This window comes from Netta rufina, assembly GCF_964035555.1.
Source record: "Netta rufina genome assembly, chromosome: 1".
Classification (NCBI taxonomy): domain Eukaryota; kingdom Metazoa; phylum Chordata; class Aves; order Anseriformes; family Anatidae; genus Netta; species Netta rufina.
Genome location: NC_140123.1, coordinates 176,894,354 through 176,966,442, shown reverse-complemented (window position 1 = coordinate 176,966,442; position 72,089 = coordinate 176,894,354). Strand labels below are relative to the sequence as shown.

Genomic DNA, 72,089 nt, shown 5'->3' with positions numbered 1-72,089 from the left:
AAACATGCATTTAAGAAACAGCCACACTCTTTCAAAATCTTTTTGTTATACATTACAAAATCTTTTTGTTATATCCATATGACAGGTTATATTGAAATTCTTGAGTGTACCTGAAAAAAAAAATAAAATATATATATATATATAGTATCATACATCATTTTATTATTTTGACTTTTACGTTTACTTTTTCAAAAGAGTTATGTTTTAGTTCTAAGGACAAACCATGTACACTAACCATCCTGTTCTTTGCAATACTTTGTAACGTATATTCTGCATAAACCTCTCCAATTGACTCTGTAGCACAGTTAAACTTCACTCCTTTTCAAACACTTTGGAGTTTTCCTTATTTTGTAGAGAATTATGGAGGTGGCTCTGAGTGAATCAAATCATGTTCCAAAAACTTTTGAAGAGAAATTCAGTCTCTCCAGGCATTCCAAATTCTCTTCTTCACACTGAAAAAGCTGAAGGAAAGGTTTAATCAGGTTCGATCAAAGAATCTCTCTTCCAGTATCCAGATATCCCTAAGCACAGTAGAGCTGCAATAATGAACATTAACACTGTCAATAATGTATATATTTAAAAGAAAAATAATTGAAGGGGATTTTTAATTTTAGGAAATGTGTGTATAATCTACATTTATAAATCCACACATCTATTTCAATGCCACTATACATCATAAAATTACTAAATGCTTCTATAAATCATTACGATTGCAATAAAATATCACATTTAGAATTCATAGTTCAGAGATGTAAAATGGAAAATAATAGAAATAGACATCATAGCCAATCATGAAAGTAAAAATGTGAACAGACATTGATGGGAAAATAAGAACCATAAGTGCTTCTTTACGAAGGGTAATTTCTGCATTTCAATTTTTGTTGGCTCAGATCATTTTGGAATCCCTGAAGATGCAGTTTTGCTTCATTATATTCTGATTCTATGGTTAAGATCCTACCGCGCAAACCCCAGCATCCCACTGAAGTCAAGAGTGAGCACCACAGCTCATGTCTACAGTTTGAAGAGTTGGTGCCTTTTTTGCTGCCTTGTCAAATAAAGCAATTCCATTAATCTGAAGGAAAAAAGCTTCTTAGCATTGTGGTGGTTGGAATTATTACTTATGAGTAGATTTATTAGTGAGCTGAAAATTTGTTTTATAGGATACATAATTGTCTGGAAAAAATGTTGCTGAAATGTTCCAACTAAGTATTTCACACATCCATTTATATGATCAAAAAAAATGACATCTTAATGTTCAGGGTTTTTTTTCAAACTATTGATATATAATCAAGCCAAGCTTCTACTGGCAGTGCTTCTACTCTCCCCATGGAAACATCACTACAGCTAAGTCCAAACTCTGTTTCTCCTCAATCCTGCAATGTTATCGATTCATTTCTGTACCACTGCCAATTACTTGCACTAAGGTATCCATTTTCAAAGAACACACAAACTTCTGTCTTCAGATTCTCTTTCATAGCAAGATCTCTCTGGCTATGTATGGGAGATGCTTTCACTTTTAGCTATCTGATTTTAGACATGTTTAAATCTGAGAAGAGCAGAAAACTAAAAGCTTTATTTTGTGTCACTGAAAGCTGTAAGTTACCAACAAAGCGGAAAATTCATTTCAAGGTAAATCTCAAAACCTTAGCCAGAAAAAATGGCATTTATTTCATTAAAATATTATTGACAGGTGTATCCTCTTGGTGAAATGAACTGTTATCTGCCTGCCTTTACAAACCAGTTTGAATATAAACCAAGCTTTATAAGCAGCTTTGAAATTGGATTATAGTATACACGCTATATTGGTCTTAATTTTACACATAAAATTGTATGCTCTAGTAGGCCTTTTTAGGCTTTTAGCACTCCCATCCTTAATATTAAGTAACTTCTACTCCTCAGAATGGTTATCAAGGACATGATATTCTCTAAACTTGTAGGGCTTACTTAAAATCTTGATCTTTCCCTTTCAGCTGAGGCATTTTTTTCCCCAATTTTTCAAGTTCTTCTTCACTTGACCAGCTTTTAATTATTTAAGTAATATCATGAGAGCTAATAAACCTCATGTGATGGGGTATCCTGCTTTTGGCTGGGATGGAGTTACTTTTCTTCCTAGTAGCTGGTATCGTGCTGTGTTTTGAATTATGATGAGAATAATGATAACACACTGATGTTTGAGATGTTGCAGAGCAGGGCTTACACACAGCAACAGACTTGTCAGCAGCTTCTCATGCTACCCAGCCAGCATGGGGGGTGAGTGAGGGGACAGAACCAGGACAGCTGACTCACACTGTCCAAAAGGATGTCCCATATCATATCGCATCGCACTGAGTGTGAAACTGGGGGGTCACTGCTGAGGGTCTGGCTAGGTATCATTCAGCAGGTGGTGAGCAATTGGATTGTGCATCACTTTCTTTGTATATTCTCTTATCATTATTATTATTTCCCCTTCCTTTTTCTGCCCTATTACTATATTTAGCTCAACCCATGAGCTTTTAATTTTTTTATTTTTTTTTTCTGATTCTCTCCTCCATCCCATTGTTGTAAGTGGGGATTGTATGAAAGGCTGTGTGGTGCTTAGCCAGGTTAAACCACAATGTGAAGAAAAAGTTCAAACATTTTCCCCATCACATTTCATGTTGTAAATAACCAAATTTGTGTAAGCAGAGTTCAGGCATGGCATATCTAAAGCAGAGATGATTAGTAGAGCTCCAGTAACTACTGATCATCTATGCTTTATATATGCCATGCTCCAGCAACAACTAATGTCTCTATGGTTGAATGATTGGAAGTCTGGGACCTAAGTGAGTATTTCCTATTTTCATTGTTACTTTTGTTTACTTAAGTAATGTTTTTTTTTGATTGTTTGTTTTTTACATCCATTTCTTCAATTTAAATGCAACAGTTTTGTTGTTGTTTTATTTTTTTTTTTATGTTTGTTTTGGGGTGGTGCTTTTTGTTTGCTTGATTTTACATTCAAGATACTTTGCAGATATTATGGGATAACTTCATCTACTAAGCTAGATAATTTCACTACTCAACCAAGGTACTTACAGCTTTTAAAGTAGCCATAGGAAAGTTCTATCTTTTTTTTTTTTTTTTTTTTTTTTGTCACAATGGTAAAATATTGGAAATTTTAATAAAATATTCTATGTTTCCTTTTAATTGTTTCCTCTCAAAACATTCTGCTTTACTCAGGTAAACACTTAAACCCTGATAATACCAGAATTCCCAGAGAGTTGTCCATGGTTATGAACCTGTTCAAATATGCTATGAACACAGAGCAAAAACATCATTGTTTTGGATTGAAAGCTTGTTTTAACATCATTGTTTCAAAAATATATTTCAGTGTCTTCAATTTGTGTTGTGATGGAGCTGGAAAGAGGCGAGATGAAGATGGTATTCCCCTCTGGATGGGGAACTCAAGGGGTGTACAACCTGCTGATGGCACCATGTGACCTGGAAAGTTACCCATGCAGAAAAACTGGGTGGGAGATTTTCTGTATGGTTTTAGCAAAGTAAAGTTTACAATGGAATGGAGATGACAGCAATCACAAAAGGCAGTATGTATAGAAATGCCAGTTACTGCCTCATCATTTTTTCACAAAAATAACTCACAAATATTCTGGATTTGCATCTATAATGTGAAATAGCTTAAGTAACTGCATGGCATTCTTCTCCATCTAAATTCAGTTGAGAGACATGAAGTATAAGACAAGGTCATAGTAACTTTAAGGTTATTTATCCTGCTACATTACATGCAGCGTCAGCATGGATACTTGACCTGCAGTGTTATTGAAAATAACCATGTTAAGTTACAGGAGAGAAAAGAAGATGCATAAACTCACCGAAGTATAAACCATATCTGAAAGCACATAGAGATGAACTAGTTACTCCCAGGAAAGTGGCAGAGCCTACACAATCCCAATATCTGATTGAATCCATAACCTTATCTATTATATTCCATAAGAACACTGTTTATCATTTAATTATATTAACCCAGAAGTGATGTTATTCAGCTATGTTATATTTATATATTACTGTGGAAGTATATTTTATATAATGTAGAAGTATAAGCTAATTCTTATTTGCCCATTACTTGTTAGTGGTTCAGATGCATATTAACTATTTACAGTTGCAACTAATACTTCATGAAAGTTTTCTGCATCTGACAAACTCTTAACTACTGAATGCAACCAATATTTGGTTCAATTTTGACTTTTCTAGCAATTCCCTAAATAAATAATAAATATTAAACTTGCTGGATTTGTTAAAAATTCTTTCTCAGTGTTTCAGCTATGAGTACTTCATTTTGTTTGTAATTAAATTAACATGAAAGGCTTAATAATTTCAACTATCTTGTCCTCTGAATCATAAAATGATGTTTTTAGTAGAAAAGTTAGATTATGAATCACTGAAAGATTTGGGTCCCTTTTCAATTCATATACACAGCTTGCACCTGGAATATCAGTTAAGGTACTCTTTCAATGCTCACTTATCTCCTTGAAAACACCTGTGTATGCCAAAAGTTCTGCTAAGTAAAAAATGGTCTTTTTTCTTTTTTCTTTTTTTTTTTTTTTAAGGAAATCTCCCTTCTGTCAAACGGGCCAAGGAATGACAAATTCTCTTGGATTTTAAGCAGTCATGACCTCACTCTTTTTTTTTTTTTTTTTTTTCATTAATACTGGAAATTATATGTAACAATAAGTTATGTGAGACTTTATTTCAGCTGAAACTTGAGGAAGAAAGTGACAGTCATTGGAACTGCAAAAAGCAAAGTGCAATTACTGCCAAAGGAGTTATATATGTTACATGGTTGCCAGAACATAAAATCTATCTAAAGGCAGTGGGGATGAGATGTTTAGCTCTGTGAAAGTGAAGGAAGGTCTGTACAAAGATAACTGAACTGCCAAATGTATCTCTGTCTTTTAGTGTTGTTTAAAAAATACTATGTTTTATCATATCTTTGTGATATGATATATATGCAATATGTACATGAATATATATCTACTCAATGATGTTTTATATATGCATATAATAAAGTTATTGAACCTTATCTGAGCCTAGATCTCAGTCCCATAAGTAGCATCGCTTTACTGTTACTAGTATCTTAGCCATGTGAAGAAAAATGAGGAGAACATAACTCATAACTTGAAGTCTTTAAAAGACATTTAGATGTAGAGCTTAGCGATATGGTTTAGTGGAGGACTGTTAGTGTTAGGTCAGAGGTTGGACTCGATGATCTTGAGGTCTCTTCCAACCTAGAAATTCTGTGATTCTGTGATAACTGTTGGACATAACATAAAATGAGGAGAACATAACTGTTCTGGACACTAGTCCAGAACATAAATGTGTGTTTCCTCCAAACCAAAAACTCTGATGTATTTGAGATAAGCTAGATAACACATCTTGATAGCAGATGAGAGAGAAAAGCTTTGACATCAACTCTCTGAGGCAAAAGCCCATCAGGCAGTCATGACAATCAGCTCATCAGGCAATATTTCTATTTTGTGACTTCTTACATTTACCAAAGAAGGAAAAGAAATAAAATAAACATCTAAGTACCACTGAAGCTGGATGCTCAGTTCCCTAGCTCTCTGTGGGAAACTCTATCCACAAACAACAATATTAAAATATAAATATTCTGACTTTGTATTATGCAAATGAGATAAGAAGTGGCATTCTAACTGGTCATGGCTAGTAATAGTATTCTTCTCTTTCTACAGTTCTCCAATTTCCATGATTATTTTTTTATTAAACACACACACACAAAATATTCATGACATAGAAAACAATTGATGAAGCAGAGGAATGAGATGTTTACAAATGCAGCTGGGAAAAAAAAAAAAAAAAAAAAAAAAAAAAAAAAGGAAAAAAATAAATTCTGTCTGATAAAAGTCAATCCCCGCATTTCATTTTGAAGCAAAACAAGTGAATCAGTGTGGCTGAACTGTCAAGCATTAATTGTTCCAAAAGTCTAATGACAAAGGGGGAGAAGTGCCAGAAATTCACATGATTTATTATCTTCCTACACTTCAGTTTCTAGCAAATGTACAATCCCAGAGAGATTCTCAACCACTTCCTGACAGCCCCTCAGCAATGAATTAATACGCAAGGTAAAAGAAAATTTAATGTAGAGTATCAGAACTGATTAATGGTAGTCATGTCAGCTGTCAGTCCTCTGCAAACTAATTAGGCAAAGCACTCATGAAATCTTGGTGATGCATATTAAGCCTGCCAGAAACTTTAAAGGGGATTGTAAAAAATAATGGTAGATGATTAAAAAAAAATACTTGGAAAATGTTCCTTTGATGCTTAATATAAATTTATTTGACCAACTGATTTCTACAAAGAAACCAGGACATTAGTTCTTGTAAAATTCATTCTAATGATTTCTGATTTTTCTAATCTCTGGAGTAACTTTTTATTTCCAGGCCTTTGTTTATGTCTTTAACTGAAGTTTAAAACACTACTGCAGTAATAAAGCCCAAACAATTCTAGGTGGAATCCACTGTTTAAGTACTGATGCCAGGATAAACTAATCCATTCACCACATGCCAGAACCACTGAAGATTGAACGATTCTCTCTTGAAATAACTCCCTTTAATCAAGCTCAAAATCAAACTTTCCAGACATCAACATGCTCTTGGCCTTGAGCCATGTCAGGGATGTTGTGTGAGAGGACAGAGTATGCCAAGGGAAAATCTCAAAAATGCTTCATATAGACCACATAGAACATCTTACAAACGTCTGGATGTCCCTATATGCAGGAATGTCTACACCTGGAGCGGCCTTGTTGTTGTTGCATGTCCTATAAAGCATCAATAATTTTTTTTTCATTGTTGGAGCCTTTGTCACAATACAGAACATTCATGAGCATTATTCCATCAAAAATAAGGGGACTCGGTTCAGTTCTACCATCTATTGAACAGTCCAAGTTATTATAGTTTTACCAAGTACTTCCATAGCATGACATCACCTCTGTTGTCGAACAAAATCACCTAAAGATATTTTCTGTAGGGAAAGCTCATCCATGGGGAAGGGTGAGAAGTCAGACCTCACGGCAAATGCTAGCTATGAGCCAAACTGGTGACTACTTATTGCCTTTATTTTTTGATTTTGTTCTACAGATAGCCCTAGAGGGGGCACTTACTGCAGTACTGGAGACCAAAAGCCAAATTCAATGCATCCAGGCAATCTGTATTCTTCTTCACACCATGCTTCCCAATGAAAAACAGTTGGAGTTCATGGGTGTTTTGAGCTAGTCAGGCAGATGGCCACAGGCCACTGCCATTACTCTGAAAATATTTCTTGATCTGTTTGATATTTGCTCTTTCCAGGCTTGGCTCAGCTCAGCCCTTGAATAGCCAAATCCATAACCTTGATAGTGTCATCCACTCCTACAGAATATTCCCAGGATTTCTCATGGAAAATTCTTCAGCCCATTTCCAGTCCTTGCTCATCAGTCAGGTTCCAGATGAGACAATGCAGCCAGCATATGGAAAACCGCACGTGCTCCTGATGCACTTAGAGACAATGAGGGACCATACTTCATGCCCAAGTTCCAAAGCAAACATGCTCATCAGTCTGGTCTCACATGGTATGTCAAGCCCCATTTCTGCTTAACCTACTCTAGAATGTACACTTTATGTTGCACATTTGGGAAAGCTTTAAACAAAGAGAACATACCTCAGTGAATGAGTGGGAGATTTTCTTGTAACTCATTTTGTCACACCCCTTTTTTCATCCCAAACTTCAATCCATTGTTTATGTTTTTAGTCCTTCTTAAAGAGATGATGAGACCACCCCTTAAAGCTATAGTTTGTGAGCCCAGCTTTAAATTCTTCTGTTTCAGGACACCTCAGGTTCACAGTCACTGCAGATGCCAGTCTAGAGGAACAGAGAGACTCCAGTTACCAGTTTATTGTTCTGTGATTTTCACTTTTATTTGTTTATTGTTCTGTGAAGGGAACTTCTCACACAGAAGGGGATTGTCAAAGGAACTGAATTCCATGAGGGGGTACTCTGGGGACACATCCCATCTGTGTGCAGACATTTCAGTCCATAGAGAGTTTGTGGCTGACAAATTAGGTGTCTACTGTGTTTAGTATCTACATGTCTATGAAAAAGACAGGGAGGTATCATCTGAAGGCCTTTTCTTTGATTATGGTATCAATGAGTGAGCGGAAGAAAGTCCTAGAGTTAGGAGTGGGGAAAACTGCCAGAATTACATACATAGTATCTGACACTTCTTGATAGTATCTCAAGAAGTAACACAGATTTAAATTCATCTACCCACATAAAATTAAGGATCAACATTCAAGCCAGCTAGTGCCATATCCATGTGAGCTGGTATGCTTCATTCAGATAATAAAGTGTCCAGCTGATAAGGGTAGATGCTTCCCAGCATGTTTTGCTTTGTCTCCTTTGTAGAGGAACAGGAGAAATGTGCTCCATTAGTGGATAGATGTGGTATTTCATATTTCACAGTGCCATAGCCACAGCCTCTTCCACTCTTGTGCTTATCTTCTCCCAGGAGGTCCTGGGACAAGAGGAGCTGATGAATAATTTCCCATGGTTGAGGACAACAGAGAGGGGAGGGCACAATGCCAGTAAGATGAGTACATAATGTTTAGTAGCTATTATGGGGCCTCAGAAGTCTTGACATGGCCAAGGCATCTTATGGACCACAATACACGCATGTACCTAGAGCACTCTGAGGACATCCAGAATCCTCAGAGTTCAAATAACTCAACAGGTGCCAAAGAGCCCTTCAAGAGCTTAGGTCTATGGTAAATTTAAACTTAATTAATCCTCATAAGATTTGTTTATAATTCCTCATATCTTTGTGGCAACTAATGTCTCACTCTAGCCAAAATACACTATAAATAAAAACTGCCTCATGTGGCCACAAAAAAAAAATGTTGGCTTGAAATAATTAACCAAACAACAGAGGAGTTATTAGCTGTTCTGTCTGCTGATGGATCATTCCTCATTAATATTAAATATAAAGTATCTTGGGGTTACAGGCAGGCCCTGCTCTCCCACTACAGCTGTCACATTCTGCCAGTGCCACCTGATCCCTTCCCAGCTCCCCTTGGCTGTCCTTTGGAGAAAAAGTGACGGATTAAGAGTGTAATAAAGGGGCTACAGCCAGCTCAGATGGCTTTTGTGTTTTATGATTGATTGACATTGAGCTTCCTAGGGAAGAACCAGATTCATGCTCAGAGGAGAGTCCCATGCATCCCATCAGCAAAGGTAACTTGGCAGGCATGGGGAGCTCCTTCTGGCCCCAGGCACCCTGGTGAAACACCATGCTGTTGAGTAATGAGTGCCAAGCTGCAGCCCTACAGCTCTCAGCAGGCAAAAGTGAGCACAATAACTTCCTTAAGCCAGCTGAAAAGTTCAGCTTTGGTACATGGAGGCTGCTCTTACCAGATCAGCCTTTAGGTCATGCCCACTGCTGGCAGAGTCAGCAGGACAACAGGGGTACAACTGCCATACATTATACCACCCTAAATATTCTAGAAGACTTGCTCTTGCGCATCCAGACACATTATATTCCTCACCCAACACATCAGATGCTCTCAGGGTAATTATGTCAGTGAATCTAAGCAAACACGTCACAGCAGAATGAACTCACCCAGACAATCTATAAAGGATTAGGCAGTTGCCAGTGGAGGAACATTTCTCACAAAATAATCAATCTGTGCCTAATCCTCAGCCCTGCAGTTTAGGGAAAACCCACAAAATACTTTCCAAAAATGAGCATGGGAACTCAACTTCATAACTCTGCTATATACGAAAAATGAAGACTCAGCAGAGCTAGCAGCTCTGGATGTTAGCAGGATGTCTAGCAGTTATGGATGTCCATAACATCCCTCCCCCTTAGAAATACAATCAACAGCCTGATGACCACTCCTCTTTCTTTCAAAGATATAAGTATCTTTTCACCATTGTCCTTTTACCTTTTCTTTCCAAGATGGTCTTCTTGCTACATGAACTAACTCTAAGAATTTTTTCTCAAATTGTATTTGGTTTTAAAGACTTCTGCTTTTATTTCAGACCTAAAGAATGGCCAAATGTTTGTCTGTTTTTTTTCTGACTGAGAAAATAAATTGGTCTCTACCTATGAATCAGAGATTATTCTTGAGAGTCCATGATTTATTCTATTAATAATATTTTAACATCCCTTAAATTAAATATAGGAATCGATACTGACTAGAAGGCAACTGAATGAGGACCAGTAGGCTTCTATCATTTTAAAGCTATTACAAGATTAAAATAGGATTCATAGGCTGTCTTTTTTGACAAAAGAGGAAGCTGGAACATTTACTAACAAAAATATTTTCTGAAGCCATAGTGTCCAGATGCAAATGAGCTCTGCAGGCATTTGATTCCTTACCAGGCTAGATACTTGTAATTATTTCACCTTACACTGGCTTGATAGTAGGCTGTTATCTTGAAGCAATCTGTCAAGGAATTCAGTACCATTTTTTCTTCTCTGCTGCACTTGTGGAAAATTTTCCATCCTGACTATTTCAAAGGAAAATTGGATTTTTGACTAAATAAATTCTTTCCAAAAACAGGGGTGAGACTAGAACTGTATGCCTGGCAAAATGTCAGTTTCTAGAAAAAGCTCTTTCAACTTTCCAGGTGAATACTTTCCAAGCAAGCAGTGACAAATACTCAGCTTGCTGTGAGATCTTTCTTTGTTTTACAAAGGTTTGGAATTTCTTTGGGTTAAATACTCCAAGCAGTTCTGTTTCTGATCTTGGCCATTTCATGAACTTGTATTACACTGTTGAGGAATACCTAACAACTTGTTTACTGCTGTAATTTTAAGGTATCTGTACAAGCCAGTGAAAATGCATAAACCATATAATACATAATATACATAATATACATAATTATACATATAATACATAAAATACATAGCTGACCTGAAAAAAAATAAAATAAAACAAAACAAAACAAAATAAAATAAAATAATGTTACAAACTGTGGATGCATTTGGCAGAATGAATATCAGTCAATACAAAAAGCTGGAGAGTGCCTAATGAGCTGTATGAGAACAAGATTTGAGGGAATATGTTAACTAACATAACATCAGCTATGACTCTACAGTTGGGGCTGACAGGGATGAGTCTGTGGTTTGTGACCAGCTGACTGTTACCCTGCTGGCTGCTGCAACCCTGTCTTCAGTGACATTTCTGAGGCAGGGGTCAGCAAGGTAATGAGCAGAACGATGCAATGCTTGCACAGCTAACACACAGCACCACTCCTTTTGCCTTCTATATGTGAGGAGGATGTAGATACCCGACAGCCCCACAGCCTGCTAGCCTGAATCTTCTGACACTCTCTTGAGCTTAATAGGCACTTTATTTCATCCTTGACATGATAGCAAGAAACCTCAAGCAGAGTTTTAATTTTATCTTCTGCCTGCTGGCTACATAAGACGTTTAACCCTCCTGCACCTCCTAATGCAGCTGACTGAAGCAGATCACAGTAACAAGGCAAAATGTTTATTTCTGTGAGGAATGCGTAAAACACTTCTTCATCCATATTTTTAATTTTGCACCAACAAACAAACAAACAAAACAAAGCAAAACAAACAAAAAAACTCCACAAGATCAAAAGACTTTGAAATTAAATAATGGCACAGAATACACAAAGAGAGCAACAGATGACAGGTCTGAAACAAAGCACACTCCACTGCTTTGAATTTTGTAAAGCTTTGGCTCTGGCAAAGCTGTTGAGTTGGATAGGGCAGCCTACAAAGCTGGAAATGAAATGGAATTCCAGTTAATTTTATTTCATCATCTACAGTAGATGTTCAGGTATTCTGACTCAGAGATTCATGCAAAGATGTTTAAAAGGTATGTACCATTACCACAGAAGCTCATCACAGAAGCCTATTTACAATGGGAGTTAAAGCTGGTAACATGTATCTAAATAACAAGGATCAAAAAAGCCAAAGGAACAGAGTAACTAAATCATTCCCATTTGATTAGTGAGACATGACTTCCACCCCTTCATTTTATCACAGTTTATCTCGGTCTCATTTTATGTCCTTTTATCCTAGTCACTAGAAGAGATCGTATTTCTTTCTGAAACTATTTGCTCATTTTAAAATGCAGCTACAAAAATATCCATAAAGAACAATGAAAGATACAAGATTTTATTCAGAGATCACTTAACAAAATTTATAGTAATTTGCTATTAGTGGAAATAGGAACAGTTTAACTCCAGAGATAACCCTATTCAATAGATTCCAATACAGCCACCAAAACAGAACAAGCATATCTATTCTATATGATGCTATGATAATTAAATTTACAAGTCACTTGTAAATGAGTTGCATGGTAAATAAACTCGGAGCATTTGTATATTTCTTTTTTATCCTCTGATGGGGCATTTAAACACAGAGTATTAAGCTCTGAAAAATAAAAGATAAGTTTATTAACCTAAAACAAACCAGAAAGGCCATCTCCACCCATCTCCCACCTCTTTTATACTCTTTTCCTACTATAAAACCTTTTACAGCAATTTTTTCTATCTGATCTACCAGGAACAACTGAACACTGCTGGGAATTCAGCATATCCCAGAGGAACCAAGCTTCAGTCAAAATTGACTACACAGGCCTCAAAGGAAGATCCCTGTCCACAAGCAGTAATTGCACAGTTTACCTAGTTGGTTATTTTTATTGCTGCTCAGTATATTACAGAAGATCACATTGCAAAAAAACAACTTGGGTAATTTGTCCCATCTTCTGCACTTTACTAAAGTACTCCGTACACCAGCTTCACTAACACCCTGTTACCCAGACCCCGTGGTGCTGCAGCCATCCCAGCTATCAACTGGCTTCCCCCTTAATAGCTGCAGTCTATTTTGCAGCACTTTAGCAACACTTTCTGCAACCCTCCAGCACCCTAAACATGGGAAAAGGCAGCACCTGTTCCTGGCCATGCCTGTTAGCCCATGAGCCCCACTCAGGTGTAGTCTAAATGTAAATGAGATGGTTTGCTGCCCCAGAGCTCTGCAGTTGGATAGCGTCATCCCCCATGAAGCAATGTGCAGTCCCTTGCATCACCTGCCCACACACCTGCTCTTCTCCAAATTCTCACCAGCCAAGCAGAGCAGCTGACTTTTCCAAGTCAACCTACAGAGTTTTCTGTCAAAGATCCACTAGCTTTAGAACCTAGAGGAATAAAATATGCTGCCCGAACTAAGAGGTTTAATGTTCAGTACATTGCACAGGCATTGATATAGGAGTTTTATACCACTAAAAATGCAGATTCCCTGTTAGAACAACCTACAGCATTTTTGAATGTGATTAAGTATCAATACAGTGAATAACAGTGTTATTTTAAATAAGTCTTTGGTTTTATTTCACTCTTGGTCATTTTCTACAGGTAAAATCAGAGAAATAGACTTAGTTAGCTTTATGGAAGAAAAGATGTAGAAAAGAACACTCTGAAAGTATTTAAAATAAACTCAACACTTATGTGTCTTCCAAAAGTTTCATTGGCCCTGAACTAGAATGAAATTACAATTTGATAATAGCTAACGATTGTTCTCTAATGCAAAATAGATGGGGGGATATTGTTTGGTGCATGCCCTGGCAAGACTAGTAATACCCAAAGATCTAACTCATGTTTGCATAAAAAGGTTGTGCTGTCCAGTGTCTTCTTAGTACACAGGCTCATTGCTTAACAATGTTTATTAGAGACTTTTTCCTGTTATACAGCTAGAAGCCTCCTTGCTACCATTTAAAAATCACCACCTCTCTTCTTCATACTAACAGACATGAAGACAGTCCATTCCTTTTTTTTCTTTGAAGGTTCCTTTGCACATCTGTAGAGTTACCATGACATCAGTTCTACTCAGCTTTCCCAAATCTTCTCTCATGGGCCACATTTTCTGTTCCTATTGCTCTCTGCTGGCCTTGTATTTGTCCACATCATGACACACCTTCTGTATTTTTCAGATCGTGTATCCAATTTGCCAGTTATTCTGAATCACAAATGCTGTCCACCATAGTTCTTCCAGCTGCTTGCAGTTTACCATCTGTATGTGAAGTAAATATACTTTTTAATGATGTCATTAATGGAAGTAGTGACTGATACTCAAAAACCCATTTAGGAAATAATTTGAAATATTTTTCTCAAATTGACCATGAACCATTTCTCCAGTCCTTTTCTTTCACATAATGGTGGTTTCATCAAGACAGATTTTGCCTAGGGTTTTTTAAGAGAACAGGATATGACATAGAGCGAACCACTTACTAAAGTCAGTTGATTTTTTCTCCATCTAAAAAGCCTACTATTCTTTGTGGGAAGAAATTTAGTTGATGTGATGTGATTTTTTTCCCAAATTTGTTCTGGTTGTTATTTGTCATTTAGCTATGTCCCTAGCTTTTTGACTATTTCTTCTGTGACCATTCCAGACATTCAAGTTGAGCTGTCTGGTCTGTAATTTTCTTTTTCTTCTTTACGGCATTTAAAGATAGGTAATATGTTTGCCCTTTCTAGAATGTCACCCTTTCTGAATAATTTTCAAGAATAACAGCTAATGACTTTGACATTGCTCGTGTTTGTTCTCGAGGTACTCTTGAAGAAGTGTCCATTCAGTGTGAAGGCTTTAACCCACCCAAATTTCAAACACATTATTTTTAATAATATCTATATGGTCTTCCCCTTACTATTAGTGTACTCATAAAATGTTTTCTTATTGCATTTTACATCCTTGCTCCCTACGTCCCAGTTCTTGCACTCCTGGTGCTATGCATACAATGTCTTCTTATCCTCAATACCAGGCTGTCAGCTCAAGATTATGTTTGGGTCCAGCATGTACACATAATTTAGTGAAGTTGTTTCCTTATCCATCCTTTGCACAGACATAGTACACATTTATTTATTTTTCAAAGCTGCTAGCTCTCTAGAAATCTTTTTGCTTGACCTACCTTCTGTAGGAAGGCTATGACCCAACTTTTTAAAGCTTGTTCATTTTCTTTATTCTTTTGTCTTCTGTCCTTCCTTAAAAAAAAGAAAAAAAAAAAAAAAAAGCCTTTCATCTTTACATTCTCATTTATTTTTTCCCTCTTACTCATAATCAAGAATAACTTGTTTACTGGCTTTAATTCTGTTATGTTCTCGTGTTAAAGAATTGCTCCCAGCATAGTGCAAGAGCTTTCTGTATGGTTCGGTAACATCTACAGCTCAGCTGATAGTCTCTGACACTCCTACAACCTTCCATCTCATTACACATTTCCTTGGAGGCAGACAGGAATGCCATTCTAATTGTTTCTTGGAGGCCCTCCTAGGGCCCAGGACAGCCCGTCTGATGATGTCTGTCACCTGATACTATGGTGAGAACATGTTCCAAGTAATAAGTTCCTATACCTGGAAAGAAAGATCAAAGATACTCCAAGTTTTCTGCCAGGAGTAAATGCTGTCAGCTGCCAACTTCAAATAATTTATAGCAAATTTGGCCTCGAAGCCTCTCCTGCCTAGCAGAGTAGAAACAACCTGCATATCCAGGACACTCCTTCACCCAGAAAAGTACAACTCTTACTCTATCTGCTTTACCTCCTTAAAATGATCACCACAGTTGATCCTTGTACAGAGTCTTGTCTGGTTCTTTCCTCTTTTTATTGTTAACAGGGTGTGTTTATGTCTCTGTCTCCTCTTTCTTTATATATTTGCAGTCACAGTCACATTTTCTGTCTTTTATCAATCCAACTTCCCTGGGCCCCATATATCAATATTACAGACACGTGAGTTGTCCCCTAGAGCCTCTGTTGTGCCAATTAAGTAATAATTTTAATTATGTGCTGAGATTTCTATGTCTGCTCTTCCTAGAGACACAATATTTAACATGTGCATCTATAATAAAGCCTTCTGTTCAGTTTTTCAATATTTTAACTTCTCTATTTTTCATCACATTTTTGCATTGCCCTTGCCTGTATACCAACTTCTACACAAAGCACTCATTGGTCTTTTCTAGCCCTCTAAGTGTCCCTGAATGAAAAAAAAACACATCGTAATTTCTTATGAATTACTATTTACAATGAAGGTGACAGTTACTGTACATTTTAAAGATATGTCAACCCAATACACTTTTTAGTATTTGCTACAAATAACAGAATGCAGACTCATAGAAATATTAGAGTATTTTTTTTCTGCAAAATGAGTGGCTGCATGCCTACTTTAATACAGCAATCACTCGAAGTGTTAAATACCATTTCCTGAACAGGAAGCTGTACTGTTGAGAGACTGTGAAGGGTTGATGTTCAGTTTGTTGTATTTCTTACTGATATCCACGGTGCTATTCAATTTACACCAGTTCACTTGCCCATTCTAGGTTTCCATTGCCTTCTTTGCATCCAATTTCCAGGCAGACAGACATAAGTGTTTTAAGGCATAATATGTTCTTTAGGAAGTAATGTCTTCAATGTCCACTAGTGCCTGAATACAAGATGATGTTGCAGGGTAGCACACTGGTATGGTTCCATTTTGCTTATTTTTGTTTAATTTTTGAACACACAAACAAAATTTCTGACATATGCACCTTCTGCACACATTTTGTCTTGAAATTTTAATGTAAGATTTTCACTTGAGTAAGTCGGCATTATATCAAGAAAAATCCTATAAGTAGTAGTTCCAAATGAAACACAGCAAAAGGCATTAAATGAACAGAAGACCTAAAGCTAAATTCTGCTATCACTTCATTCAGTGAAGTTGCATCAGTACACTGAAATAAATAAAATAAAATAAAATAAAATAAAATAAAATAAAATAAAATAAAATAAAATAAAATAAAAATTACCTCAGGACATGTACCAAGAGAAGGGTTGTGTCAAATTGAGAAAGCTAAACAAAAAGATGAAGGGCAAGTTTGATGTTTCTGAAATCATATCTGAAGTGTTATTGAAGCCATTGGGGTTATAAGGATGTTACTATAAGCAGTGCAAGTTAGTAGTAATGTACTAGTACAAACTGTGCTGCCAATATTTATTACATTAAAATACACATTCAAGTTATTTTTACTCATGTGTCTTCTACACTGATTCCAACCATATATTATAAGAGGTCTTCTGTGATGCAAACTAACAACTTTACCCTGCTCTACTAATTATTTGTATAATTAAGACATGCAAATTATGATAACTGAGGTTTTCATACAGCAAAATAATCTTCTTAGTTGATTCTCCACAGGGATTATTTTTTCAGCCTTCTTTTTCAGGTCTTGAAATAATGTAGACCGTAACCTTTTTCCCACTTTTCTTCCACTGGAAAAAATGTTATTTTTTATCAAGAGACACTGAAATCTGTGTTGATCACAGAAAAATCCTTTTAAAGAACACTTGTTATTTTTCAATTTTCAGATTCAGCGTACACGGAAGGTAGGTATTCATATTGTGTTATTTAATACTGATCAGTCCCTTTTGGAAGGTTCTCTAATCTCTACAGTTATTAAGCATAATGGGATTTACCTCAATGAAGTCTAACACTAGGAAAGAAAGTACATGTGGTAAATCCTATTATACCTAAAGAGATGGGTTGCCTTTCCTTGTTTATTTTTTTTTTAATCCTTCTTTGCCAGAAACAACAATTTTGCAGTGGTTTGTTTTTGTTGTTTTGTTTTGTTTTGGGTGGGGTGGGGAGGGGAGGAGGGTTGGTTGGTTGGTTGGTTTGGTTTGGTTTTTCTTTGTTTGCTTATTTGTTTGGGTCATTTGTTTTTCTTGAAAGCAGGATGAAGGTTGAGTATTTCCCTTTGAGTTAGGCAAACATGAGTCTAGTGAAGTTCAATAACTGTAAATGCTGAGCCCTGCATTTGGGAAGGAAAAACCCCATGTAGCAATAAGGATGATAGGGTGAGGGAAGCACTCAGTAGGAAAGGCACTTGGGGGTCCTGGTGGGCACATAGCCCATCAGGGTTGAACATCAACCAGCAACATGCCTTTGCAACAAAGAGGGCCAATGACATCCAGGGTTGCATTAGCAGAAGCATTGCCAGCAAGCTGAGGAAGGTCATCCTTCCCTTCTGCTGGTGCACTGGTGAGACACATCTGGAGCGTTGGGTCCACCTCTGGGCCTCTCCTCCATATCCCCAAAAGAGGTATGGACATATGGGAGTGAGTTCAAAAATGGGCTATGAAGATCGTAAAAAGCTAAAAGCATCTGACATGGATGGAGATGCTGAGACAGGTGGGCTGTTAAGTTCAGGGAAGGCTTCGGGAGATCATGTATGTGTATATAAATATCTGAGGGGAGAAGTAAAGAAGACAGAGTCCAGACACCTTGCAGTGGTGCCCAGTGACAGGACAAAGGGTCCTGAGCATATATTGAAACAGAGTCAACATATTCTGGTGCTGATCATGTCACCTTGCACAACTCTCAAATTTCTGAAAAGACATAGCTTAACCTTGACATAAAAGCCCTAATGTTATCTCCATGGCAATAGGCACTCTATAGAGGTTTAAAAAGGGAGAGTTTGCTCTACTCTTAGTATATAAGAGAAAGAAGTGAATAGAGCAAAGGAGGTAAGAGAAATCAAAAATTAAATAAATGTAATTAGTACAAAGAACAGAAATAAACTGTGCTGAACTGTGACTTCCTCTTCAGACAGCTCTTCCACCCTGAATTATTAAATCCTGCACAGATATGTTAAAACCAAATAATCCTGTCAGCATCCTCATGTGGGAAACAATTCTGGTAGGCTCTAAGATATCAGCTTAATAGCATCCACATTCTCCACGAAGGACTATAACCTCCTATTGCAAAGGGAATGAACTCTCTCTAATTGTTTTTTTCCAAGCCTAATTATTACATTCTGTGTGTCTGTGACCCATTAAAGTATAACAGCCCTTGAGAAAAAGCTGCTGTATATGCATGAGAGAATGTGTAGCTATACATATGTATATATATTTGCATATAGCTTAGACACTTGCACATATAAACACATATTATTTTTTATGGTAAATATTATACAATGGGATCCCAATACCACCTGTAGGAAGACTAGTGTTTTGCAAATTTGATGTATTTTTTTAAATTGGAACCAGAGAGACCATGAGAATTTTTTGATATCATTTATATTACAAGCCTCAAGGAAGTACATATGTTTTCCAGAATTAGCCCTAAAACCTACAGACTGGAATCTTAATTCCTGCTCTGTAAGGAAAAATCACTGAATTTAAGGCTGTGCTACTGTCATTATATAGGAATTAATTTCACAGGATAATGCATAGAAAATACAATGTAAAAGAGAGCAGGGTGAGGTGAAAAGCAGCAGCCTTCCCTAAGGCACTATTCTGTTCTACTTCTGTTGTTAGTATGGCACATTAGGAAGCTTTTCCTGCATTTGTATTCCCCATCTGTAGATCTCCACTGATCATCTGTGTGACTCTGGTTAATTGCAGCATTAGCAGAGTGGAGCGCTTAACTTTGTGTATGGCAGTTGAGGATTAGTTAAAAATAGTTTTCTAGCAATGACTCATTTCTGAGTGGGCTCCACGATGAGGGGGCTCTGTCAGGAAACGATAGGGTGTCACCATCTCTGAAAAGATCGTCTTAGCATCTCAGCATCTTTGAATATGTACCAATATGCAGGGGTAGAGGCAGAAAGAGTTTGTGTGCGTGGTGGTTTAGCTCCCCTTCCTGCGTCAGAAATATGAGTTGCTAATGCAGCGGGAACTTCTCTTTTGCAATAATACTGCCATGATTTTCAGTGACAAGTGGGAATGGTAATACTGCTACAAGTCCTTCTCATTATTTAACTGCACTAATCAGAAAACAACATTCAATTGCTGTTGCGTTCCTGAAGTACCCTTCACTGTTTTCCCTAGGAGCAGCTGCCATTACCTCCTGTTAACAGAAATCCTATGCAAAGAGGAAGGTCTTTTAGGCAGACAAGGTTGTGCTCAGTCTGATTTTTCACAAATGTTCAGAAGTGTTCAGACTGGGGTTCTTACATTTGGCCATGCCATCAATGGGCCAAGAGTTTCCATCAGTGTTCACTCCCCAGAGGCCAGGGATTTTCAGGTCAAACAGCTGCACATCCCTCACCTGGGGGGCACTGAGATACCAAGACCTAAATCTTGCTAGTATTGAAGGAATGCAACCCAAACAAGGATGTGTTTTTAGCGAGGAAAAAAAAAAAAAAAAAAAAAAAAAAAAAAAAAAAAGCAGAGGTAGAATTGGTTCCAGGCCAAATGGATGAGAAAAAGGTACTTCCTTATAATAATTACATGCAACAGAAAGCCAGTAAATAGGGTATCTGTAGAAATACAGCATTGCACAAGACAATGTACCTACATTTGTACTTTGCATAACTTTAGATATAATAGAAAAAACACCCTGTGTGATCAACATTTTATATATGAGTAGAAGCATATTTAACAAATGAAATAATTTAACAGATTCATAAAAAACATGGAACAAAAACACTTTGCCATCATCTTCATGCATTTTTAAATATGTCTTAAATATATGCATTTTTCTATGTACAGTTCAAGATTTATCTCTGTTTTAATTTTAAATCTTTTATTTTAAGGGCGGCAAATGACCACCTCAGAAAAAAAAAATAATAATAATAAAAAAAAAAAAAAGTTCTTGCTTTGGATTACAGTTCACTGCAACTGTAACTATTTTTCTGCAACTATTGCAGACTACTGCAACTATTTTTCTTACAAAATAATTAAATAAAAATCAGAATGTATTTGTGTTCATAATTTGACATTAGCTTTTTTTTAAGATGAAATTTTCATGCAAAATTCCAATAAAATTGTAATGATATTTTCTTGCAAAGCTTCCAAGTCAGAGAAAATGTGGGTTTAAGGAAAACATTGCTAGTTTTATACTCCTCAGATCTAGGTCCAACTCAAAGGACATTGAGCTCATATCTCACTTTGAAGGTTCATGGCCAACCCAATGTTTGTTACTTCAGCTTTGGGTTGGTTCTAAAACTCAACCAGGAGAGTAAGTTTAACAAGTACATGCATCAAAACTACATTCCTGATTCAAATTGAAGCAAAAACATATATTCACCCCTTGTGTAGTAAAATAAGATTTTCAGGGATATTCAGATAGATACCTTACTCTTTGGACATTCAGATTTACTATTGCTGCCTCATGGAGGTTCTCAAGAACCTGATACTTCGTCTATTATGTCACACAGGACACTAGCACAGTAAGGATTATGTTTTCATCGTACATCATGCAGAACAGTGTTGAAGTGATAACATTGCCTGATAAATGACCTGAAGATCCAGTGCAAGGCAAAGGAAGAAGGCTTGTAAGTAAAATAAAATTCCTGGGTGCCATCAGTAGAACCTATCCTACTATTTAAGAATGCTTTAAGCAGATAATTATTAAATATTACAGTGTCTCCATCTCTCTCTTTGCATTACCAAGAGTAAAATTGAGTTTAAGTAGCTAGCCCCCCGACAGAAAAAGCAACTGAAAGTGTCTCGATTCATGTTGGTATGACTGTTTGGGCACATGTCCACATGTTATGGTATTTGTGAATTCATTATATTCTATCTGTCCATACATGCAAATGCATCCTAGGTGCTAAGAAAATATGTGGTTTAGCTTTCTAGCACTAAAATTAGAGGTATTCCTCTTTGCCATAATAAGCATCTTTATCAGGCTGGCACGCTGCCTTGTTAAGACTGTTTGCAAGGTATGGAACCAGCATGGATCTGGCAGACCTCGTTATGGCTGTGTCCTGAGTGATTAATCATGTAGTGTGATTGTTTGGTGAAGACTGGGAAGCTTTTCTCAGTTGATGGAGTTGGGCCAGGCTGGAGGAAGCAGAGGCTGAGGAAGAAATAGATGTGACTGATTTGAAAATCCACATTAGGATTTGCAGACTATGATTATGCTCATGACAAGTTCCTCCTTCTCCTCAGGCATTCACTGGCATTTCCACATGGGGAGATAGGGCACTGAACAGCAAGCTACCACTGTTTTATAGACACAGCCCCAGATCTTCCCTATGAAGACGTAAACTTTCATAAACCTATTTGCATTACCTGTGCGATGGTTACAGCACAGGCAGACCAGCAAAGAAATCATACCTGTACATGCCCTCCTCTACACGGTTTGGTTAGTCCAGTGTATTACTTGGCTCTGGCTAATCAGTTGCAAAGCCAGTTGCCAGAGTGAAGGTTTGTGATGCTTTTCTGGCATGGAGGGCCCACCAACAGCAGAGAAGTGTGAAGATATTCAGTCCTGCCTTTGGCAGCTGGAGAGCAATGGTGGGGTGCATGCCCAGAGAGATGCAGAACATTGCCCTGAAGTCACCTGGAAACCCAAGAAGCAAAATCAGCATGATTGATCACTCTGTGGCACCCTACAAGGTGTCTATGGAGCTGCAAATTGCTACCTACACCACACAGAGTGGAAATGGGCACAGATGGATCAGTTGGTCAGTTCACACATACCCAGAAAACAACCATAGAGGCAATATGGGAGCATGGAAGAGGGATTAGGAAAATGAGGCATATCAAACACATTCAAGTCCCTGCCAATTGTTCTGGCTAACTACCCGCAAGCTCCTACACTTGCAGGTCATGTCTCACAATCACCAAGGGCTGAACCTGCGCACCTCACCATTTACAGACCTGGCCTTGGCATTACCTCTACCAGCCCTGCACATATTTTTTCCAGTGCATCTACAGCACATCTATGCTTATCAGCACTGTAAATCCATACTGCTGATGTTTCTAGCCCACCTCTCCTTCCATTTCTCATGTCTAAATCTAGCCTGTTAATCCCATTCAGTAAATCTTCCTGCTCCCATACCAAGAACCTAGAGCAGATTTGGGTTTTTGACATATTTTTTGGACATAATTCTTTCCTCAGAGGGCTTCTCTCCTGAAAAAAAAAAAAAAAAAAAAAAAAAAAAAAAAAGTATTTATCAGCCCTGACAAAAGCTGCAGTCCGTAATTTCACATATTTCACATGTATTAGCATATCCGCATATCCCCTCCCTCACCAGCTTCCACATCAGGGCCTTTATCTCAAACAGTAAAAATTATGGTGGGCTGGACAAATTAACCTGGTTCCCTTTACCTTAAACCTCTGCAAGTCAGAGCATTCCCACAGCACAACGAGGGAAAGCTTGTTTTCCAGACTTTCTGTATTCACCTCTTTCTACAAACAGCAGCATATGAGATGAATAACAGATGAGGTGGGTACGTATCCAATAGCAGAGCAGTCAAACAAGTAAATAACAAGGCACATGTTTGCAAACATCTGTCTGTCACTGCAAGCAAATCCTACCTGCAGAGGGTCTGCTCCCCCTCATGCCTAAACACTATCTATGCCTTTCTTTTTTGTAGTTTAGGACTCTGCTCATCCAGCTGACCAGCTTTCTTACCCCAGCACCAGATTTCTCCCTTTGTTCCCTACAAATCATGGCTGCTGAACTTGGGCAGAGAATTTTACTCCCTGTAAGGATCTAGCCTTGAAGATCTACATATAACTTGTCTGTAGGCAAAGGAATTACATTTGTAAACCTTGATTTAAGAGAAAATTAAGAAAATTTCCTGTAAATCAGCATATACTTGATGCAACAGAAATTGTATTTGGAGAACAGAAGTGTCAGGTGTAGAACAGCAGCTGTCACACACCTACTTTCAACCTTCCTTCCACATTCCCTTTCCCCAAAGAACTCCACTCCATTAACCACTACACAATGTCAGAGCTGTCTAAAAGTACATCTCCTGTATATAACAAGCAGATCCATGAAAAAATCAGCTTCAGTGGGTACTATTTTCTTTGAGACTTCTTTTACTTGTGAAAATTTTCAGCTTTTATATTCCATGCGGACTCTGTGACCTGAAGACTTAAGAGAGATGATAGTGGAGCAGGTCAGCTTTGTTGCTTCATAAAAAAAGTGTTCTAGTGTTTATTGAACTAATGAAGTATGTCTATCATTTTTTATTTTTTTTCTTGTGGATGATTGCGGACTCTGGTTAAAGCATCTCCCAGTGCAGGGGCACTTATCAGAGCTCTCTCCAGAGTGGGTTCTCTAGTATATGAACTCACGTTGCAGCCTTTCTTTCAGTCAAGGCACTTCAAGACTATTTGGCTGCCTGAATTCATTTAATTTCATTTTAATTCATCCAACAAATTCAAAAGTTATTGCTGGCAACAGAGAAGCCCAGTGGGATTACATAAGAGACTGAGCTAAAAATCACTGCAGGCCTTCCCTCCTTGCTTCTCCACATGCCAGAATGCAAAGAGAGAAGAAAATGTGCAAAAATACCTTAAAATATCTGAGGAGAGAAATGAACCTCGATAGGGCAGGTTCTCCCCCATCTGTAGTTTCACCCCAGAACTGCAGTGATTTCTGCTGAAAATGTTCCTACCCTGCAGAATCAGGCTGGTGGGAATGGCTCCTGCTGCTGCCTCCCACCCAGTGTCTTTCTCCCCGTGTCCTAGCAAAGCATCTGTACTGCAGGCATCCTTTGCTGGAGCAACCTCAGCTGCTACCAGCAGCACTGAGCCATCAAGGCCAGACCTACAAGGCTGAAGGATCCCACAGTCAATGAACCTGTCAGCAAAAAATATACTGTGACCTGGGAAAAAAATAAAGAGGGCCCTATAAAGCCTCACTTTATCTTCTCTTGTTTCTTGCTGGTCTGTGTCATCACGGCTCTGTGCGTGTGCAGAGAGAGAAGCAGAATTAATTTTTTTAAAAAACTAAATCTCTTCTTACTGTAAAAATAGGTCAAGCACAAATCTAAAGGATGTGCCTTCAATACATTTTCTGCCAAAAATCTTGCTGGTGTTCCACTGTTTGTTGCTGCAGTGTCTGCTAATCTATTCAATCTCTTTATCACAAGGGATTTCATTACAGACCCACTAGTAATAACTCACAAGTCTTAGAGTGCTGTCTCCATCCAGTGGTGAAACTTTAAAAATGCTGCTTTCCTGGAGCTTCAGTGTTTCAGACTTCTTGTTAACCATGAAATACATTAAGTGCTGATCATAAACTGCAATAACTATTAACTGAATAACTACACTGAAACGTCACATATGAAACCTAAAAATGCACACCCCTTACATAATAAAATGAGGGATTTTTTTTTCTTTTTCTTTTTGTTACAAAAATCTCAACAGCAACTGCTGTTTGTTTTAATTCTTATCCTCCCTCAGTTCTCAACATTCATTTGAAAGCTGATACTCTTCTGCCAATATAACAGTGTCTGGAGACAAGAAGGGAGGGACTCACCCACCTCTCTGTTCTGTTCCTCCTCTGGTTTTATACAGCTACATCAATAACCTCCTCTTTGCTAATGTAAAAGAGGAGTGCTTCTGGCAGTTCACATTTCTTAGGTGTGGCAGCAGGAGGACTCTGCTACAGAGTGTGCCGGGTTAGATGAACAAACACAGCTTCACCAGCAGAGACTCAGTAATTAAGATCCTGCTTCACTGCCTTTTTTATGCCATGTTGATTTTAGCCGCCATGGATAGAAAAGAACAAAATGCAGACAGTCAGCTGTCAGTACCCTAAGGAATGTCAGGTTTATCCCTCACTGTAGCAGCTTATGCTTTAAGTATTTTAGAGCCAGGATGCCCCAGCTTGACTCTTACCTTGCTCTTCAGGAATTCATTATTTTTTTCCCTTCTCTTCATTTTTGGCATGGCCTCAGCAAACATTTGGTCCCAGATTCTCCTCACAAAGAGAAAAAATGATGCTGTCTGAATAAGGCAAGAGCAACTTTATCAAAAAACAGTGTGAAAGGTTAACTCAGACAATAAATGGTCTGTGCCAGACTCTCAGCGATGTTACATTGACCTGCTTTTTGTTTTGTTTTGTTTTCCCTAATTGCTTTCAAGTATGCCAAGATCTGGCTGATCTCCAGAAACCAGGAGCAGAAAAACAGTGCAACTCCATTTTTAACCCATCTCCTTGGACTACCCTCAAGGCAGCACTGGCACAGCTCAGACTGGAGGTCTTTGTATCCTGAGGATGCTGCTGAAGTCTGTACAGATGCATCCTGCCTCCTGTGCATGTGTGAAGCTGTAGCATGGGATTGGGAAGTAACCAATTTATTCGATGTTACATTTCAGCATTTTAAATCCATGCATGGTCCCTTCCCTTTTGAAGGCATCATAGCTCTGAAGTTGATAAAAAGAGTTGGCAGCAGAGCTGCGCCTGAAACATTTGAAGAAAGATTTTGCCACTGAATGCTCAGTTGCCATTCCCATCAGCTGTCAGGTCGTACCCTTGACTCCAGAAAGTTTTGAAATTAGTCTTGCCAGAAAGTTCAGGACTGTTTGGACCACCTCCCTGTTCCTAGGTTACAGCCTTAGCAAACAGCTTGGTTCATTCAAATGGCCCTTCTAGACTGAACAGAACTGACAAGACACTAAGAGCACATGAGATTATGTGCAAAAATGTGCTCATAATCTAGTTTTAAATCCTCATTACACTGGACTGCAAACCTGGAAGTACTGAAGCTATTTCTTCTTCAATTGTCGAAGTGCTGAAGAAAGCTATGAATTTATATACAAGAAAATCTATCTCACTCAGGAAAAGCATTAGTTTATAGTAAGACTAAAAATTAAACAAACTCCCTTTTCATTCCACTCAAATTTCTTTAAGATAAATGATTCAATTCTTCAAAAAGACATGACATTTTGAAAAAATAAAATAAAATAAAATAAAATAAAATAAAATAAAATAAAATAAAATAAAATAATCCAGATCTCCAGGACCTGTTTGTATCTCTTCCTCTCCATCTCTTTATCAGCACTCACCTCCACTCTCAGGCTCTATTTTCACAGAAGGCATTCAGACTAGAATTGGCCAGTTTTGTTGGCTTTGAGGAAGAGAAAAGAGGCCAAAGGACATCTGCACACCTGAAACAGGAGACAGAGAGCAGTCACCTCTGTTCAGGAGGAGTTCTGAAAGGCCAGCAACAGCACTGCTGGAGCAAACTTGCATCTAGACAGGAGCTCCTGCCCCTACTTCTTTTTAGATGTTTGTCACATGAACTGTACTGCCTAAAAAGTATGTTACTTTTTTCCACTTCAAGACAATCAGAAAGTGAATAAATTTATTATCCTTGTCATACAGGGAGAAAAGTTTGATGCCAAGGAGGTAGTCTAACTATCAATTGAAGTGGGAGCTGCCAGCAAGTAGAGGTAAAACACAGATTCTTTCCTGAGCAGATTGTATTCATTGGGTAACTGATATCAGGCTCAGCACCCCATCCCATCACATAACATCTATTGTCCCCCTTCTCTCCTCAATTTTTCATCTTTTACTAATGCATTCTCCTAAACCTTTGCCATACAGAGATACAAGTAATCACATAACTACCTTTCCAGACAATCCCACAGATGAGACAGAGGCTGACTATGATATCCAGCTGATTTATCAGTTCCTAACCTTGCTCCCTGCAACTCACAAATCTTCTGGCACCATCAGCCTGCTATGACCTGAGAATTCTTCACCATACTTTACGCAGAAGTAATTCTGGTCAATTTACAATGCCTTTGAGAAAAGGCCTTGAACTGCCCAAACTCTTAGTCATTCACTTCATTTAAATCCTCCAATACATGGAATTATGCATGTACCCTTTGTCCAAGGAAAGAAAACCTCAGAACATAGAAGTCCTTTCATGGAAAGTTTCTTCTGTCTGTTAAACTAGTCAAGGCAGCCATCACCCAGTTCTTAGCTGGATGCTCTGTACAGATCTGACTGAAGAGATTCCAGACTCCCACAGTAACCTGCAGATGTGTGACCAGCCAACCTTGCAGGGCTTTGCATCCACACCAGAAATCAGCATCAGATTACTCCCTTATGCTGCATATCCTTCCATATTCCATGCATATCCTTGCATATTCCTTTTCACAGTCCCACTGAAGTCCCATTAGGTCTGATTAGCCCTCTTCACCTGGCCAGGTCCTAAAGTGGTGCTGCTGATGCGGAGTCACATAAATCACTTTATGTGCTCCTGAATGTACACAGTTGCTCATGGCTTTATATGTGTGCAGGTGGTCAGAAAGCAATGTTTCAGAGATTAACTCAGGTTAATAGCTTAACCCTAGCTGGTTGGTAGCAGCAGCTCTTAAATCATAGCAGTCTTCTTGTGAGTAACAAAACTGGATGATTGGATCCTTACCTAGGTTTGTTTCTCAGTCATCTCTCTTTTCATTACAAGTAGCTCCAGGCTCAAGGATAAGTAGAGTTGGAGAGTTTACAAACCTACCCGCAGCGTGCAGAGACTGGTGGCCATCGTTCTCTCCAGCCAACCTCCTAGTCCCTGCTAGGGAAAAGCCCCAAGTCCTTCCTGGGTCTCTCCATCCCCCCCACCCAGTCCAGGTGATGACTTCAACACTGAGTCTCTTAAAACGAAGTAAAGAACGGGCAAGAGCAACCCTGAACGAACTGCCAAAGAAGCCTTCCCTTGCAGCTGGCTGCAATACTAAGCCAAAGCTTGTGGCTTGTCTTCCACATCTGTGCTGGTATCACTGTGCTATCCTGTGCGAGGTAAAAATATTCTGAGCCCTTCATTAGCTGCAAGAGTTGGTAAACATTGACTTCTTTGCTATGCCTAGGAGACTAACTTCTTACAATTACAGCTTGTGATAAGTAATGGTACTTGAGGAGAAAAAAAATAATAATCATCTGAAATCCTTCCTGACATACCATTATTGCACTGGGAGCTGGGATTTCTCCTCTTTTATTCCAACATTCCCAGGTTAGGACATGTTTATATTTCTGGGAACTCAGTTCACCATTGCTTCTCCTCCATTCTCCCAGAACAAACACTAATTCTGGACATGCACAGATTTATTTAGGGCAGGGAGGGGGGCTGCAAGGAAGACAGGGAATGCTGACAGGCACTCCCCATATCTCACTGTTTTGCCTGGCTTATACCTGTACTTACAGCTTCTGCATCACAGCAGTATAGAGTGCTGAGTACATGGCTTTGCACAGTAACTGGAAGACCTGACAGCCATGTGTGACAGTTGCATCCCCCCTCTATATTGTGCTAGCAGCACTCTGACTCGGGTGCTGCTGATAAGCAGGCCTAATTGGATACAGACATTGTAAAATTGTGCAGAGTCACACCTTATCAGGTACTAAGCTGCCTGTCCAAGGACATGAATTCCTATGCAGAGCCAGTGCAGTTGAGAAACTACTAATAAGAAAGAAAAAAAAAAAAAAAAAAGCCCGTATTGCATGACTGTTGAAGGAAGGAATTTGACTACAAGTCAACAACTTTACACTATAAATATTTGCAGCCACTAGAGCCCACTGAGCAGGGAGACACCTCTCAGGGTTGTTCCTCGAGTATTAGAGATCCCTTACCTGGCATCAGATGTTTACAGCAAGGTGACTGGCACTGCTATACACTTGCAACATTCACATTTATCAAGTTTAAGTGACATTTTGTCAAGCTAGCTTAATTATTAGGCATGTAGTAGGTAGTAGAAGGTTTGACCTCCAGTCAACCATAATAGAATGCTTGACTGACATCTATGTTCGATCATTAATTCTGCTTAATGATTGATTAATAAATCCTTTCGGTTAACCTCAGATAAAAATATTTTCAACAATTCACCTGCAACACCAGGCAGCAGAACAAAGTACTGTGTGTGCATATACATGTGTGCATAAGTATGTAAAAAAAGAGAGGACCATCATCTCAGATGTTCCTGAACAATTCATAGGCTTTATAAACCTAACAAACTTGAACAGACATTTATTTACAAAAGGAGATCTGATACCCAGATGTCTTTTCTGTGAAGCTTTTATCTGTTTGGTTATTCGGAGAGAGAGAAATATGAATGTAATTCTAACAGATATACATGATAAAGGCTTCAGAAAATATATTGCTAATATTCTAACCGGGGACACTGCAATTCGTCTTAACTGTTTGCCCCAGCAAATTAGCTGAAGTCATTTTAGGTAAGCAATAGTTCATTGACCCAACCTTCCTAATAACACTTCTAATTTCACAGTCAAGGACTGGGTGTGAAATTGGCACATGATGTATAACTTCTTCTGATTTTCTATGCTCATGCATATGCCGTTTCACAGCAAAGTGTAAATATATATATATATATATAAGACTCAATTCTAAGTTTCTCATGCTATTCCTTTATATGTGTCCATCTTAAAGCTGTATAATTTAGATTGTTTAATTTATAGTCAAATGTTTATTTTGTAATCTCTCTCTCTCAGAAGAGGAGGCCTAGAAGAGGTGATCATAATCATAAGAGGTGATGAGTATGGGTGAAAAAGAGAAGAAGACTGAAGTTATTTCTTCTAATGAAAAACAAAATTTAGTGTGCGGAGACAGGATTTGCCCTGAAAAAGTACAGAAAGAATTAGGAGTGACAGAAGACAGAACTGAAACCTGAATGCATACAATGAGGCTGTAAGAAATTACTGTTAGAGACTTGTATCTGCATAGAGAGCATCACATCAAGCTGAGTAGGAATGCATCTGCAAGTCTGTTCTTACTAGAAGAAGTCATACTAACAAGCTGTAAGTTGATCGCAGAAAACAACAGGATGATTAATGAACTTTTAGTACAGCCTGAGATTTTAAGTCTTAGAACACCAGAATGGTTGTACTAGCTCAAACCTAAGGTCCTTTGAGTCTAGTCTCCAGGCACTCCAATAAGGGAACACCTAGGAATGTTAGCACAGAGTAAGCACATGTCATGCTTTTCCCTTCTACTCCACCAGTTCCAAATATTTTCTGTTCAGGGAATTCCTGAGTTTGAAGAGGTTTATCTATTTTTTTATCCCCAACAGAAATCTCTTCCAAGATTTGCCCAGTTTCACCTTGAATTTGTCTAATATCCTTGTCTCCACCCTATTTTTTTGGAAGTTTTGTGTATCTACTATCTCTTCCATGAAGCATTGCTGATTTTCTTTATTTTCCTGGAACTGGCTGGTCCATGTAACCCCAAAAGACAGTCAACAGTAGATCTCTATACACGATATCATTATTACTGATGATTGGGCTTCTGCTCATCACCACCATAGCCATCTCTTTTCAAGGCTGAAGAATGCTTCTTAGTCATTCATCACATGGAAGCCCTTACCATTTAATTATCCTTGATGCCATTTTCCAAACTATTTCCAATTCTACTATAGCATCTTGAAAGTCAGGGGAATCAGAACTAACCTAGTAGTCTACAGGTCCGTGTCGTAGTTATGTTTTTCTTGTCTACTCCTTCCTAACATCTGTTTTGCTTTCTCATTGCTCCTAACCACAGAGCTGATGCTTTCCTGAATCTATTCCCTACAAGATCTTGTTAATAGTAATCATCACAGGCCCCATTATTTTACTTTACCCCCTGAACTCCACTTTATTTACTTTGAATTGCATTTTACTGTTCAGCTAACCAGGCTTCTCAGAATTTTCTCAAAAACACTCATAAGAAATGAAGCATCAGAATGACTTGCTAAGTAACAAATACAAAATAAACCTGACATGGCATCAGCAAAGCTATTAATTTCAATGAGTGCTATAGAAGATACACTTGAGGACCCTGTACAGGGGAAATAGGTGTTTTCATGCAGTTTATCCACAATTATATGTGCCTCAAATGGCAAATCTTTCTCTTTACTCTTTCAAGATATTAATATTGGTTTATGTACACTATTGCTTCACAGACCTCTACAGATCAGCTGAGCAAATACGGCAGTTTTTACACCCTAAGACATTGCTCTTTTCACAGGAAGCTAATTTTTGCTAGAGTCACAATATTTACTAATTTACTTATATAATAAATAACTGTAAAGAGACCATTATTATAGCTGTCCCTTCATATTTTCAATGCAACCAAAATATGGGGGGTGGGGTATTATTTTTTACAAATGTTCATTAGAATGGTTCTATCAAGAAGAAACACAATCTCTGCATAAAGATCAGCATGTAAATGGATTTCTGAAGAAAAATAGGCTTCCCTAGGCAGAATAATCTTGTAGTCACTGTTTTGGAGACATGGTTGCTGGTTGACTTTTAAGATTTGAAACAGAGTAAAACCTGTTTATAAGAAACAAGCCGGTATTTTTAGAACATGATAGGTAACTAATGTATTATCTGAACCTAATTTATGCATTTATTTGCCTTGAAAAGCACTGTATGGTGTACAAAAATGCACAAAAGGATAGCTTGTTTTTTATTTCCTAGGGAAGTACTGCTGTGTGATGCAGCACTTCTTTGGTCCTCAGACTTCATGGATGGCAAATAAGCAGATTTATGGTATTGTTAGAATAGACTGTGGTGTGGCTCTCATGAGGTGTGACAGCTGTTATTTCATACTATTTAAGTCAGAGTGAAGTGACAGTCAGCCACACACTGGAAATGATACCTACAGGCATAAATAATGTGTATCCACATGATTCCTCCAGCATGTAAACACAATAATGTAGTTACACTCCCTCTTTTCGGAAGTACTTGCTTTGGCACATCAAGACTGCTCACTGGGTAGCTGTGATGTTCCATGACAAATCACCCATTCTTCACGCTTCGCTATTCTTTATGGCAGGACCCACACCTTCTCAAATGTACAGTCTTGTTGCATTTGCTGTTTTTCCAACCTGAACCCTTTTTAAAACACAGACCAACTGAATTACCAGTAAAACTACAGATGTGAAAATAACCACTTATGTCCCCTCTATAAAAAATGTGTATTGAAAAAAATAAAAAATAAAAACCACATATCAACATAAAACAAGCATAATTCCTGATCCAATGTACTGGACTTCTGGGGCAAGGTTTTGGTAGCTTCAGGGGGAGGAGGCAGGGAAAGCTGCAGGGGCAGAGCCCTGCAGCTGTCCATGTCAGATCAGAGCCAGCTCCAGATGGCTCCAAAAGGGACCTGCCACTGGCCAGAGCCAGTGAGTGACGCTGGGTCTCCTCTGGGCCTCTGGGAGAGCAGATTGAAGGGAAAAAAAAAAAAAAAAGAAAGAAAAAAAAAAAAAGAGAGAGAGAAAAAACAAAACAAAACAAAACAAAACAAAAACTGCTAGAGCAGCTGTGAGAGTGATGAGTGAGAAAATGTGAGAGAAGCAGCCCTGCAGACACCAAGGTCAGTGCAGCAGGAGGGCAGGAGGTGCTCCAGACACACAGCAGCAGTTCCCCTGCGGCCTGTGGAGAGGCCCCTGGTGGAGCAGGCTGTCCCCCTGCAGCCCAGGGGTCCCACATGGAGCAGATCTCCACGCTGCAGCCCCCCCATGGGTGGAGGAGCCCCCGGTGGAGCAGGTGGCTGTGGCCTGGAGGAGGCTGCGGCCCATGGAGAGCCCCCGCAGGAGCAGGCCCCGGGACAGAGCTGCAGCCTGTGGAGAGGAGTCCACGCAGGAACAGAGGGTCTTGGGGGAGCTGCCGCCCACCCATGGGGGACCCGTGCTGGAGCAGTTTGCTCCTGGGGGATGGAACCCATGGTATGGAGCCATGTGGGAGCAGTGCTTGAAGAGCTGCTGCCTGTGGGCAGCCCCCGCAGGCTCAGTTCGGGAAGGACGGCATCCTGTGGGAGGGACCCCACAGGGAGCAGGGGCAGAGAGGGACCGTGAAGGAGAAGCGGAGATGAAGCGTTAGGGACTGACCACAGCCCCCATTCGCCTTCCTGTTCCCCTGTGCTGCTGGGATGGGGGAGGGGGGGTGTAGAGGATGGTGGATGGGTGGAAGGTGGTTTTAACTTTCTTTTAGTTCTCACTGTTCTATTCTGTTAGTAATGGGCAATAAATTATGTGTGTGTTTTGCCCGTGACAATAATTGGTGAGTGGTCTCAGTGCCCTTATATCAACCCCATGAACTTTTTTTCCCATCACATTTTCTCCTCTTGTTCTTTTGAGGAAGGGGACAGAGGGTGGTGTTGGTGGAGCTTAGCTGCCCATCACTGTGAAACCACCACATCCACCTTTGCAACAACAGAAGAAAAATGTTTCAACGGAAGCACCATATAAACAGGACATGTTTTGTAACACAGCCAGCAGCCATTATGTGATGCAGCACATTAATTTGACTCTGATCCAGGCAGTACCTTACCAAAGTAAAAACACACTGAGTAAAGCCAGAAGTAATTCATGATAAGAGTACAGCGTCAGGAGACAAGAAACCTTGCCTCTCTTTGCAGCTGTATCTCAGATTATTTACGTAACCAAGGGTGACTCAGGTCAGGGCTCAAATGCACGACTGAATTATGAGTATCTAATAAGTGACTGTGTGTCTCAGCAGCGATAACTCACGATAACAACTTGCATTGCCAGTGAAGGACACGTAAGCTGATCCCAGTGCCTTGGAACTGGGCATAAGACAGCACTTGGTTAACAAAATTCCTATGACAGGGATAACTTCATAAAGTTTTTCTTCGGTGCCTGTAAGTTGAAATAAATCATTGTTTTTAAAGAGCACAAAAGTTAACTATGGAGGTCTAAGTGTTAAAGTCTGTTATTGCCAGTACCTCATACAGAATCCTGTTTTGTTTTTGTTTTTATCAAGTGTTAAATGTCCAGATTCCCTCAACACTAAGGAAATTTTATAAGAAAAAAGTTACCCTACTCGCATTAGTCTACACTCACGAAAGTTTTTTGTTTCTTTGTTTGACTTCAAGGTTATCATGCAAAGTACTGCTTTAGTGTAAATTTGCTCTGCCAGGTCTTTTTTTTTTTTTCTTTTTGAAATGTTGATAGGTTAAATTTATACCAACAGATTTCATGTGAGAGATCCTCTGTCAGCACCTGTCTAGCTTATGTGAGATTGAGTATCATTTGTCCTACCACTGACAGGATAAAAGCAGAAAACCAGTATGAAAGCCCATGCTGTGCACTTGGCTAACTCAGTAGAATATGGGGAAAGACAGGAGGAAATCAGATTGCACTGAAATGGTTTGTACCATTTCAAAAAACTTCCTTGAGTTGCAAAATATTTTTCATATGCACAGAATAAAATGCAATTAGAAATATAGTAACTACAGCAATTGCCAAATGGGAAAAGTAGGAGTGGAGCCCAAGATATCAAAAACAAGGAAGAAAAAAAAAAAAAAAAAAAAAAAAAAAAAAGGAGGGGAGGGGGTAGGGGGGAGGTGTTAAACAAAGAACAGAGAATGTGTCTCTTGATTTTAATCAAGTGTCTGGATGCCTACTTGTGCAATTAGCTCTAGGGATTCTGCTTTGGCAGGGGGTTTGGACCCAATGATCTCTCAAGGTCCCTTTGAACCCCTGCAATCCTGTGATTAATAAATTTTTTAACAACAAACCACAAGCTCTGCCTTCAGTTCCTAGCAGAAGCATGTTGTATATATACTTCACCTGCACAGGTCATTATTCCATTTATTTGTACACAAGTGCTAACATCTGAACCGACCCCAGCAGCATAGCCAGCACTCCCTCCACACTGGTCTGTCTCCAAGCTTGAGCTACCAAGAGGTGGCAGAACCATCAACTCCCAAGCAGGTGGGTTAGCTCCCTAACAGGCCGAAGACCCGCATTATTTTAAAATGACTTCAAATTTACATATTAAAGCAGAATGACTGGCTCAAAGTCTTTGTTTGGATGCATTAAGGAATTTGGGTGGAGGATAGAGTATCTTCTCTCTCTGCTGGAACTCTGCATGCTCAGCATTATGATCATGGCATTATAATGGGTTCTTGTTCTTCAGCCAGGTGGAGTCTGGAGAACGCTGCCCCAGGACAGGCATTTCAGATCTGCTTTATAATTTAATTGAGTTCTCTAAAGTGCCTATTGCTGCATGACAGAAGAGAAACGTATGTTACCCCTGCCCCGCGGGCATAATATACAACTTTTCATCAAATCACTACCCAAAACCCTGCATATTCAAAGCTAAAAGTCTTGCCTGTGCCAGGTGTTGAAGCAAAATGGTGTGAAGTCAAGTGGGACCCCTCAGACAAGGCTCACTTCATCTTTCTTATTTCCCATTTAGCATATTCACCTCTGTGCCAGTGGGAGATGAAGAACAGATGATAGTGGTATCATCAACAAGCAACCACCTAAAATGTATTTCCTCTTCTACTCGTGTTTAGATAAAATTCTGGTAACAAGTGGTGCTTAACAAAGAGGTTTGTTGTGAAACAGAAAACCACAGCTTCTGGAAACAGCAATACATAGTTACATTGCCCGGGTCAGTTGATGTGGACTAATCTGTTCTGCATCTCTTGACCTAATCCACCCCGAACAGCAGATGTCCTGGACTCTGGGAAAAAAAAAAAAAAAAAGATTCCTTCAGATTCCTTCCACACCCCATCTGAGAGATCTGAGGGTACCATCCTGTAGCTCAATATCCTGCAACACATCTATAACATCCCTGAAGTCATATGAAGACTCATCTCCATATGTTGTCCCCCATACTGTCCACTTTATTAAAACATTATAAATGTTGCATTGCAGGAGATTCCTGTTTTGGAAGATGAGCTGCACCACTAGTGCATGTCCCCTGGGTCTCCCACAATTCCCAGTCTCTCCTTGGAGCCAGGCCAGTATCCCCAGTGGACCTCAGTCTCCATCATTCAGACCAACTGCATGCGTAACAGGAGACACCACATACTCCCTGGTCAGGCAGCCGTATCAGGAGAAAGGAGAGTCCTTTATTCATGTTTCATCTGGGACCTGACTAGCAACTGAAACACAAGTGTGCATTTTCAGCCTGACTACTTCCTAGAAAGGTTCCAGGCTAGAAGTTGCCATCCCTGTGCAGGGAGGAGTGCAGGGATTCATAAGGAGCTGGGTGAACACTAACACTACAACAAGCACTACAAACATTTTCTTCCCTTAAATCCAGCCTGAAACTGTCCCTGCGTGTGGTTCTGGCTTCCAGAAGTAATGCTATCCACAGTTCATCAGCTGAGGACTTCGGACAATCAAGTCCCAGAAAAGCTCTTCAGAGGCGCTCTCAATAAAAGTTAAACACAAACAACCCTCCCTCAGCATAAAGCAGAGATCTTCCATCATCTCCAATACATTTAGACCTAAAAATTTGGTTTTGCACTGTTAAGATGGAAGACTTGCTCAAGTTCCAGGAAAGACAGTTCTAATGATAGATGGCACAATGAGACATGTCTGAAACTTTCACATCCCCCACCTTTGAAGGATTAGGCCTGACCAAAAACAAAAAACAACAAAAAAAAAAACAGACCAGGGAAAAATCACATCTATTTCTTTCAGTTCCAATTCCTTTTCCCTGTCAATCCCATCATCCTACTGATATCTTCACAGAAAAAAGTAGCGCTCAAGGTGCTCTATAAAACACAAGTTCTATACAACATCCTTTAATCTGACTTCAATCTACAAACTACTGTGAGGGAAGAAAAAAAAAAAAAAAAAAAAAGATTTCCACACACAAACAATTTTCACACCTTTATTGTAATGGCACCCTAATCATGTTTACAGTACTTTCATCTCCATTAGATACTGTGTTTCAAAAGCATAACAGGAAAAAACAAATGTGAGTAGAACACTAGTCTTTTATAAAGTGTTAGAAACTCAACATTTGGAGTTACATATGCATAAATGCCTTCTTAAAAACTAGGAGTTGTATTTTTCACCCTTACATAACAAAAAACTAACCTTTGCTGGGTCTTTTCACAAGATGTGGAGATCAAGGATGACAAGACTCAAGCACTTGAGAAACTCCTGAAGTCAGGGGTGTCATAAGGTTATATTAGGACTTCCGTTAGCAAGCCTGCCATGAAGCAGACCCTATAAATAGGAAAAGAATGTGCAAGGGCTCCGAATAAGTGAGACGCACTGCATGTTTTGCAAGCTTGTGCTCTGACAGCCATGAACTGCAGACTGCTGACTGAGGAAAGCCTGTCTGAATTTTTTCAGCTGAGTCCTCTTAAAATACACCCATCATAGAAAGCCATCGGGATAGCAATACACTACTCTTCTGTCCTGACAAGCTCTCCTTTGGATTTTAGCTCTGATCAACAACCAAAGCAAGCAAAAAGGTCACTCTGAAAAGCCACAGTAATTACAGGATGTATTTGTTGGTTTTCCTATGAGATGTGATTTAAGAGAACTAATATGGAAGCAGATAAAAATAGACTAGGCAAAAGTCTTTTTAAGGTACTATCAGCAAGAAAATTAGTGATCCAATCATTTTATTACCAGCTCCATACTTTGGCTTTCAAGAGACAAGGAAAACAAGCACACTTTTTATTAATAAAGTTTGGAGCATCCTTGAAGAGGGGGAGCTAACACAGAAGCAACCAAGGATTTATTAATTTTCACTTAAAAAAAAAAAAAAAAAAAAAAAAAAAAAAAAAAAAAAAAAAACAAGAGCTTTTGCCTGAAAGAGGAACTCATGTAGCCACTTCAGATATTTACATTTTGGCAGTAGCTGTGCTTCCTACAATTTACAGAGCTCGTTTTAGGGAACAGTCCCAAGTTCATAACCAGAGAAAACTACCTTTGGAGAAGTCAGTAGTTTGCTTATGGTAAGAACTTTAAGTATTCCTTCTTCAACACTTAAAACTGCTCATTCTGCTGTTTCCAAGTTATTTTTAAGTAATTAAGAAACTGTTCACTAGACTAAGAAATACATTAATATTTTACCTTCACAGCCTGCTTCTAGAGTTGTTTCCCACCTGCAAATTCCAGCAAATTCCCATTCCTATAGAACATTACTTAATACTTAAATACAACAGCATTACTGAAAGGATGTAGCTTTTATCAGTGTGAACAAATCTCCCCAAATACATACAGAAACGTTCTCTCTCAAAAATATAAATTGGTATTTGTGAGAAAATAATTTGTAACTATAAGTTAGTGATTTGTTCACTTGGATGCCCACATGGTATGAATCAGACAATTTGATTCATGCTTAGGACTGATGGAGTCTGTTAAAACAGCTGCAGAAATCTACATGAATTACAACTTTCAGTTCAGTCATATTACTTACACAGAAGAAACTAATATCTACTTACACAGAAAGAGGGTGGAAGTAACAGACATAGACACTCACCCCAGCACTTTTCCTACTTTAAGAATATTGCACATTCCGATAATGTTGCACAAATTACTGGCTTTTTAGAAAGACCATATATGAGGTATTAGTCCATTAATAAATAAAGAAAAACATGGAAACGGAAAAGCACTTAATACAATGCAATAATCCAAGTAATTAGTGAATGAGAACTGAATAAGCAATAATACGCACCCTTATGGGAAAGGTTAAAGTTACTTAGCAAACAGTCAGCTTTCAGTATCAGTTCAAGAAACAAATGGTTAGATCTCTTTGAAGATTTTAAGAATTCAAAACTTATTTGCAATATTGCTGTTCAAAATGCTCATTTTGCTCATGCAATCAATTTGAAAGGTAAATTCTTCACTCACGCTTAAAAAAAGATAGCTATATGTGTATGATAGCAATTGATTCCCCTTACGAAGGGGAATCAATTTCATATACTGGACTTATACTACTGGTTAAGAAATAAAACTGAAGTTTTATTAACATCATTTTAACATCAGTTATATTAAGAGGTTTGTTATGTTTTGAATAGTTTATACTAGTTATGGATTTCCATGGCACTGAAACTGTTACCCATTAGTACTGCTTTTATTATCAGATTCCAGCACCACAAGGCATTAGGTGAACACATGGATTGTAATTTTCAGTTTTACTCTTTCTTTATGCCAAGAGTTTACCTTTCAAATCACAAAGCTAAAAGCTCCCTGCTGACAAGCAGTCAATCTAAACAGTCTACCTTTTTTTTTTTTTTTTAATTATTATTATTATTTAGACCCTTCCAGAAACACTAGCAATCTGTAGGTAAGCTTATCGTGTTTAAGTTTGCAAAAGCACAGAGGAGTATTAAAGTTCAAAAAACTGAGCTATGGAAACTACATTGCACACAACAATATAACAAGCATAAAGCAAGAGTGTACTCAATATGCTCTTCCAAACTTTAAGGGATATTTGTGTTTTGGAGGGGAGAGACACGCTAACCTCGTGAACACAGAACTGTATACATGAACAGCCCTTATGAAAGTCAAGGGTTATACACATCCTAAAAATACTTTCAGGCCAATGAAAAGTTACTTGGAAATAGAAGTCATTCCTGTATCACTCTCCTAGTGAAACACATTTTTAAGTTGGAGAATAACATGTGTTTTATTTTTAATAGATTTGCAGTGCTGGACAGTAACAAATAGAGACCCAGGTAAGTTATATTTCTGCTGCTATTTTGTGTAAGTTGTCTAATTTGTGCACTAAGTCCACATCAAGTAAAAACTGCTAGTGAAAACTCAGAAAGTCATGATAAAAAAAGCAGCACTTCAGAATAAAGTATCTCCTCTGCTGAAATCCATGCACCAGTAACTCAAACATTCTTAAATTGGCATAGGAGAATTATATTACATATCTAAAATTAAAAAAATATATCATGTGTTAAAGTTCAAATTTACGGAAAGTGTTTACTAAACTGAAAAACACAATTTCTTCTGTCACATGGGATTATTTCTCTCCCATTTTAAGAAGTTACTGAGGCATTTAGTTCCAATTGCATGTTATTTCTATTCTGAGAATTAGTTTCATCTATAATTTCTTTATAGCAGTTGCGTTAAGTGTTGTTTAGAACACAGATTATTTTTTTTCCATATTAGCACAAAACCAAGGAAAATTATGAAGATGTTGAAAGAAGAGGAAAGGAAACATTATTGTCCAGAACAGTCCGTGTATGTAGTGACCATGTTTCCTCGTCTCTGAGTGACAGTCCTACAGTGCTTGCTGGATCCATGAAACCTGCTGTCAGTTCGCACTGCATGTCGGTGTGCATTTTCAAAGTCACTAAAAGAAAACATTTTTTCCATATTTTCAAACACATCATCAAACAGTCCACCTCCAAAGGAGAACTCTTGGAAAGAACGTCTTTGCCGACTGTGAGCTTCCCGATGACTTCGAAAGTGATTTTCAAAGTGCTTTTTCGACCGTGAGTTTTGACTGAAGAGGTCAAAGTCTTTGAATAGATCATCAAAGTTGAAGTTAAATGACTGATGGAACGGGCTTCCATTATTTCCTTGTCCTCCATGACGTCCAAATTGATCGTATTCTCTTCGTTTATTCTCATCTGATAATGTTTCATATGCTATTTCAGTTTAAAAAGAAAAGAAGTAGAAAAACTTCAGTTGCACACCCATTATAAAAAGACAAACACATACACAGAACAACAGCACAGTAAACTCTAGCCACACTGCAGTTACAGCTAAGTGGCAAGCTAAACAGCATGGAGATAAAATAAAGGAAATTAATTACCAAAATGACCAAATTTTCGACTTCACAGAAGTTTAACAATAAACCTAGATTTTGTAATTGGGGATACCTGAAATGGAATTAGGTTTCTATCTGATCTTGGTCCAAAACTACATCTACTGGTGCTCCAAGGCAGAAATTGACAGATAACATACATAGTGTTACTAGAATGGGTATTTTAAACCCCTCCATTTTCTTACCTGTCATTGGCTTACCAACTATTCTAAATAGCTCAATATTTATTTGGAACTCCTGCTTCCTCCTGTTAGCATATGCCAACAGCTGCTGTATCTAAAGAGATACACTACATTAATCACTACCTTGCTTCCAAAAGAACAGTTCTGCAGACATGAAGATAAAACCCAGAAGTCATGTTAGCTTTGTCATGCAAAATGCCTATGCTATAATAGTCTATGGGGAGCAGAAATGGGAACACTTTTTCAGCAAGCCTTTTTATGTTCTTGATCATTCATTTCCATCAGTATATGTTAATCCCAGAACGCATAAGAATGGTGTATTCCTAGGATCACAGGATAGTTCAGGCTGGAAGTGCCCTCAGGTCTCTAATCTAATGTTTTGCTCAAAGTAAGGTCAGCTATGAGATCAGACTAGTTACTCAGGGCTTTATCCACTCATTCCTGAAAACTCTCCAAGGATGGGACGTGCACAGCCTCTCTAATCATCCTGTTCAAACACTTGCCTGTCCTCGTGGTGATGAAAGTTTCAAAGTTTTTCCTTATAGCCACATGGCATCTCTCATACCTGCTGTCTCTTGTATTCTTACCAGGAACCACTGAAGAGCCTTGCTGCAGGTTGTTTTTAATAAAAACACAAAAAATCTCCCCGTAAGTGCTGTAAGGTTTCCATTAGGTCCCCCTGAAACCTTAGTAACCCTGAGCTGGATCTTACTAGACAGACCGGAATATAAGGAGAGTATTTGAAATACTCTTCTACTGCCAAAGTTGTCCTCCTGCCAAGTATTTTTTGTAAGAAGAGGCATGAGCCTAGAAGTCTAATAGGCAGGAATGCATAAACTGTGCAAAAGGCCTGCCTATGTGCAAGAAAATGGAAAACTGATACGGGGCATTAGCACCACAGAAATATAACCAAAAAAATTAATCTCTTATTCAGTAAAAACAGTACACTTCAGTTACTGCATTTGTTCACAGATATAAGCCACGTATCCAGTTAAGACTGAGGTTAGCATACATTACCTTCAGCAATTTCTCTAAATTTTGCTTCTGCACCAGGACTCTTATTTTTGTCTGGGTGGTATTTCATGGCCAGTTTGTGAAACGCCTTCTTGATCTGGCGGTCAGATGCATTTTTTGGAACTCCTAAGATATCATAATAGCTCTCTGTAGCCAGTATTAACTCCGTTATCATTAAAATGCAGAGGGCAAATGTGAAGACAGATTGCGTAGTTGCCATTTCTCTGGTTCCTAGAAAGAAAGAGAAATATACTTGAACAGGCTATTTCAGGTTCCACAGCAGCTTAAAAAGGCACAACCATAAACTGAAAGAGGAAGACGTGTATTTTTTTTTTAGGAGTCACTCTGAGACTGACACATCAGCAAATTCTTTCACCTTTGTTGTTAGTTAACAAACCCCACCTCCCTAGTTTCACAGTCACAGAATACGTGAATGGAAATGCTGCAAATTCACATTTCACATCCATCTCAAGTGCTCTTTTGTGTTCACCTTTGGTCTACAGCTATCCTTACCCACACATTTCCCCCCAGTCCTGTTTCCAGTTGTTGAATTAAACATACAATACCTTCACTGCATGAAACAGTTCATGCTGGCATACCCGGACTAGCTTTAAACTAAACCCTAAGTTCTAAGTTCTAAACTAAGTTCTAGGATCATTAACACAGCAGCTCTAAATTAGAGCACAGGTTTCAAAACCTACTGAATATGCTGGTAGAATAACTCACTGATTATCTTGTGCAACATTAAGAACCTGACAACACAACAGGCCTGAAAAACAACTTTGGGCTGCAGGAAATCACGACTGTTAGATGCTCAGTCAGCTTCAGAAGGTCACCTAACTGACCTAAAGTGAGTATGATACAAGGAAACACTCGTCTAGAGTACAGAGGTCAGTCAAGTAGAACACTATTTTATAACGGGCTGGGCTTAATTTACTTGCATTTTAGATTGTATTCTAAATATAAACACCAACCATACCTCTGATATCAGAGAATTTATCTAATAAATGCCACAGCATATAAAGATTTACACATGCAATTCTCAATGTCTGAACTGAGCTCAAAAAAAAACTTCTATACAAGCAGCTTAAACTATAACTAAAAGTTTAACTATTTTTTAACAAATGTATTTGTCAAAAACTTATACTTAAAAATGAATTGAAACTAAAACTCAGGGAAAAAGCAGTGGCATAGATAGGATACAGAAAAAAAAAAGACAGCTCCATGTAGCCATATCATCTTTTATGATTTTTTATAAATGACAAGAGTGGGCTCTTCCTACCAGAAGACAAGCTCAAACTATATTTGAAGGATTTACGTACATAAAAAAGTAAGTAAAACATACAGTACCGAAACGTGAACATTCAAAGACAGAATGCTGGCTGTCCCCTAACCAGTAGGATGTATGGCAATGCCTTGAACATGCCAGAAATAACATGGTCCTCCCAGCCCCCATCAGATTGCACTGATGTGACAGTATCACAATCACAACTCAAGGAGAAGAATTCTATAGCTAAGCGTAGCTTATTCAGCTTTCAGGAGAATAATGCTAAGTTGACTCTAGCTTTAATGGTACTCTAACTATACTTTTAGACTGTACGTGGCCTGAACATTTGTCACTCAAAGGTTTTGAATTCTGTGTATCAAGTACTCATATGAGACAACTCAGACTTTAATAGGAAGTCCACACCCTCTAAAGAAAATTAACACCTAAGCATCAAAATTCGCAAAAATACCATTTCTAATAAGTCAGGCAGGGGGCTAAAACGAATGTTGTAAGGTCAGAGCAAAAAGCTCATGTACGATTAACATTCTCATGCCCTCTTAAGCATTTATTTGGCAAGCAGCCCGCGTGATATCAAGTGGTAAGGAGCAGCAGTTGAAACAAACTGTATTTTGAGCACTGTATCTAGATACCAAATGGACAGTTCTTTTCCATATTCCCCTTGCATGACACTGGACGTATTTTTAGAACAAGAAGCTTTCCAAGCTTTTTCCACATATTTTCACCCACCAGTTCGCTAACCCGAAACTCTGCCACCTGGATGCCAAGACACACGTACATCCCTCCACACTTTTGTGTGCTTTCTTTCTGTTTCTGCTTTGCAGATACAGGCTCACGTCTTCCTACCATGCCAAAGATTACATAAGCATGATGTAGGTGTGAGGAAATGAAATAAAAACCAATCTGTTCCACTTTCTGAAGGCTTAACTCCATGCTTCTACTAGTAAACACCAAGAGGTGCTAAAAATAGTTATTTAACTCCTTCATTAAGGGCCAAACCCTCTATTATAACTTCCACAATTATCAGACCCTGAGAATGTCAAGTCACTCAAGCCTTCTGCTCTGCCTAAGCCCCTCAACTCCTATGACTCTTAATTAATGAATTATAGCTAGGTTTTTCTTTCTTTCTCTATAGTTCTGCATTGAGATTTTGGTAATGCAGATTCATGCTCTACTACCCCTAGTTTTACTTGGATTTCTAGGCTTTTTTAATTTGTACTAAAAATCGACTGAATTTTAAATAAATAATAAAAATTAAAAAACGGACACATTTATTTCCCCTAAACTCCCCAAAACCTCTATCAAACCTGTTACGCTTTACAGAAACGAAGCTTCAGAACACTGGCAGACTTAACACTGCCCTTGAACAACTCTGTGAAACGCGAATGTAATAATAAAACTCACATGAAAAACAAACATAAAGGAAACCCATACATAAGCAGCATCTTAACCTGATAACAAGTCTTAAGTTTACACAATATATTTTGAATTGTTGATTTTTTTTCGCCAGAAGATGTATGATATGGAGCGAGCATCTCAGCGTTGCTCATGGCATCTTAGCTACCGATACAGGCCAGGCCCGACCTCCTCCCCGCTCCCTGAGTACCTTTGCTGTTACTTTCGCTACAAAGCCTCTGGTACACGCTGACTCCGCGTCTGCCTCCCCTCCCCATTAAGTAAGTTTCACTTCGGAGGCTCTGCACTTTAATTACCTCGAATTTATCCTCGGTTAAGGACTGCTGAGCTCTGTACGCCTGCTAACACTACGCTTCACCCACAGAACAGCCCCTGTAACTTCCGAAGAGCACCGGAGAGCCCCCTCCGAGCTGCGCACACCCAGCATCAGCCAGGGCTTTACACCAAGGAGCCATTAACCGAGCACCCCCCGCCCCAACCACCACCGGCAGGTGCCCGACTCTCAGCCCCTGCACGCTGCGGGCCTCCCTCCTGCCTCACCCACTGCTGCTGCGGGCCTGCCGGCGGCCGAGTGCCCGGGCCAGGAGCCGAGCGGCCCCGCCACGCTCCCCTCAGGGGGTCCCGCTCCCCCCCCACCTCCTCACCTCAGCGCCGCCGTCCCCGCGCGCCGCTCCCGCCCAACGGCCGCCAGCGCGCGTAGCCCCCTCCCTCCCCTCCGCACCCCGCCCTCCCGCCGCTGCTACACGAAGCGCTGCGCCATTGGGCCCCCCGCCCCCACGTGACGCCGCGGCGGGCCGCCCCCTCCCCTCCCCGTTGTCCCCGTGACTGCCGCCTCCCCCCCCCCCGCAGCCCCCCGCTGCCCGTGGTTCCGGGCCGGGGCCGGGGCCGGGGCCGGGGCCGGGGCCGGGGCCGCGCCGCCATGCCGCGGTACTGCGCCGCCGCCTGCTGCAAGAACCGCGGCGGGCAGAGCGCCAGGGACCGCCGCAAGCTCAGCTTCTACCCGTCAGTGGGCGGCCCGGGGGGAGCGGGGGGAGCGGGAGGGGGCTGGAAGGGTGTGGGGAAGGGAAGGGAAGGGAAGGGAAGGGAAGGGAAGGGAAGGGCAGGGCTGTGGGGGTCGGAGCTGAGCTGCTCGGCCCTGCGAGGGGCACGGAGCCGGTGCCGGAGGGTTGCTGTGGCGTTAAGGCGCAGTAAATGCGGGTGTGTGGAGATAATGCTTAATTTCTGCCTCTGAGGAGAAAATCGGCTCCGCAGGCAGCCCGGGACTGGGTTTGGGTGAGCCCAGGGCTGTCGTGAGCTGGGTTCGCTGCACAGCCGCTGTTGTTCCACAGTTGTTGTTGATCCGACATCAGGAAGTCTCACAGGAAAACACCGTCAGAAGGGCTTTAGATCAGATTAAAGTACTTCAGCTACAACATACACCATGCGCGGTTCAGCCAAAATACGTTATCATCATAAAACAATTATGAAGACGAGTGGAAATACATTTTCTAGAGTAATATGAATAATTTGAGTACCACACGGACAATCAAAGCAAGTTGGAGTGCTGGTACATATTTGTATTAAAGTGTACGACATCAGTATAAATGGTCCCTGGTGCTTAGGGACCTGGTTCAGTGGTAACACTGGTGGTAGGGTGATGGTTGGACCAGATGATCTTGGAGCTCTTCTCCAACTCTCATAAATCTACGATTTCAAAATCCCTGCCATTTTATCTAGCCATTGAACTGTTTTGTGTTAAAACTGTCACAGTCTGGCAGAAGAGGTGCTGAGACTTGTTTATACCAGAGATGGTATATTAGATGCTATAACAGATAACAGGTATAACAGATATTATTATAATAGATATAACAGATGCTAATGATGATTTAGGGGGTATTTGAGAGCAGGAGCAGGTTTTGGCAAAGTTATTCTTTAGCCAAAATAATAAATCTCATGACCAGACTTTGTCTCTCACCGCAGATTTTTTTTTGTTTCCCAACGTGAAGCTGGCTGGTGGTGGGGAAGGCAGTGAGTGCTGAGTTGCAAGGGTAATGGCAGTGGAAGCAAACACTCTCAAGGCCTTCTTGGAGAAGGTGTGTTTGGTGGTGTGACCTTCTACTGAAGGAACCTTGTCCTCTTACTGAGAACCTTCTTTGGACCTAGGTAGTAACATCCCAGGCTGAGCTCTGTAACATGCTGTATAATATGTGTCATGCTGCTATTGGGTGTACACAGTCTAAGCAGGCAGCAATTGAAAAGGCTGAACCACTGACCTGTCCTTGAGAGGTTATCTTCTTTTTACTGGTGTTATTCTTTGCATTCCTGCAAAGAGCTGGTTGGATCAACAGTTTGCACCGTTTCTTTGGTAACTTGAAAACTTAAATGGCAAAAAATTCAAAAGGTGGGATAAAGGTTGGAAAAGTGCAGCTACTGGCAGTTTTAGGACACTGTGGACCTGCAGAGGAGGGTCATTGCCATGTGTGGCTGTTGAGAAGAAACCTGTGGTTTCAGGGGTGGGATCTAGGGTTTGCCAAGATGTAACCAACCTTTCATAGAATTTGGGTGACACACAGCCCCTCGGCACCCCAGGCTCTCTCCACAGCTTCTGTTTTGTGGGAATACCTCACTGCTGCACCATTTTTCGTGCATTGAAGTTCAGTTAATGTTATTCTGGTCTATTAACATACAATAATAAACATCATAGAAAGAACTGGTTAATTAAAAGGAAAAAATCAGCTATTTAGGGAGAAAGACAAAACTGGTTTGTATTGTAGGCACTTGTCACATCTGGATGGTTGTCACCCCCTCATACTGCCAACATCTAATACTCTTTACGTCCTACACTTATGATCAGGTCAGGTTTGATGACCAAATTAATCTATCTCTTACTCAAAAGTGCAGTGTTTTGTTTTGTTGGTTTTTTTGTTTGTTTGTTTGTTTTTGTTTTTGGTTTTTTTTTTTGTTTTGTTTTGTTTTTTTGTTTTTTTTGTTTTTTTCCAGTTATTATTGTTCAGGATTTATGGAATATTAGAGTGTTGCTTTCTTAACAGGAGTCATTTGTCGGTGTTCAGAAATCAAGTTATGTTCTATGTATTATATGTGATTATAGGCTAGAGTAGAAAGAAACCTAGCGCTCCCAGCGAAATCTGCAAGCACATTTCAAGTACTTTGATGTCCGTCTAGTTAGAGCTGAGAGTTCAGGGTGGTCTGAACATATGTGTTGCCATTACCCTAACTGCATGACTGGACATGCATCATAATGAGCCTTTAATTTCCCTTCAATTTTTGTGTCTTGTGATTCATTAAGTAAATTACATATGTTTGCTCATTTTCTTTAAACTTAGCTTGCTTTCCCATGTAATATGACTGTTTGCATATACTTTCAAAATCAATTTCATATATTTTGCAAGTAGGTTAGAGGGTTGAAAAGTTAGTTGTGGGTTACATGACATTGTTGGGATACTCAACACTGTAAGACAGCTTAATTTCTGAAACCAAAAGTAAATGCACACCAGCACAAAACATTTTTACTTTCTGAACAAAATTTAGATCCTGCACTGGAAATGCTATTCACATTTATAAGTTATCAGACAACCCTGAATATGGTGTATGCTAAGAGACACTTAGTCAAAGAAAAACAATAACAAAAGGGTTGGGTACTAATTTTGTGTAGTAAGGAAAAAAATACTATTTATAAAATGAGGGCCAGGTCTAACACTTATTTAATGAAGTATTTCCTCGGACTTCAGGAGAACTACTTTTTGAGCAAGTATTGCAAAATCAAGACTTTTTAAACACCTTGGCCTAGGGCTTTGAAGCCTTTTACCAGCAGAAATCAATAGAAATTCCACTATTGAACTCTGGAGCAAATATCCAAATAGAAACTGTTTTGAGGGTTATTAGATTAATATGTAATTGACATCCTGATTAGCTTTTCATATTTAGGAAAAAAAAAAAAAAAAGAAAGAAATTAAAATCATTCCTTTCAAGAGAATCAGGTAAGGAAGAACAGCCTGGTAAGGAACAACAGAATGTTCTTTGTTTATAAAGAAAACAGAAAGAAAGAAAAAAATAACAATTCATTGCTTTTCTGTTTCTTTTTTTTCCACAACTGTTTTAAAAAAGATTTCCACTTCATGATAAAGAGAGACTTGAGAAATGGTTGCGGAATATGAAACGAGATGCATGGACACCAAGTAAACACCAGCTTCTATGCAGTGATCATTTTACCCCCGATTCCCTTGATGTGCGATGGGGTATACGATACTTGAAACATACAGCTGTACCAACAATTTTCTCTTCCCCAGATGATGAGGTAATGTGTTCCTATCTTTTATCACAGTAGAAAGAAAACCGACTATTTATGTAATAAAAATGTGCTAATTGTCTATAATATACTCATAGTTTATTTAAAAAATAACTACCCATCAAAATGTTTTGCCAACAGAACTGACACAAAACTAGTGTGTGATTCCACTGTATAAAGGAAAAACAACTACCCATACTTTGAGTGGAGATTTGGTATTATTTTTTAATTGGAAATTCCAAAAGTATGTTCTTTAGAAAATTTCCCATAGAAAAGTTCTTTTACTGTGTGATTACTATTAATATTCAATTTTTTAAAGGTCTTCTATTAACTAACTGTACATAAATGCTGACTTTAGGATGTTTTTGTTTCAAACTCAGCATTTCTCTTTCCTGGCCCTAGCCTCAAACACCTAAGAGCTCAGGAATGTAGGCTGTTAAAGGTATGCCACAAGGGCTATTCCATCTTGTCTTTCACAGAGTTATGGAACCGGTGTATTGGGTTTACGTGGCAAGGGCTTGGTAGCAGGGTGGTGCTGTAGGGGTGGCCTCTGTGAGCAGAGCCCGGGATCAGCCCCATGTCAGATCAGAGCCAGCTCCAGACAGCTCCAAAAAGGACCCACTGCTGGCCAGAGCTGAGCCAGTGAGCGATGCTGGTTGGGCCTCTGGGAGAGCAGATTTAAGAAAGGGGAAAGCAGTGCAACAGCAGCTGGGAGAGAGGAGTGAGAAAATGTGAGAGAAGCAGCCTTGCAGCCCCCAAGGTCAGTGCAGCAGGAGGGCAGGAGGTGCTCCAGGTATGCAGCAGCAGTTCCCCTGCAGCCTGTGCAGGGAGAGTCCCCTGGTGGAGCAGGCTGTCCCCCTGCAGCCCATGGGTCCCACATGGAGCAGATCTCCACGCTGCAGCCCCCCCATGGGTGGAGGAGCCCCCGGTGGAGCAGGTGGCTGTGGCCTGGAGGAGGCTGCGGCCCATGGAGAGCCCCCGCAGGAGCAGGCCCCGGGCCAGAGCTGCAGACCATGGAGAGGAGCCCACACAGGAGCAGGGGGTCTGGGGGGAGCTGCCACCCACCCATGGGGGACCCGTGCCGGAGTAGTTTGCTCCTGGGGGATGGACCCCATGGTACGGAGCCATGTGCTTGAAGAGCTGCTGCCTGTGGGAATCTCAGGTTGCTGAAATTAATTCAGAAGCGATTTAATTCGTTCTTTGAAAATCCCTAGGATTGCTGAGATGTTAAGTATCATATTTGAAGTTATATAATTCATTTGGTTTTCTTTAATTTTATCTTTGCATACATTTTTCTGTCACTTAAGACTGAAGTTTGGTGTTTTTTTTTGTTTTTGTTCTCCAGGAAAAAGACTCTTCTCAGAACAGCCCACAAGAGATAAGGAGAGAAGATGTGGAAGAAACAACTAAAAATGTAGAGTCCGAGAAAGTACCTGTATCACTTGAACTTTGTAGACCAAAGAAAAGTCCTGCAATGGCAGAAAATCTAGATGAAAAAGCAGAAGTAGTTTGCTCAACTGCATTGAGTAAACCTTTACAAATGCAAAAACTACAAAACAGAGAAGACTTTCAGGCAGACAGTGTTATTCCTGATAATTTATCTCAGCAGCATATACATCAGCCTGAGCCTGTTTTATTGGCAACAACAGTCCAGAACATGGAAACTGCCAGTGTTCATACTTCTGTAGAGGATTCAGTAAGTTGTACAGCTACAGTCTTGCAATTTTCAGACCCTGATTACTTGAATTCGTCTCTGAAATTGAACAATGCTTTAGGTTCAGTAACTGACTATGCACTTGAAAACCCAAACTCCTGTGTTTTAGGCTGTTCTGTTGAAGTACAGCCTACAAGTGAAAACGCAGTTTTAGTCAGTACGGTCACACAAGCTATTGAACAGTTCAGTGGAGGTGAAGAATCTGTCATTGCCATCATCCTACCAGCTGAGAGTCCAAAAGAGTCTGAAATAATAGATAGTTCTTTCCCAGCTATTAAGCAAGAATTTCTCGACACGGAAGAAGAAGAAACAGATAAATCTGTGTATATGAATGCGTATAGTGGAAGTGAAGTGTTACAAACTGAGCATTCATACTGCAAACAAGACATAGACAGAGAGCTCCTCTGGCAAAAAATTTCAAAGCTCCACTCTAAGATAACTCTACTTGAAATGCAAGAGGTACAAACTTTGGGGAGACTCAGGTCCTTGGAAGCTCTTATTGGACAACTGAAGCAAGAAAACCTCATTTCTGAAGAAAAGCTCAAGATGGTAGAAAACTGCTTCACAACACTTGAAGTGACTATGATACAGTAAAGGCTTTCAGTTACTGTTCTACAGTATCTTTTCAGCCTCTTGACTGTCCTTTTGAACAAAATAAGTTTTGATTCAGTCATGGTATTTTAAATATCTAATGCAAATTGTGTGAATAGCAAATACTCTAAATGTTACATCAACTCCTGTCAATGCTAGATGGTAGACCATTGCCCATAAAATATGACTTGCAAGTGAGCTTTAAAGGAAAAGCTAAAATTGTTAGTCTTGTTAAAGTACGTAACATCAATAAGAATAAGTTTAACTTTTCCAGATGCAGGCTTCCCTGAAACATGCAAATCTTGCATTTGGGGCAGCAGCAGAATGGACAGTGTAACTGAGTAGAATGGAAAATTATAAAACAGCTGTCATAAGGTAAAAAAAAAAAAAGTCTCCTGGTTCTCTTTCAAACCAGTAAGGAGGTACGTAATACACATTGTCCAGTGAGGCCACAATTACTCTTTGGTCTTCTGTTCATCTAGCATTAATTCTGATAGCTTTTTGTACATTTTGACCTTATTAAATTCGACCATATTAATTTTTTCTGCAATAAAAGGTGTGTCCATTCATTTAGTTTTGTTTTGTTTTTTATGAGAATATTACTACAATGAGCAGGTGCCTCTCCTCTTTCTGTGCTGATGGAATATTCCACTCAAATGAAAAGAAACAAATAAATAGGGATTTTTTTGTGGTTAGTAAAAAGGAAAACTAAATATTCAGTGAGTGCTATCTGCTCAGCTTTGATCATGATGCAATCTGTATCTGTATATATTCATGTACACTTAATAGTACACTGAAGAAAACAATGCTTTATGGAGCAAAGTGACAGAATCTGTCACACTTTTTCTATAGCTAATTCTTCAAGAAGTGGGATATTGAGATTAGAAATTTGCTCCCCTGTATTGATTGTATTAACAGTTTCTAGTGTGCAGGACATGCTTATTCTGTCAGCATGCTACCGATTAGAGCTAGAGTTCAGTGTGCAGTGACTGAAATTCTTGAGGGGCTTTGATGTACTTTCCTATTATTCAAGCATCTCTCCCACCACCGGTTCAGTATAGGACCGGACCTAATGTGTTTCTTTGCAGTGAATTACCTGTGCTCTCTGTTGGATTCATTCTGAAATTTTCTGGGGAATTTTTTGATTATTAAATTGAGGATCCAAGCAACAGTGATTACAAAGTTGACCTGCAACTGGAGAAGTTATAAACTAGTAAAATTTCAGAAAAAATCCTGATAGCAATACTGAGAATGTTTCTTGTGGCATAGAGGTATAGGTATATAAACTTGAGAGAAAAAAGATCCTTAATTTTCCTTTTTTTTTTTTTTTTTTTTTTTATGGACTACCTTGGGAATATAACAGAAAAAAAAACTTAATAAGCATGTCACCAAGTTTATTAATTTCTCTCCTACAGGATAATTTGAGCCAATGAGGCTTGGGTGGGCTTAAATGTTCCTCTGCCTTTCTACTTTGCACACAACTTTTTATGCCAGATAGGTCATTGTTTATGCTTAAGTTAGCTATTCTCAGCTGAGCCTATTACCTTAGTTGCTGCCCAAAGTAACCTCTACTCTTTTCAAGCAGGGTATTACAGCTTTATTATTCTATTTTTTTAATTTTATTTTCTCATGTCTAACAATAGATGTTAAATAATATGACAGCCTGTAACCTTGAGTGTTCAAGTAGAGCTGTGTAAATTTACCAGTTTTCCTTAATTCTGAATTTTATGCTTGATTGCTCTCTGTTAGATTATAGTCCCTCTCATCCAGTGATTTTTGCAGCACCAATCAGCATCACCAACTTTACTTTGAAAAAGGCCAGAGATGGAAAATTAGATGATTTTGCATGTAGCCTTCCTCAGGGCCAGTCTTGCAGTGATGAAGAGGCTGAACCACTACAAAACAATCTGCAGTTTGACCAGAATCGGTGCTGTGTTTTGTAAATGGTTGTTGCAAAATGATTCCAATAAATTATTTTGGGCAGAGAAGTTTTGTATTCATTTTAAAATATTTAGAATTATAGCTGACTATGTTTGCTTCCAGAAAAATACAACTAAGTTCTTAGCTTCAACAATATGCTGACACTGACTTACTCAAGCTAATCATTATAAATACAGGAAAAACTGCTGGAAATTGCCACACTCCTGTGATTAGGTGCTATGTGTCTGTCTTGTTCTCAGCATTTTCTGATCATAAAAATGTGTAACCTTTTTCACTAAACCTAAGGACTTTCAGAGATACTATGTTATTCCTTCAGATCCAATGGAAACTGCTCTTGAGCAGCTGCAGCTCACTATGGTAATAGTACATTAAATCATTAAACATTTTGTAATGTACCCAACTTAGAGTGATCAAAATTAAATGATCTTATTTGTCTTTTCAATATTTTTGCATTTGCACCTTTTTTTAAAAAAAAACTTTTGACTGCTTGTTTCCAGTGATTCAATTAATAATTTCATCATTTTACAGATTTAAGAGGCGTCAGCAGTTTAATACACATATTGAACTGTTAAGCTGTTTATCTTTTCTACTACTACAGAAATATGGCATTTGGCTTTCCCCTAGATCTTCATTTAAATTCCACCAACTTTAATAAAGTCACGGACAAGCAGTGTTGCTCCACATGGAATAAACTGCTACCCATTTCCCCTAGATTTCCATTTTCTTTACAAGGTGGAGTGAGGTGTTTTATTTAACACAATCTGGATGCAGTAGAGTTACAGAGGACATTTTGTTTCTGTCCGTATCCAGGAGTTCTCTTCTGTGCTTTCTTGCATCAGTGGCACTAGGTGACAGCACTCCTACATGCTTCAAGGGCGTTCATTAGGAGTCTGCCAAGACCTGTCATTAGCTGTCTTAAGTATCTCATTACTCCCCTTTACCTTAGTGAGGTTGTAGTTATTCTTCCTTTCTACTTAAACCCTGTCCTACTCTGAGACGTGGCTTTTCCATTAGAAAACCTGGATGCTGTTTCACTTGGTGCTGTCTTCTTTTAAGTAAGCTTGAAGCTACGTGTTGCATTTTAAAAATTACACTTACTCCATCTCCCAACTTTTTAATAATCTGATTTCTTCAATACCTAACTGCATGTTGGTAAAAATGCCTTGTACACTACTTGATGCTTCTTCTCACTAGATAATGCTGCTTATCTGCAAGCCAGTGTCACACACACAGCACCTCACTCTGGCACCTCAGCCTGTATCCAATGCTGGCTTAGTAAAGCACCAGCCACAGCCTGCACAGCCATTCTGTGCCACAGTGGCATGGTACAACACCCACGGACCCTATCACACAACTAGGTGAGTGCTCATGCAGACAGGGGTTGCCTGTATGCCCTGGATTCCCGCAGCTCTAATTATTTAATTGTGTCAATGACGGCGGTGCCATTTGCTGGCTAGGATGTGTTATTTCCAGAGTCACTGAGGTGAGTGTTGAAATTGCGTCACTCTTAACATGTTTAGAAGTCCATCAGTGCGGTAAGTCAATGAAACTGAGCTCCTGCTTCTGTGAAAAAAAAAAAAAAAAGTACCAAGAAGCACTGGGAAAGCCCCACGTGGTTTTGGGGCATACCCAGGAGACAGTGTGAGCAGCAGCCCAACCATTTTCTATCCTGCCAGGCAGAACTCGAAAAAGTCCACATCCAGCCATGCAAGACACAGGTGATGCTGAGCAACTCTGTCCTCTTCCCTTTTGTAAACTCCTCTAGCAGGAAGCCCTGCATCATACAGCAAGGCTTGGGGGGAAGTGTGAGACCTTGTGAGAGACGCTCAGCATCATGCGTGGGACAGGGAGGAAAGAGCAGGCTTTGGCTTTTAGGGTTCCTGCCTGGGGAAAGTTCCGTATTCAGGATCCCACAGGACACATGATCTACCAGCACCAAGGCAAGGGGAGGAAAAGGGGAGAATTACACGCTATTGTGACTTAAAATTGGACTTAAATTTAGATACAGAATATATTTTCTTTTGTTCAATTACCCGAGAATGTTATGACTTACTGACACAAGCTGGAAATTTTAGAATATTATTCACACTAAATCATATAAAAATATCACCACTCTATTTTCTCCTTCACTGAAATCAGTGTGATGACTTTCTAATTTACCAGGCCATTTACTCCTGCAGTAAAGACATCAATTTCTCCCAAAATATTTTCTAAATCAAACTTTTTTTTTCTTTTTTTTTTTTTTTTTTTCCCCAGTAAGTAACTCTTGGCATTATTAAATGTCATGGGTAATATTGCTGAAAGCCTGTCACTGTTTTAATATCTGTCTTTCCTGAAGGGGACATTTAGAAGACCATTTCTGAAAGCATAAATGCAATTTTGAAGCATGTGCCGCATCCTTTCTAAGACATTAAACTATATAGATTATTGCACAATACATATTATTGTATGTATTTATACGTGTTTATATACTGCATATATAAAAAAGCAGCGCTCCGTATAAACAGCAGGTGGTGCTACTGGACTGCTCTCGCTAATCAGCCTAAAGCATTTTATTTTTGCTTGGGTGTCAGAAACACAAGCAAACAAATTAACTATTCAGGGATTTTTCCCTTTGCTTTATATGTATCTTTAATAAAGTAGGGTAGTATCTGTGTAAAACATTATGTCTAATTTTCCTCAATTTTACAGAAGTAAAGCTTCAGAGAAGAAACTCATTTATATTCTGAGCATAAAATGTGAAATTCGAGAGCTTTCTGCTCAAGAGAGTGGTAAAAGACGATCTATTCATTGTGCTTTTGTGGAGCATGATTGCATTCATCATATGTTGAAGTGGGTCAGTGATTAAAGTTTGAATTCCATAAACAGTTTAGCGTTGCTCATTTGCATATTAATCAGGGTAATGGTGTGAGTGTTTAATCACGGCCTTCATCAAGAATGTCTGTTTTGCTACACAAGCACTGTGGTCGTGTTTTTCTAACTGGGAAGATACATGCATATCAGCTTTATGCATGGCTTAGTCCCCTCTTAAAATATTGTGGAACAGACTGTACTGTAGTGAATATACAACTTCAGATGATACAAACTGCATCAGTATAGGGGAACACTGGTCCTGCAGACTCAAACGATTTTTTTCCTTCTTATTCCAGTGTTGCTTTCAAAATATAATGGATAATAAGGTGTTACAGTGCAGGTTAGATATATCTGTATTGTGGTTTAACCCTGGCAGGCAGCATTAACTCTATCCCAGCCAAAACAAGGATACCCTGTGGCTTTCTAAATGGATAGAACAGGTCTAAAAACAGGAATTGCAAAAACAGACATTGAAGAAAGCCATGCCTAGGTAAACTCTGGTTTTGGAGGCATAAATTTGCCTCAAGGCTGGTTGCATCTTCTCTGGGTGCACAGCCTGCGGTGCTCAGCCTGTTGTTCACTGATCAGATCCAGCCACCTAACAGAACCAGGGAGGCACGATTACACCACAGCCTCCTGAAAGAAGGCATCTCACCTGACTTGGGGTGTCTCCATCATGAGGTGCTCCTCCATTAACCAATATTTAATACTGTCATTAAGAAGAAAAGAAGTGAGGAAATGTCCATTTATCTACTGATTATGGCCAATGGGATGTTCTAGACAAATATTTCAGTTTTATTTTTTTATTTTGTTTTGTTATAGATACCTGGAGTTAGCTAAAATCAATGTGACCTTGTGTTTTGAGACTCACGTAGTTGTTAGATGGGCAGGTTAGGAAGACTAAGTCCTAATTTAAAAGCTCTTGGCAAGGCAGTTCTTCCAAATTGTGTTTCGATTTCCTGTACAGCCAGTGACAAGAGGAAGGTCCTTCAGAGCTTCTAGAGGAGATTCTGTTCAGATATGTCATTTATACATTTACAACATTTTTCTTCTGAAGATTTTGAAAGAACTTTTTCTCTGTATAGAAAATGTGGACAAGTTGGAAAACTCATTCAACAGATTCCTATTCTCTTCAGAGTATCCAAGGCACATTTCTCAGTGCTGCAGAACATCCTCATAAGGTGCACAGAAGAGCTCTGCGTTGCTTCATGAATAACATAAATTGATAATCATCAGACACCTTATAGCCCCTTGGGATGGAAAACAACCTTGTGCCCACTGTAAACTCATGCCAACGTAGTAGCAAACACCACATGGAGCTCTTTTTCAGCCATGCCTGTTTGGGTAAGGACATTATAGATTGTAAATGCAGATAGTTTGACCTTCACTTTGAGTCAATAGACTACGAGGACAAACAAGAACGGGTTTGGGAGCTCTCAATGACCAGAAAAGTTAGTTTTTAGAGATGAGGGATAATAAAGATACAAGGCCTGTAGTTTCACAGCATGCAAAATAAATCAAACCTTTTGGATTTCATACTTGCAAGCAGATGTTATTAAATTTACATCAAAGCCCTCTATTGAGTGTTTTACATGATGAGAAGTGCTGTACTTTGTAAAGCTGGCTTTGGCTACCGGGCAGTTTCAGAGCACTAAGCCCGTACTGCCTCAGTGCATATTGACCAGCCATTGACACTCTCACAGCACTGCATTATCTGGCCTTGCAGAATGGCCATTAGTTCTCAGGAAATGCCCAATATTCTACTGTCACTAGATAAGGGTGTACAACAACTTACGCTCTCTCCAGGTCACAGCCCCAGCAGACTCCTGCAGAAAGCCTTTCACACCTCGCTAGCAATGCAGCAGCTCCTCTCCACCTCTCTGTTACACGTTCAGTCCCTTAAAAAGGGGGAAATTGGCTTTTCATGTCCCTAGCCCGAAAGTAGATTAAATCAGGCGGTTCCTACTTTGGGTCTGACCTTCAGGAAGTCCAGGGGTGGAATTAGAGCCTTGTCTGGCTGATGTTAGAGAGGGTGTCTGATGCCTTGTGAAATTACTGGCCCTGAAAGTTTGCTGTGAAGTTTCCTGCTTAGGACCACATCAGGGTAGTGCACCACAGCCCCAGAAGCCAAGGGCTCACCCCAGCGCAGCTCTGCAAGTCCTCTGGAGCAGAAGGAGAAAATTTGCCCCAAATATTCAAGGTTTGGCTGGCACAGAGGACATGGCTTTGAACTGAATCAGTCCTCCAGCAATGACTCTACAAGGAAGCAAAATGTGGATGGATGCTGGCTTTTATCCCCCTGTCCCTTTGGTTTGCTTTATGTAGGGACCAATAAACCAGGCTCCTGGGACTTGCTGGGGTAGGAAATGCTACGCGGAGAATAACAGGCAGATAATGAGCAGAAAACTATGTTTCATTTATGGAGATTAATTAGAAGCAGTAACAAATCCCAATTAGATTTTTAATTAAAATTATATTAGAAACTGACACTTATCTAAGAGTTACTACAGAAATATGCACTCAGCCACAGTTGCACTTGAGTTGACTAATTTCACAACTTTTAAATATATAATTCACCATAATGATATCACAGCCATAAATCGTATTAAATTGTATTTTACAGCTTTGACGTTCCGGCCATCAACTCTTTTCTTTAGGGATCCATTTTATGAGACTTCAGTAAAAGTATTTATACATTTGTGATTTGCAAGGATTCAGTGATTGTTTTTTTTTTTTTTTCTTTTTCTTTTTCTTTCCTGCACTTAGCATCTGAAATTAATTTATGGCTTTATCCACAGGTTTTGATGTGCAATAGTGTCCTAGCTCCCAACAGTACAAGAAAGCTTCAGGCTCACAAATTAGATGAATTCTTCATTCAGAGAGACTCCGCGCTGGGGGACTTCAGATACTCTTTGCTTACCTTCATTTACAGAGCACAGTCACTGCAAGAAGGCAGAGCCCTGTTTTTCCTGTCGTTTCTGTTCACCTTTTGCACTAATCTCATTTCAGGACTCCTGGAATATGCCTTCCTATTGCAAAATCCCTAGCCAAGCTGCTGGGTGCCTGCAGCTTTTAACAGACACTGCTTTCAGCCTGCATCTCTTTGTCTTACTCCAAGCTCACACTAAAATCAGGTTAAGGGCAAGCACATGGCTTATTATGTTGAAATCCTCATCTTCCTTTGGCTATGCCTTGGCTGGTAAGGTGAATTATTTTCCACCAGTTAATGTAAATAAGTTGTGTATTGATCTTGTTGTGTAATGAATAGCATATCTTTTAACCCACTTCGTTTAAAAGAAACAACCTATTATGTCTGAAAGGATTTTGCTGATAATAAACTCTCAACTGTGGTGTCTGCAGATCCAGCTCCCTCATTGTTTATATCAGAAAATATATGGGAATGGAAGAATAAAATGCAAAGAAAAAAAATAGGGATCTTTTTGGTTTATTTGATCTGATTCTTTGACAAATATAGGGTTTGTAAACTGGTATACTTTCCCCTCTCCATTAACAGCTGTGGAAATAATACAATAGAAATCACTGGTTGACTTCCCATCATACATGTAGGAGACATAAAAGCTAGAAAGCTTTTGGAAGATGCTTTAAGAATTCCTTGTTCTAAAAACAGCTGCATTTTTTTTTAATATTCTAGTTGCATTCTCCAGAAAAAAAAAAAAAAAAAAAAAAAAGAGAGAGAGAGAGAGAGAAAAAAAAAAGAAAAAAAAAAACCAGCAAAACAGCAGGCTGATAGTTAAAGAAATACTGAAATACTGTAACCTTGCCAAATAATAGCCCAAATAATAGCCCAGCTAGCCATGAAAGTTTTTCTTTGGGTTTTAACTAAACAAGATTAATAACAATTAAATAATTGAGCATACAATGTAGGTTTCACTGCATATGAAGTAATGCAATGAGTGTCACGCATTGATATGAACGCAATACAGAACTGGTGTGAAGTGATAGAGTGCCCTGCCTCTCCATATACCATACATGCACACGCACAAAACACTCAAAGTACCACATTTGGTGGAAGGAAGGAAGGAAGGAAGGAAGGAAGGAAGGAAGGAAGGAAGGAAGGAAGGAAGGAAGGAAGGAAGGAAGGAAGGAAGGAAGGAAGGAAGGAAGGAAGGAAGGAAGGAAGGAAGGAAGGAAGGAAGGAAGGAAGGAAGGAAGGAAGGAAGGAAGGAAGGAAGGAAGGAAGGAAATAACATTGCTAGAACTAGTTATATTAACACCTTCTCCCTCTAAGCATACCAAAAAAAAAAAAAAAAAAGTGTTCCTGTTTCTCAGCTTCTATGGCAAACACACATTTTATTCTTTCTATGACCCTTTTTAGCAAAGGAACATGAAGCAGTAATAAAAAGGCATGTGACAGAACAACATATCCTGCCTTTTCTTGTAGGACTTTAACACAGTGAAATGTTGGAAATCTGTGTTTCATGATACCTCAAACCTTGACAGGATCAATAGCCTTCTGGGAAACTCCCTTTACTGCATTCTAATCAGCAAAACTGACGACTGTTCAAACAGAAACAAGTTATCTTTCAGATTCGTTGTAGCTGTGGATGTCCAATTTGAAATTAATATTGACATGCACAGCAGTCCAGGTTTCTGAGCAAGAAGCAGAAGCCGGTAATACTTAAGAACTGCAGGATTATTAACAACACTAAGTGTTTATTCATTTTGCTTTTCTTCCCAGATTTGTGATTTTCAAGGGATCTGAGTGAAGACTGTAAACAAAAGCACAGTCGTGATTTTTTAAGTTAAACCAACCTTGCTACTCTTTATTTATTACACTGGTAATTTCCTGTTCTCTGCAGAAAAAAAAAAAAAAAAAAAAAAAAAAAAAAAACACATTTCTGTTATGAAAGAAACTCCATGAGTAACTCTTAGGAAGGCAGCGGTACGTTGGATCCCACAAGCAGTGGGATGACGCACTTGGGACCTCATTGCCTGTATGAAACTTACTGCTGCTGTTTCGAATGAAAAGTAAGGACTGCAAATTTCTACTGTTCTTTCCCCCAGCCTCCTCACACAGAATAAGATGGAGGTGAAGCTGAATTTTCAACATAGAGTTTTTCATACTGTTTCTAGCCCAGGCATGCTCCCCCCACAGCCTGCCCCCAAGGGAGAGCAATAGCTGGTAGGAGCAGGTAACGTACTTTGTGCAGCCTGGAGGCTGGGAGGACTCTACAAATGCTAAAAGGCTGGTACATTTATCACCTGACATGATATAGTGTCAAAAGACTTCTGATCTACACTAAGGAAAAACTTATGCAGATCTGAAATAGCAAGAGAGCAGAAAACTGTTCATATTCAGATAACATTCCTCGTGCTATCTCTGAAAAATGCTACCCCCTCTTCTCCCTGCAGATAATACATCTCCCTGCATCCCCCCGTGAAACATAATTCTGCACAAAGGCACTGTGCACCAGCAGCTGCCACCAAGCTGCCTGCCGTCAGTGCTTGCTCCAAAGAGCACTGGAGCAACCCCAGCAAAGGACAAATACTTGCACTCCACTGTGTCATGTCCTCTCTTGGGAAGAAGTCACTGTGAAGTAGCTCCTAAAGGAAGAAATGCAAACCTTCCCCCCACAGTGAAAACATTTTATTCATTTGAAAAGTGAGAACAGTAGCTTTTGAAATCCTACATGAAAAACACAGCTCTATAAACCAGTGAAGATAATCTGCCAGTTTCACACGGTTTGCAAAATGCATTATTCCTCTACTGCTAACTCTTGCTTTTAGAGCAGCTCCACAAGAACACATCATGCACATTTCCATTTTATATTTTTTTAACTCCTAAATAGGTAATATTTTTTTTATACATGTAATCATTAATAATAGATATTCAGATGATTTAATTTCATGTATAACACAGCTCTGTTCTGAACGTTTAATGCTAAGGGAAACAATACTCTTAAAACTGATAGAAAGCATTGTAACTGAAAACATTTATTTAAAACTTGAGCCAAAACATATATCTAAAATGAAAAACACAAAAGAAGAAAATGAACTAACTCGTGATCCTGAAGATACTGAAGAGACTATAAAACATGTTGCAAAAATAGTTTGAAAGTGATTAAAGAGAGAGTGGGGGCCAAAGTAATATAAAATATTCAACTTTTATCCAAATTCCATCTCCCATGACCCATCACAACCACAGCACAACTGCCCGGGGAGGTTAGCAGTAATTCGCATTAATACTACAAAAGGAACATGTTTCTCAGGGATCATGGGCCCCAAAAACATACCCAGTAATGAATCCAATCAGCTAGCAAGTAACAAAAAGATGTTTTTAGCACCCCTAATTCACAGAGCTGGAGCCATGTAGGGAGATTGAAGCCCTTGGGAGAGGTGCAAAAAGACCTCAGAGCTTCCAAATGTCAGTCTAGTATCTTAGCCTCAAACCACAAAACCAAAAAATCTCAGAAATGTTGGTTCCACCAGGACTGTGGAGGGCACATAAAGTGACCCCTCTCAAAGCAGCCCTACCACCCTACAGTTACAGCCCTGATGCAACAGGCTCTGTGCTGGGCTGCTCCCCACCAGCATCAGAGGGAGGAAAGGGTCCTGGTGCTGGCACAGCCTGCAGCCCCACACCGAGATGCTCTCTGCTTTATGGGCAAGCACTACATAAAATAAAGGGAACAAGTTCCTCCCTATCATTTCTGAATATAATATTGGCACAGCAATGTGCTCATGTTCACAAGAGTGTATGGACCAAGCAACCAATATTTTTTGGCGGAAGACTTTAGAATGTTTTTGTTTTTAATATCCTCTGGTTTAACTATTAGTGAGAACATGTCATCAGTGAAAAATAAGATGACATGGGTCAAGAATAGCAATGACATCCAGCCATGTCCCAGCCCTACTACTTTAAGGCTGAACAAAGTCGTTCTGATTTTAGGATGGCATGCAGAGCTCCAATTCTGCATGGTGAGGAGGGCATCATGATGGTGCAAAACACACCATAATCAATGGAAAGGCTGCCAAGCATTTTTCTGTACCTGCTCCAATTAGTAGAAAAGGAAAACTAAAAAAAATAAAATAAATCCATTATTTGACACAGCTTCTCAGAATTCATACAAATACCTAAGCACTAGCAGTTTATTTTTGTGGTCATAAATACACTTACTGCTTTATTATTTTTTTATGATTCTTTTGTAAATATTCCATTGCCATATTTAGCTAGGGGAAAAAAAAAAAAAAAAGAGAGAGAATGAAAACTAGGTCAAAGGATGGAGGACAAGGGGGCAGTAGAGCCTTTTGTTTGCCATTTCTTATAATATGCAGGCTTTGAAGTTCTGGTGGCATTAGAGACATCCCTGTGTGACTAACAGAGAACTAGGAACATCCATTCGAAACAGTGGTAGTGGAACAGCATAATCCTCCCATACTAAGCCCTGCTTTGTTTTCAGATTGTGATCATGATGATTCTGAAAGAGAAATATCAATGGGAGAATAAAAAGGGGCCTGAGCATCAGCTGATGTTCTTTGGGGTAAGCAGCACCACTTCTCCTTCTGATAACATCCCCCAGGGCTGCAAAATGACTCAAAATCCTGCCTTTGTCTGCCAGTTCCCTAATTCAGTCTAAGAAGTCAATCATGAAAATCTCCACAAATGATTCTTGAATATACGTGGATATATATTTATGAACAGGCTGAAGTTTTGTTGTTTTTTTTTTTTTTTTTTTTCCTAAAAAGTAAAAATATAAAGAAGTATAAAAAGAAAAAGCCAACTTGCCACTACAACTTTCCAGGTTTTATTGTGTATTTTGACAGACTCCTCTGACTTGAAGCAGTCTCAGCATATTCTGATTAAAAGTGTGAAAACATGTTCTCAGGGGAAGGGAAAAAAAAGGTCAGATCCTTTCCCCAGGGAAACTGAAACCAATTAGCACAGTATTTGCCCAGAAATGTCTGAAACCTACCAGAGAACCTAAATGATGGAAAGAGAGAGAAAGATCTTGTCATTGATAAATCCTCTTATTTCCCATATGCCATCTTAATTATTTAATTGGAGCACACACCCACAGACATTAATACCTCTGAACACTTGATTTTAAAAGAATTCTACGTTTTTAGCAGCACGGATGTTATAATATGCAAGCTGTCTTGTTTAACAGACTGAGCTACCCTCACTGAGTCTGGTAGGCTGCAAATAGATGCTGTTTTCCACACAAAGAGCCTTTCTGCTTGAGCAGCTCTGCTCAGACATCACCACCAGCAGCACAACATGATTTCCAAGTCAGCAAGTGCCAAGCTCATCAATAAGACATGGCGATACTCAAGCACAAGGAGTAGGCAGAAGATTGCCACCTCTATCAAACCATGAGATCTGCACTGGGATGATGTGGTTACAGTTTAGGTTCTAGCAATCTGCAAGCCCATAGGAAATTACGTTTCGATGGGTACTAATATTATGATGTCTTTTGGTTTTAGTTTTCTCTGAGAACAGATTGCCTTGCAGACACACTTTCCCCTTAAGTGAAAATAATCTTTCACTTATTTTCTAGTGTTATTTTCTTTGCCATTAGTATTTAAATGTAAATCAGTTTTATGCCATGATGGAGGGTACCTAGGAAATACCCTTGAGTTGTTATTTTCCCCACCATCTCAAAAATACTTTCCAGGATCAAATAGGGGGTTGCCGACTTGCTAAATCTTATGACTACTACATTTTTCAACTAATCTTCTTATATGGTTTCCCCAGCTGTCATCATACTCAATGGGATTTAATTTTCGTAGCAACTTGCTTATCTTTGAAGTCAGTGTTATCCCTTCATGAAATCCTTTGTGTGTCACAGCTTAGAGGAGCCTCTCTTCAGCATGCTCAGCTTTTGCGGCTCCTTTGGGCAACCTAGATACTCCTGGCAAACCACTGTAGCTAGGATCATGTTAATTCTGCTCTGGGGATCAAACATGCTGTTTAACAGCCCAGCTTAGCTAAGAAGGATGAAATGAAAACAGTTTTGGAGACTGCTGATGGCCAACAGTATTTTTCAGAACAGAGTGGGAGTGAAGATCCCTTTTGACCAACTGGACTGAGGTCATTCTGATCTCATTCTACAGTCTGAAGTATTTGACTTATTTATCTCAGAGTTCCTTGAAAAAGTCCATTAAATTTAGATAGTACATTTCAGCATTATAGAGCCTTACTCTTGTTTTATGTGAGACTCTTGTAGTAGGGCTAGAAAATAAAGTGGAACAGTTAATTTGATACATTTCCATTCTAACACCTAAGAGCAGAATTGGTATTGAAAGAGTTACTTTATTTATCTGTCTGGCCTGCACCCAAGCAGTTTCACAGCTGCTAATCAGCCCAGAGCAGCTGCCATCTTCAGAAGAACATGCGTATGTATGCCAGGACAACTGCTGTGCTCTCTGTAACTTCCCAGTACAGCTCCACAGGCTACCAAGTTTTTCCTCTTGCGTCTAAATTTCATGGCCAGTGAAGAACAACTGTTTCTATACTCTCTAAAATGAGAGTTTGTAATCTACAGTACTATCTGCCTGGAAAGAGTTTGTTTAAGTTTTTCTTTTAATTCCAGCACCCAAGTTTTCTTCAGCCATGAAGAGCCACAAAAGCCACTGGCCACGACACTTGCAAAGCAGAAGCCAGAGAGGGGTCCAGCCCTTGTCACCTGCACTAGGAAGGGAGAAGACCACCAGTGTAGACCTGCTGTGGAGGTGATGCAGCAAGCCATATGGGTTATTTCCAGGTGTGTCAAGCCTTGCTTTTGAGTTTAACCTGGCCAATTGTTTCTCCTTCTAAAACGCAGGAACTACTCAGATGTTATGTTGTCCGTGGAGATGCATATTGGATTGTTTGTCAAGTCTGCAGTTTCAAGTTTCAGTCTTATGGGTCTCATGCCATCAAGATTACAGCAAAATACACATACTACATGTATATATACTAAGGAAAATAGAAGACTACCCATATTTTTTGATTAAATTTTCATTAGAACAGACATTCTTTCCCATCTCTTCCAAATGTCTGAAATGTCGAGCAGCAGGCAGTGCTTTGTGCAATGGGTGGAACCTTTTTAGAACAGATACTTTAACGGAATTTGGCCAGGGGACATGGGATGCAAATAGTCTACTCAGGTTCAAGAGGAGACTGACAATGAATCGGAAAGACACCTACTGGGCATCTTGCTACTATTTAGATCCTCTAAGTAAGCAAATTACATCCAGGAGAATAGGAAGGAAGCGTCATACACATTTACCCTGTTCTTGCACTTATGGCCATTCCTCGACACAGAATGTTAGATTAAGTGGACCTTTGACCTTAGCTGCTACAAATATTCCAATGCTCTGACATTAATTTATGATAATTATTATGGTAAACGTTAATTACTATTCAAATGTAATGCATTTGAAAGGACTTTGTATACATTGAAAACACAATATTTCATTAATGACATTTAAGGACGTTCAGTGGGATCATTAGTGACAATACGTACAACTATTGAAGGAATATTTGCAGATAAAACCCCTACTTTGAGCATTTGCTCTATCTTCCATACTTTTTAATAAAAATAAACAAGCAAACAAATTCATTTTATAGGTGTCATATAATAGCAACAATTCCAGAGCTGTTTTGTTAAGGAACTTTAAAATATACTTTTATTTTCTACAGAAATCAAAATTCAGTCTTCATCTAATATGATTTAGAATATGGAAAAATATGCTGTTATGCACAGAACTGAAACTCTTGCATTGTCTTGAAGTCTCTTCAAACTGTCAAAATAAGTATCTCTGGAAACTTGAGTCAGACTAGAGGCAGAGAAAAAGAATGATGCCATGAAATAGAACATCAATAAACTCATATCTGTGTAGTCTGCTTCAGCACTTCCTGTGTAATTTTAACCAATGCACATCCACTTGGATTAAGATTTTCTCTCTGCCATGAGGCACACTTGTCAATTTTCCATTTATATTTTGCTTACCAGGGACAAACTTAGTGACCTAAAGAGTAACTTGAAGTTTCCTAAAGTCATTCCTAAATTCCAAGTTATATTTTTACTTCACTTTGCTGGTGCCTTCTATCATGAGATTGGAAGATATTAAAGACTATTAGATAATCAAAACTATTTCTATTATAAAATTCAAGTTACCCAGAACAAAAGCTTACCCTTTCTTCCAAAACATGCAACAGCACTAATACACTCCATGAATTAGTAATTCTCAGTGAAGAAGGCAGCCCCTAAAGTCTGCTTTAGCTGATTCCTCTTCCTAATTTTCATCTTATACTGACAATATCATTGAAGCTATCAGTACAGATATACTGAAAGTGAATTCACAGAATCGCAGAATGGACGAGGTTGGAAAGGACTTCTGGAGATCACCGGTCCATCCCTCTGCCAAGCAGGGTCACTTAGCACATCACAAGATTTGCTAAGAATTGTCATAAGAATGGTAGAGTCTCCTTCTTCTAACTTGCAACCCAAGCCCCCCAACAAACAATCAGACAGGTCTACAGCGTCATCACTGAGCACAGCTTGAACATCCACCTCGCACCGTAGCCAGCTGCAGTGGGCATGAAATCAAGCAGCAGTGTGCTGGATTTCCCCCAACCTTTCTCTGTTCCTGAATGGCTTCATCACCTACATGCATTCTTCACCAACTTTCAGCAGCAAATCACACTGCTCCCTTATGCCTGTGGGTCCCTTCATGCATGTGTCAGCTCCAGGACATGGTACAGTGATGCAGTGGAGCTCCAGGTGATATTGGGCAAAGGCAGCAGCCCTTCTGTGCCAACTGAACTTAAACTTGAATGGATTCTCAGCTGCAGCTGTCTCTCTTGCATTCTTGGTTAAGCTTCTTTTCTTCATTCTTTATTTTAAATACAGCTTTTTCAAGGGTCTTAAAGAATATGACAGAAAGAAAAAAAAAAAAAAGTAACTTTTATTCTCTTTTACTGTCTTCATTTCTTCCTGCCTGATAACTCACTAGCACTTCCTACCATTTACAGGCAAAGGATGGGTTTCTGCTTTGCATCTTAATGTGTTAACTTAAAATTTTTAGCAATTGGCTTTACAACAGCAAACTATCCTGGAGAAAATTTCCAAAGGATTTAATCTAGCCATAAAATGCAATCTTTTAATAAAATGTCCTGTGTTCTCACATTTAGAAGCCTGGATGAGTGTTCTTCAGTTTCAAGATGAGCAGCTTCATTTCAATTTGTGGAAATGATAGTATACCTTAAAGAGATGTGGCCAAAGGTTTCTATGAACAATTATCTGATGCTCTGAAGTGATGATAGATGCTAAGGTGCTGCCTTTGATCTGCCATCAAGCTTTGGCACAGCAGCCATTTCTTATTCAAGCTAAAAGAAGAAAGCTTCTCTTTTGTCAGCAGTTAAGCAAGAACAACTAGCACCCAAGTGATTGGCAAATTAGCTTTATTTGGCAAAATAGAAGGTGAGTCAAGCAGATAAAGATGTTTCTATAGGATTTATATAAAAAAAAAAAAAAAAAAAAAAAAAGTTGTGGGACCTTTTACTGCATTCATTCTGGCACAGAAGATGTCAAGAAGACAGCCAGTGGTGGATGCATGGTTCCACCATGGGAAAGGCAACAGAGATCTTTTATGGGCTTGGCACGGATGAGTCCTGGGCTTCCAAAAGAGAAGTCTACCTCCTGCTGCTCGGCCTGTCTGTGTTGCGGGAAATGCACAGCTGACTGCATTTCTGTAGATAAAGAGAGCTGTGCCAAATATTTGAATCTTTCAAGAATTTATCTTCCAAGGAAAACCTTGCTAGCAAGGCCCCGAGTAGTGGCTAAGTATTTGAGCCAAGTGACAGTACTTTCAGCAGTCATGCAGAGCTGACTGTTTTACCAGAAGGGAGACCCGCTGGGACCATGTTTCTAAACATCACTACTCCCCCCACCCCCACCCCCCCCAAAAAAAAAAAAAAAAAAAGCATTTCTCTCCAAGAGAAAGCAAAGAGGCCATTTTTATAGGGCTGTATTGATTTTTATGGCACAGTCTTTTTCCTTATCAGAACAGCCTAGTGGAATAAGAGTGTATTTCAAAGAATGACATATTAACTTGACATGCCGCCAATGGTGTTATACATATATCCACAAATAACAACAGGAAAATGAGATAGCAAAACTCAGTTGAGAATTCAAAGGATTGGGAACACAAAATATTCACATCCTACATTTTAGTTAGTACTACTTTCATGCAGCTATGGCCAAAGTGACTTGGTAGTGATCTCTTAAAACTGACCATCTGGATCTTTTAAACCTAGGAAATGTATGCTAAGGAGAGAAAGGCTGAAGGTGACAGAGGGAGGCAGTGTAATACAGTGGATAAAAAATATTTTATTCTATGCATTCACTTGCTTGTTTGTTTAAAGTTTGTGAAAATTTTAAGTAGAATTTTAAGAGGGAAAATCTTGATTATTAGAAACTTCTAAAACAAACAACAAATCTTACAAACTCTATTGTTTCTGTCACATATTATCTTCACATAAAGTAATGTGCAGAAGATTTCAGGCATGGGAACCCACTTGTTCTACCCAGCCTGCCCACACTGCATGGGAAGGTGCCAGGGAAAGGGAACTTGGGGAATATCACAGACTGCCAGAAGTAAGTTCCTCTCCTGTCGGCCCAAGCTCCTAAAGGACATGCTGGTGTTCTCTCTTTAATGAAGTTCAAAAATAAAGGGAATGATTCAAAAGGGAAAATGCAGCAGCAGCTTCACTGCTGTCCCCAGTGTTTTCTGTCACTGCTGTTTGTGCCACTTTCTTCTTTCTTGTTTCCCACTTTGTTTTCTTTTCCTGCCAAATAGAATAGATCTTCTAGCTCATAACCAGGTGTCACAGTTATATCAAACTGCGTTTTCTACCAAAATCAGGGTGTGGGTCTAATCTGAGTGAACAGCAAATCTGCAAAGGAGGTTTCCTTGTTTCCCACCACAGCCTTGTGTTTCTGGAACTCAGTTCAGCTGCTGGACATGTGGATGCAGCTCAGCATTCACCTTGGGAATTCCAGTATTTTATTTGCACTTATCTGTACAGAGGCTGACTTTGGCAATGCAAACACACACTAGAATGAAAAGAAAAGCTGGTTGAAAACACCTATCCAGCCTGTACACTTATACATTTCACATTCACATGTGATTTTTTGTTCCTACTCATAAATTTTTAACATCCTTGCAATCAGTTCTGACAGTTCAGCCCCTAAGAGTACCCTTTATTAACCCAGTGTATTTCATTTTTTTATAAATAGTTTTCTCCAGCACTTTAGTGTGCCATATAACAGCAGCTAATAAACGTAGTGAGCTGATTAAATGAAACTCTGTTCTTTGTGCTTTCACCTCCCTTAGCCTCCAGAGGCAAATCAAGCATCACATTCAGAGGCTGCAAGGGCTGTCACCAGACAGTGCCCGACAGCCAGCAGCTCCTCTTTGTGCCTATTCAGTGGTGGCATAAGGACAGCACTTTGAGTCATACAGGAGGCTAAAGGCACTGTGCTGTGGGCCCTGGCTTTCTGTACGACAATTTGTCATCAATCCAAATTGCTGCAAATACCCTGAAAGCATTTTATATATAAACACATTTGAACAGATTTGTATCCAGGCAACAGTTGTAAGCTTCTAGATAAATTGCTTATTACTCATTGCTTGTAAATTAGTTGCAGCTAATTTCTCTTGGCAAATGAGGTCTGCATGGTCCTGATAAAGGGAATTGATTAAGCATGTTTTTGGACAGCTGACAGAACAAGTATTGTTTTACCAGTCTCCTGCCTCTGCTTTTTCTGTGGTTTACAGATCTGAGTTAGACCCTGGTGTGATCCCTAGCAGTGTTGCACACATACGCAAACGCTGACCATGGAAGACTTACTGACGAGGCTACATGTTTCTTTTCTCTAGTTGGAAATGATGCCTGTTATTTGCTTATTTGCGCTCCTAAGAATTTTAATGATAATATATGAAAAAAACAAAAGCCAGCTGAAAAAGCATCAGCCCTTGGGGCCTGGTGACTCCCAGCCATGCTGCTAGCAACAGGCAGATAGCAGCAGGGTTCATGTTTTTGTCATAAAGTGACCACAGGTACCTCTAGCTTCAACATCTGTTTTGTGGTAGATGCTTTCAGAAGTTAACGTAACCCTCGGCAGTTCAGAAGTCACTGCTCTGCCTTTAGACCGGCTGATGGACTTTGTGGTCATATCCTCAGGGGTAAGTGAAATGGAGAAGGAGGCACTGCCTGGTCCTGAAACAAGCAATATGGCACAGCCCAGGATCCTCCCAAACACAGCAGTTCTATTAGCGTCACATACACTAATATTGGTAGATGATGTTAATATTATAGTCATATAACTATTAATATTAATATGTTGTTTGTTATATTAATGTGTACGATATGATATACTAATATTAACAATATTAATATATGGCTGTTTGGGAATGGTATCCAGCTTGTGCCAGCTGCCGCAAGCCCAGATGCTGCTGGGCAAGCCCTAGATGACTGAAGCCAGAACTGGGCCAAAATCTCTGTGCAAACATTTTAGCAGATG

General features: G+C 39.3%; 2 protein-coding genes across 6 annotated transcripts; one reads left to right on the top strand and one right to left on the bottom strand.

The window, feature by feature from the left end:
• Nucleotides 1–37,352: 37,352 nt before the first annotated feature.
• Nucleotides 37,353–45,881, bottom strand: DNAJB9 (DnaJ heat shock protein family (Hsp40) member B9). Its single transcript, XM_084289924.1, has 3 exons — nucleotides 45,817–45,881; nucleotides 42,475–42,702; nucleotides 37,353–41,096 (listed from the first exon to the last, which is right to left on the bottom strand). Exons 2-3 carry the CDS (start codon nucleotides 42,689–42,691, stop codon nucleotides 40,666–40,668), a joined length of 648 nt encoding a protein of 215 aa, XP_084146050.1. The 5' UTR covers nucleotides 42,692–42,702; nucleotides 45,817–45,881; the 3' UTR covers nucleotides 37,353–40,665.
• A 118-nt stretch (nucleotides 45,882–45,999) lies between these two features.
• Nucleotides 46,000–52,331, top strand: THAP5 (THAP domain containing 5). Of its 5 annotated transcripts, none has more exons than XM_084287498.1 (3): nucleotides 46,000–46,174; nucleotides 49,277–49,466; nucleotides 50,803–52,331. In XM_084287498.1, exons 1-3 carry the CDS (start codon nucleotides 46,092–46,094, stop codon nucleotides 51,763–51,765), a joined length of 1,236 nt encoding a protein of 411 aa, XP_084143624.1. In that variant the 5' UTR covers nucleotides 46,000–46,091; the 3' UTR covers nucleotides 51,766–52,331. The 5 variants fall into 5 exon arrangements, with proteins under 5 accessions (XP_084143624.1, XP_084143626.1, XP_084143627.1 ...); XM_084287500.1 differs by lacking the exon at nucleotides 46,000–46,174 and adding an exon at nucleotides 46,335–47,244; XM_084287501.1 differs by lacking the exon at nucleotides 46,000–46,174 and adding an exon at nucleotides 46,335–47,314.
• The last annotated feature ends 19,758 nt before the right edge of the window (nucleotides 52,332–72,089 follow it).

Excerpts from the sequence above, each read along its gene's own strand:
- DNAJB9 (XM_084289924.1), bottom strand. The coding sequence starts at position 42,691 with ATGGCAACTACGCAATCTGTCTTCACATTTGCCCTCTGCATTTTAATG. Across the intron at positions 41,097-42,474 it reads ATTTAGAGAAATTGCTGAAG|CATATGAAACATTATCAGAT; the intron begins GTAATGTATGCT and ends AAACTGAAATAG.
- THAP5 (XM_084287498.1), top strand. The coding sequence starts at position 46,092 with ATGCCGCGGTACTGCGCCGCCGCCTGCTGCAAGAACCGCGGCGGGCAG. Across the intron at positions 46,175-49,276 it reads CGCAAGCTCAGCTTCTACCC|ATTTCCACTTCATGATAAAG; the intron begins GTCAGTGGGCGG and ends GTTTTAAAAAAG. Across the intron at positions 49,467-50,802 it reads TCTCTTCCCCAGATGATGAG|GAAAAAGACTCTTCTCAGAA; the intron begins GTAATGTGTTCC and ends TTTGTTCTCCAG.